Consider the following 72089-nt stretch of genomic DNA (forward strand, 5'->3'; position numbering starts at 1 on the left):
GATGTTAATGGGCTTTATTTTACACTTTTATATTATTTTTGGGACTAACCTATTAACTGGAGGCCCAACCCAAATTGCTTTTTTGGGCCTATTTTAGTGTTTCGCAGAAAAGGAATATCAAATGGAGTCCAAATGGAATGAAACCTTCGGGAGCGTTATTTTTGGAACAAACGTGATCCAGGAGACTTGGAGTGGACGTCAAGAAACAATCGAGGAGGCCACGAGGCAGGGGGTGCGCCCACCCCCCTGGGCGCGCCCTCCATCCTCGTGGGCCCCTCGTTGCTCCACTGACCTACTTCTTCTTCCTATATATATCCATATACCTCGCAAACATCCAGGAGCACCACGAAACCCTATTTCCACCGCCGCGACCTTCTGTACCCAACAGATCCCATCTTGGGGCCTTTTCCGGAGCTCCGCCGGAGGGGGCATTGATCACGGAGGGCCTCTACATCAACTCCATGGCCCCTCCAATGATGTGTGAGTAGTTTACTTCAGACCTTTGAGTCCATAGCTAGTAGCTAGATGACTTCTTCTCTCTCTGGATCTCAATACAAAGTTCTCCTTGATTCTCTTGGAGATCTATTCGATGTAATCTTCTTTTGCGGTGTGTTTGTCGAGATCCGATGAATTGTGGGTTTATGATCAAGTTTATCTATGAACAATATTTGAATCTTCTCTGAATTCTTTTATGTATGATTGGTTTATCTTTGCAAGTCTCTTCAAATTATTAATTTGGTTTGGCCTACTAGATTGATCTTTCTTGCAATGGGAGAAGTGCTTAGCTTTGGGTTCAATCTTGCGGTGCTCAATCCCAGTGACAGAAAGGGAAACGACACATATTGTATTGTTGCCATCGAGGATAAAAAGCTGGGGTTTACATCATATTGCATGAGTTTATCCCTCTACATCATGTCATCTTGCTTAAGGCGTTACTCTGTTCTTATGAACTTAATACTGTAGATGCATGCTGGATAGCGGTCGATGTGTGGAGTTATAGTAGTAGATGCAGGCAGGAGTCGGTCTACTTGTCACGGACATGATACCTATATAGATGATCATGCCTAGACATTCTCATAATTATTCGCTTTTCTATCAATTGCTCAACAGTAATTTGTTCACCCACCGTAATACTTATGCTATCTTGAGAGAAGCCACTAGTGAAACTTATGGCCCCCGGGTCTATTCTCCATCATATAAGTTTCCAATCTATTTTACTTTGCAATCTTTACTTTCAATCTATATCATAAAAATACCAAAAATATTTATCTTATCAGTATTATCTCTATCAGATCTCACTCTTGCAAGTGGCCGTGAAGGGATTGACAACCCCTTTATCGCGTTGGTTACGAGGTTCTTATTTGTTTGTGTAGGTACGAGGTGACTCGCGCGTGGTCTCCTACTGGATTGATACCTTGGTTCTCAAAAACTAAGGGAAACTAGACGATGCCCCGCACGTTGCTACGAGAATATTTTGCACTATATTTCAAAGATATTGATTTTATGAAAATAAGAACATTCGAAGAAATAATATGAGAGCTAAAACTAAAAGTACATATGGTTTATTGTGCTTGATTACTGTATTTTTTAAATTATTTATTAAATGTGTCACGCATGTTTGCATGTTGAGGTGAACCTTTTCCTATTATTCATTGAATGTTTAAGGGGCCTTTTCTAATGCATGTTGCTTGATGAGGTGTCATGTTTGCATGTTGAGAGAAATATGTTAGTGGGGGCTAGCTATTTAGATATAGAAGATACTTATGTTGCTTTACTGCATCACCCTTTTCTCTTCAAGGGAAAACCAACGCAGTGCTCAAGAGGTAGCAACAATCTTGTGACACAAGGGATGATATGATACCAATATGATATGGTATGTATGCAATGGGACATGTAGATCACTAATGTACACAAGTAACGTTGCCGACAATACTCAAAGGCTAGTCTCGATAGGTAAATGACGCAAAAGGGCTAGGGGTTATCAATGCAATGGTAAGGGAATATACAATGGAGGGATACCACGATACCAAGATGATATATGGAGGTTACCGTACATGTCGATGATGAGTGGTGGTGATCTTGATGGAGATACCAAGATGATGGAGACTCGTCCCTAAGTAGCCGAAACACCCTAGGAAACGGAAAAACCGTGAAATCAAAATCTCAAATGTCAAAATGGTGGTAGCGGGATGCGGTGGTGGTTGCGAAGCTCAATGGGATTGCAGAAACGGAGGGTAGGGTGGTGGACTATACACGGTGTTGGAGTTGGAAGCACGATCCCTAAGTAGCCAAAACACCTTAGGAGACACAACTCACAACACAAACACAATTGGGATAAGTTGGGGTGGCGAAAGTATATGGTGGACAAGCCTATGTGATGTAGGGTGAAACCCTAGATGGCCGATCTTTCACCAAAGGAGCGGATCCCAAAGAGAAACACGAAGAACACGAGGGAAAACACGAGAGAATCACTCAAACCAACAAGATTCGATTACACATGTGCTAGATCCTCGAAACACAAAGAGATACACGATGATCCAAGGTCAATAAAGGACGATACAAGTAACCGGTTCTTCTCCTAGAAGGAGGTCTTGATGGGGCCGCCCAAGAGGGGGTCTTGAATCCAAGTTGATCTTCTCCGAAGAGGGGCCGCAGTCTCTCTCGAGGAGGAGATCGGTATGGATGAGCGAAGCTCTATCTCGAAATGTGAGCTAAACCAACACTAACCCTAGCTAGGATGAATGGGGGGTCTATTTATAGTCTAAGTGCAAAAGGGGGCGAAGTGAAGGGGTACATGGGCCTCGGGCCCGAATCTGGACGCAGCCAGGTACCAGACGTCCGCTGGGGACCGGTCGTGCGGTGTCTCAGGAGCTGTCGGACGTCCGGTGTCCTCCGGTCGTCCGCTGGTTCTGCTCTGTGATGGGGGTGCCGGACGTCCGGAGGCTCCGGACTTCTGCTGATGTTGGCTCGGGTGCTGGTGCGCCGGTCGTCCGGTCCGGATCGGACGTCCGCTCGTTCGCTTGGGGTGCAGGGGCACTGGTCGTCCGGTCTGGGCCGGACGTCCGCTGGCTGGAGCTCGGCTGACGCTTCAGGCGCCGGACGTCCGGTCCCGGCAGGTCGTCCGGTGGCTGGGAAATTTCCTGCAGCTCTTCTTCTTCTCCGTCTTCTCGTCCATCTTCCTCTTCTTCTTGTCCTCACTCCTTAGCTTCTCCATTGTACCTGAGTATGCACAAGGTATCCATATGAGGTAGTAGCCATGCTTCATGTGCATCGAAATGGAATTGTGAGAGGAGAGATGTCACCTCGGTTTCAAGGGCTCTTGCTCGTGATCGAGTCATGGGTCCGGTAGGCACTTGATGAGACGATGGTAGGTCCATGGGGATGACCTTGGGATGCTCCGCATCATCTCCCCTCCCTTGGGGAAGATCCGGCCTCGGATCAAAATCTTCATCACCATGGAAAGGAGAAAGATCTTTGACGTTGAAGATGTCGCTCACGTTGTACTTGTCGCGTGGAAGGTCGATCTTGTAAGCGTTGTCATTGTAGCGTGCAAGCACCTTGAAGGGTCCATCCGCTCGTGGACGAAGCTTGGATTTGCGTTCTTGTGGGAAGCGGTCCTTGCGAAGGTGTAGCCACACTCGATCACCAATGTTGAAGACCATAGGTTGCTTGTTGAAGTTGAGCTTGGTCGCAAGCCGTTGAACTTGGCGCTTGATGGTGTTTCTTGTATCTTCATGCATCTTCTTGAGATGTGTCACACGCGCACTTGCGTCCAAATTGACGCGCTCTTGGAGTGGTAGAGGAAGAATGTCCAATGGTGACAATGGGTTGAATCCGTAAACGACCTCGAAAGGCGACTTGCCGGTTGTTGAGTGTCTTGCTCGGTTGTAGGCGAACTCAGCGATAGGTAGGCACTCCTCCCACTCCTTGATGTTCTTCTTGATGAGTACTCGAAGTAGAGCGGAGAGTGTGCGGTTTGTCACCTCCGTTTGGCCGTCGGTTTAAGGATGGTACGCCGTGGAGAAGAGTTGCTTGATTCCAAGCTTGGCGCATAGAGTCTTCCAAAAGTAGCTAAGGAACTTGACGTCGCGGTCCGAGACAATTGTCTTTGTTACACCACGGAGACGCAATATTTCCCTACAAAAGAGATTAGCAACATGTGAAGCATCGTCTATCTTGTGACAAGGAATAAAATGTGCCATTTTGGAGAAACGGTCCACAACGACAAATATGGAATCTTTCCCATTGCGAGTTTTTGGCAAACCAAGTACAAAGTCCATGCTCATGTCCTCCCAAGGTTGGTATGGAATTGGTAAAGGCATATAGAGACCATGAGATTGAGCTTTGGACTTAGCTTTGCGGCATGTCGAACATCGGTTGGTGAAGCGATTGACATCGCGAAACATCTTTGGCCAAAAGTAGCTCTTCGAGAGCATGGCGAACGTCTTGTCGCGTCCGAAATGTCCCATTAATCCTCCTCCATGCGATTCCTGCAAAAGCAATAAACGAAGGGATGACTTGGGGATGCAAAGTTTGTTAGCTCTCATAAGGTAACCGTCTTTGATGTAATAGCGTTCCCACGATGTATGCGACAAACACTTGGCATAAGTAATGGCAAAAGTCTCATCATGCGCATACAATTGTTTGATATGCTCGAAGCCAATGACATCTAAGTCAAGTTGCGTGACTAGCATGCATATGCGGGAAAGAGCATCCGCGACGATGTTTTCTTTACCCTTGATGTACTTGATTGTTGGGTTTCGTAGTAATTTTAAAAATTTTCCTACCTCACGCAAGATCATGGTGATGCATAGCAACGAGAGGGGAGAGTATGATCTACGTACCCTTGTAGATCGACAACGGAAGCGTTTGGTTGATGTAGTCGTACGTCTCCACGGCTCGACCGATCAAGCACCGAAACTACGGCACCTCCGAGTTCTAGCACACATTCAGCTCGATAACGATCCCCGGACTCCGATCCAGCAAATTTTCAGGGAAGAGTTCCGTCAGCACGACGGCGTGGTGACGATCTTGATGTACTACTTCAGCAGGGCTTCGCCTAAGCACCGCTACAATATTATCGAGGACTATGGTGGAAGGGGGCACCGCACACGGCTAAGAATATGATCACGTGGATCAACTTGTGTTTCTCTGAGGTGCCCCTGCCTCCGTATATAAAGGCTCAAGGGGGGGGGGTGCGGCCGGCCTAGGAGAGGCGCGCCAGGAGGAGTCCTACTCCCTCTGGGAGTAGGATCCCCCCCCCCAATCCTAGTTGGAATAGGATTCGCGGAGGGGGGAAAAGAGAGAGGGGGCCGGCCCCCTCTCCTTGTCCTATTCGGACCAAGGGAGGGGAGGGGCGCGCGGCCCATCTTGGGCTGCTCCTTCTCTTTTCCACTAAGGCCCACTTAGGCCCATATAGCTCCCGGGGGGTTCCGGTAACCTCCCGGTACTCCGGTAAAATCCCGATTTCACCCGGAACACTTCCGATATCCAAACATAGGCTTCCAATATATCAATCTTTATGTCTCGACCATTTCGAGACTCCTCGTCATGTCCGTGATCACATCCGGGACTCCGAACAACCTTCGGTACATCAAAATGTATAAAATCATAATATAACTGTCATCGTAACCTTAAGCGTGCGGACCCTACGGGTTCGAGAACAATGTAGACATGACCGAGACACGTCTCCGGTCAATAACCAATAGCGGAACCTGGATGCTCATATTGGCTCCTACATATTCTACGAATATCTTTTATCGGTCAGACCGCATAACAACATACGTTGTTCCCTTTGTCATCGGTATGTTACTTGCCCGAGATTCGATCGTTGGTACCCCATACCTAGTTCAATCTCATTACCGGTAGGTCTCTTTACTCGTTTTGTAATACATCATCCCGCAACTAACTCATTAGTTGCAATGCTTGCAAGGCTTAAGTGATGTGCATTACCGAGAGGGCCCAGAGATACCTCTCCGACAATCGGAGTGACAAATCCTAATCTCGAAATACGCCAACCCAACATGTACCTTTGGAGACACTTGTAGAGCTCCTTTATAATCACCCAGTTACGTTGTGACGTTTGGTAGCACACAAAGTGTTCCTCTGGCAAACGGGAGTTGCATAATCTCATAGTCATAGGAACATGTATAAGTCATGAAGAAAACAATAGCAACATACTAAACGATCGTGTGCTAAGCTAATGGAATGGGTCATGTCAATTAGATCATTCAACTAATGATGTGATCCTGTTAATCAAATGACAACTCTTTGTCCATGGTTAGGAAACATAACCATCTTTGATTAACAAGCTAGTCTAGTAGAGGCATACTAGTGACACTCTGTTTGTCTATGTATTCACACATGTATTATGTTTCCGGTTAATACAATTCTAGCATGAATAATAAACTTTTATCATGATATAAGGAAATAAATAATAACTTTATTATTGCCTCTAGGGCATATTTCCTTCATTGATGACATAGGGAAGAATTCACTCCATTTAGCATGACGGTTGTTCAACTTAGTTTGACCCTTGAGATACTTGAGGGTCTCATGATCGGTATGAATGATAAACTCATGGGGACGAAGGTAATGTTCCCATTCATGTAAAATGCGGACTAAAGCATATAGCTCTTTGTCATAGATGGGATAGTTGAGTTGCGCTCCGGAAAGTTTCTCACTAAAGTAAGCTATGGGGCGCTTCTCTTGCGTTAACACACCTCCTATGCCATTACCGCTAGCATCGCAATGAATCTCAAAAGGCTTGTCGAAGTTGGGTAAAGCAAGCACGAGAGCATGAGTAAGCAAATTCTTAAGCTCATTGAAAGCAATATCTTGAGATGGTCCCCAAACAAAAGGCGCGTTCTTCTTGCTCAAAGCATGCAAAGGTGAAGCAATGGTGCTAAAATCCTTCACGAATCTTCGGTAGAAACCGGCTAAACCAAGAAAACTACGCACTTGTTGCAAATTGGTTGGTTGGGGCCAAGTTTTAATAGCATTGATCTTGGACTCATCTACATGAACACCCTTAGAAGAGACAACAAATCCTAAGAAAACGAGCTTATCAACACCAAAAAGGCATTTTTCCATATTAGCATAGAGACGCTCTTTCCTAAGAGTTTGCAAAACGGTGCGGACATGGGTGACATGCTCTTGGATAGATTTGCTAAACACAAGAATGTCATCGAAGTAAACCACAACAAATATACCAATGTAAGAGCGAAAGACATGATTCATAAGGCGCATAAAAGTGCCCGGTGCTTCTGAGAGACCCATAGGCATGACTAACCACTCATACAAACCAAACTTGGTTTTGAAGGCGGTTTTCCATTCATCACCCTCTTGTATGCGGATTTGATAGTAACCACTCTTAAGATCAATTTTGGAAAATATAGTGGCACCGCTAAGTTCAACAAGCATATCATCAAGGTGTGGAATGGGATACCTATATCTAACGGTGATAGCATTGATAGGTCTACAATCGGAGCACATGCGAAAGCTACCATCACGTTTTGGCACAAGAATGACCGGTACGGCACAAGGGCTCAAACTTTCACGCACATGACCATGGTCTATGAGATGCTTTACTTGCCTTTGGATTTCTTTGGTTTCTTCGGGGTTGACGTGGTATGGATCTTTGTTGGGAAGTGAAAGTGCGTTATATCGACTAGAGGGGGGGGGGGGGGAATAGGCGATTTTTATGAAAGTCTTCAAAACTTGGGAGTTATGAAGACAAACAGTGAAGATTATGCCTATTACTATGCAGTGGAAGTTAGATTACACTAGGCCAGCCATGGTCATGTATTCAATAGAGTGAAAGCACAGTGACAAACAGCTTCAGTGTAATAAGGATCAAGTAGGAAGAAGTTATGAAGCCAAACAGATCATGCATTCACATTGTGAATACAAATGATAAAGCAAGCACGCAATGACTTCACAATGAGTAACAGCAAGAGAAGGAAGTGAAGATGAAACCAGTGACTCGTTGAAGACAATGATATATTGGACCAGTTCCAGTTGCTGTGACAACTGTACGTCTGGTTGGAGCGGCTAGGTATTTAAACCTTAGGACACACAGTCCCGGACACCCAGTCCTGAACACACAGTTCAGGACACCAAGTCCTCACCGTAATCTCCTTGAGCTAAGGTCACTTAGTCCTCGCCCAATCACTCCGGTAAGTCTTCAAGGTAGACTCCCAAACCTTCACAGACTTCGTTCACTGGCAATCCACAATGTCTCTTGGATGCTCTGAACGCGACGCCTAACCGTCTGGAGGACTCACAGTACTCAAGTGTAACAAGTCTTCAGATCACACAGACAAGAAGACTTAAGTGATGCCCAATTTACTCTGGCTCTGGGTGGTTAGGGCTTTTCTCCTCACTAGGAATTTTCTCTCAAAGGCTTCGAGGTGGGTTGCTCTCAAACGACAAAAGCCGTGCACTGAAATCTGAGCAGCCAACCGTTTATGGTTGTGGGGGTGGGCTATTTATAGCCACTTGGCAACCCGACCTGATTTGTCCGAAATGACCCTGGGTCACTAAGGAACTGACACGTGTCTCAACGGTCAGATTTCGAACTCTCATGGCAACTTTACTTGGGCTACAAGCAAAGCTGACTTGTCCGGCTCTGGACAAGATTTGCTCTCATTGTCTTCGCTCGAAGACATAGGTTTTTGATTTAGGCATCACTTAAGTCATTCTGACTTGTTCTCCTGGACCCCACTTAACAGTACGGTGGTTCCTATGACTCAACAAAAATAAAATGAACTATGAAGGATCTAAGTCTTCGAGTTCCATAGGCTTCATAACGTGTCTTCTGTTGTCATAGTCTTCAATGTGAATATCTTCATATACCACCTTTGACTTCAATGTCTTCATTCATTTTTAGGGGTCATCTCTGGTAGTAAACCGAATCAATGAGGGACTTCTACCTGTGTTTTCCTGCAATTCTCACAAACACGTTAGTCCCTCAACTAGGTTTGTCGTCAATACTCCAAAACCAACTAGGGGTGGCACCAGATGCACTTACAATCTCCCCCTTTTTGGTGATTGATGACAAACTAGTTGAAGTTTTCAACGGGGAATATAAAGTGTGAAGTCTGTAAAGGAATTGTCATCATAAGTTGCAAGTGCTCCCCCTGAAGATGTGCATATAAGTTAATTTGCTTTTGGAATGCAAATGCACATGGCAGGTTGTACTTGTGGAGATCAGCTTCAGCTTATGATGACAATCTACTATGCATGTGAAAGTATATGAAGATAATAACATGCATAATGGAAAATGGACGTCTGCAGAATGAGATGAGTGCGGAATTTATCGTCGCACATGCGGAATTTATCTTCGCAAAAGGAGTGGTAAAACAAGTAGCAGACGACCATCGAGTTTTAGTGTTTACAACTCAAAAGAACCAAATGAAGCAAAACAAGAGTTGCAAACACGAAGCAAGTATAACAAAACAAGGCACCCGCCCATATTGACCCGCTTGAAGACTATAAACATCATATGCTTCTCCCCCTTTTGTCAGGAATGACCAAAAAGGTTTGAAGACATAGAGTTTTCTACGCGTTCCCAGGCGCACCAGGGTCGGTGGAGTTGTTTGGCGGTGCTGAGCTTTGAGGTGCTGAAGAGGGTGGTGGTGAAGTAGCATCATCATCTTCATCAATGATCCTCGCAGTGACGGTGGCAGCAGATGAGGAATACTCAGAGTCTTCAAGTGACGGTGTGTTGCGCATCACAGCCCTCCTAGGAGGTGTGGTGTCAAATTTGAAGCGCTCTGTGAAGCCATCCTCTACAAGTTCAGCTTCAGTGCAGATCATTGAGAGCCCTTTCCATGTACGACGACAAGTCTCACGCGTAACGAAGGCATTCTTGGTGGCCAGGTTTCGAAGACGATTGACATCCACCAAGAGGCTCTTCATCTGATGTTTCAGCCAGTCGTGATGCCTATCTTGCTTTTGGTGAAGGGCCACAAGAAGTTCTCGGTCAGTGAGGACACGAGCACGCTTCTTGGGTCTTGGAGCATTTGTGCTATCTGTGGCTTCAGTTGATGCTGGTGCACGTGTAGTGCCAGCCATAGGATAGACCCTGGACATGGCTTCAACACCTTCAACATTCTGCGTGAAGCTCTGGTGTTCGGCATTCTGAAGACTTATTGGTTGCTTGGCAGGCTCAGGGTATATTGCTTCAACAGAGATATCCACATCTGGCAGGAAGATGCGATGGTTTCGGGCTGAGGGCTGATACGAAATTGTAGAGTGCAGTTTGATCAGCCTCATCACCCAAGGGGCATAGATTTTTAGACCAAATAAGTCCGAGCCTGACGCAGCAAGTTGTCGTATGAAAAGATCCTGTGCATTGAAGCATTTGCCATGCATGATATAGAATATGAGAGTCTTCATTGCACCCTCAATCTTGGCATGTGGAGAGTGTCCCTTAATGGGCCAGAGAGTCCGCCGGATAATATGATATATGGTCCTGGGCAGGTACTCTAGGTCTTCAACGAAGAACTCAGTTGGATAGGGTGCATCTTGAGGCAATGGCTTCATCATTGAGAGCATCTGACTCATATTGGGTTCAGGTCTCTGAAATATGCTCTCAATAGCTTCAGAATGAAGTTGACACCCTTCCTCGAAGAATTTGCCTGGAGTGGGCAGGCCAGTGAGCTCAATGATATTCAATGCATTGGCTTCATGATGGACATTTCCGGTCATCCACTCCAGGATCCAAGTCTTAGGATCTCTGTTGTAGCCTTTGATGTGGAGAGTGGCATAAAACTGAAGCAGAAGCTCTTCGTTCCAGTGCTCTTCATCAGTCACGAACGGCAGCAGACCCACTTTCCTAAAGCAGTCCAAAGCTTCCTCAAGACATGGCAGACCAGCAATAGCTTCAACCTCAAGGCGCTTGTGTGGGAAGATGCGACCTTGGTTGTATAAGATGCAAGAATAATAGCTGCGCTGTGAATAGCTCCAGAACCTGTCTGATACAATCCTTTCCCTTGAATTGGGGTTCTTGGAGCTATCGAAAAATGTGTTGTCTGCCTTGAAGCTGTTTACATCAAAGGAGCCAGGTGCTGATGCAGGACCTGGGAACCTTGGAAGCCTTGGGACTGGCTTCTGGACATGAGGCCTGTGCTCTATGTGATAGTCAAATTGTGGACCTGCAGCAGACTCAGGAACTGAAGTGTCTGGCTCAGTGGCTTCGCTGTCCGCTGAAGCATTTGGTTGGGCAGGCTCCACATTGGCTTCAGTGTTAGTAGTTTGAGGGACATCTTCAGGCACGTTCTCTTGGGGAACTGCATCTTGATGGAGCGAGGGAGTGAGTTCTGGAGGTGCTTCTTCATTGTCTTCGGCTGATGCAGCCGGAATTTCTGCAGACTGGACTTGAGGCCGTGGACCTTTGCGAAGCCTACGGAACGCAGACGACGCTTGTGGTGTCGGAGTGGGCTGGGCCTGAATGTCTTCTTCCTCCTGAGGGCGATCCGCCCATGACTCATCTTGTGCCATTGGCGTCAGAGGACAACCAATGCTGATGGGTTCGCTTGTTTCAAGCTGAGGAAGGGCTGCATCACCTTGCACATTGTCCTGATGACCAATGTCTTCAGCAGCTAGTGGGTCGGCTGCTGGAATATCTTCAGCGTCAGGTGCCTCTGTGGGAGCAGGCTCATGAACTGTTAGTCTTCTTTCTGCATTGGGGTGAATGACAGAAAGGGGTTCAACCATCAAGGGCTTTGTGGGAGCAGCCCTAGATTTCTTAGTCTTGCGCTTCTTTTTACTGGGGCAGAAGGAGAGGCTTCAGAGCTCTTCCTTTTTCTGGCTTCAGCTTCTGCAGCTCTTGTCTTCTTTAGCTCTGAAGCTGTTGACCGGCTCTTTGGCTTCGAGCCAGTCGTGGCGGTTGGGAATACAATGGAAGTGGCTGCTTGTCTTGATTCCTCTGGTTCACTCACAGCAGGCTGCTTCTTCTTCTTTGCGGCCATCTTGGGGTCGATGCCTGGACGCCCAAGTGCCTTGCGCTTTTCAGCCTCGTTGTAGGCTTGAACACATTTGTCAGCCAATGACTTCATCCTTTCACGCGAGCCTTGAGCTTTAGCACGCTTCTTCAGAAAGTTTTCTTTGAGATCATGCAGCATGATTTTGAAGCTTCTGACTTCCTGCACGCTGAGACTGGCCATGTGCTTCTTGAACTGAGCTTTTTTGTGATCAATTTTCTGCTTCAGCTCAACAATGCGCTGAGCAATGGCCAGTTTTGAAGCAATTGCGCCTTGGAAGGCGACGCTGAGTCCAACAGGCAGCTGCAGATCATTGAAGCTTATATCTGGTGTGTCAAACCATTCATCGATGAAGCTGTGGATGATGGCGACATCAAAGAGAGGTAGATTGTTGAAGATTTCCGCTTCCTCCTTGCTTTTGATGAGCTGTTCTAGTGCGTCATCGCCCAAATCTTCATCGCTTGATAGATCAATGGCTTCACTGCGCAGAATGGCAGCAGCAGTGAGCTCTTTGCCTGTGTGTTGCTGGGGCTCCTTATCCTTCAGGGGCTTGGAGATGCGGGATACATCTTCAGACTGCACACTGACTTCAGGAGGTGCAGTTTTCAATGGCTTCGCCCTTGAGATTTTTGAGGCAGGGGCCGGCTTCGAAGCTTTTGGTTTCTTTGTCTGCTTTGGCTTCGGCACAGCAGGAGCTTCATCAGACTCAGAATCAGCTGGAGGGTCATTCACAGCAGTCCCTTGGACTAAGATGTGGGTGATCAAGCCCTCAAGATTGGCAAACGGATCGTTGATATTGGGTTCCGCGTCGCGTGTGCCATCTGCCCTTGGTGAGGAGGGACCAGGATTGAAGTCAAGCCCAAATTTCTTCTTGTTTAGCTTCGCAGACTGTTGAGCAAACTGAAAGTTGCGTTTGAAGAGATTGTCGTCACGACACCAGAGAAGTGACGACGGATGTGCATCATCAGGCTGTGGTCCTCGGACCATGCATGGGTAGAAGCCTTGAGCAATGGCTTCATCTCTGGTTCTGGGTACGAGGTTCTTGTATAAGATATCCCCCCATGGACTCTTGATTGCATTCTTTTCAGCATACTCCTGGGTGACGAAGCGGTATTTGAACCACTGTTCTGCCCAATAGCGTCGAATCCATTGGATTCGGGTTTTGCGCTGCCCATAGCTCTCTTCTGGATCTGTTTTGTACATTTCTGCCAAGTCTTCAGGCAGATCCTTGGAAGTTCCCTCATGTCTCTGTCTGCCCCCCTTTCTTGCTGCTGCAACTGAAGCCATAAACTTTAACTTGAAAGGCTTCAAAACTTTCAAAGGCTTCAAAGGCTTTCTTTTTCTGGACAAACAGGAACTGGCTTCAGGAGAGTTTATGTGATGCTGTAGGAATTCTGCAAATGAATGCAGACTATGAGAACCGAAGGATTCTCCCACGGACATGTACCTGTGACAGCATTAAGGTGCGAGGGAAGGGGAAGAGGTCATATGCATTCTCAGAAGGTTTTGAAGATTAATCAGTTTAGAAGACATTGACCTCATTGTGCGAAGACATTCACTTATAGATAAGAAGTTGGTTCCAGATTTGTACGAACCCATAGATCAGTACAAGTGAGGAATCTAACTACTTTATGAAGCACAAGTGAATATACTAGGCATGTTATGAGATGCAGCGAGAGATCTAACTGGTGTGAAGAGAAACTTCTTATGGTTGAAAGTGACAGAACCAAGAGATCAAAAGAGGCTGTAAAAAGAAGTTTTATTTACCACACTGGAACTGCTAGACGGAAGGAAGTTGATGCCGAGCAGTTCAGTCCTCCGTGCCCTAACTTGGCGACGGAAAACACCTACGGCGACGGCGGAGAGGATGATGTCCGCGGTCGGCGTGAGGACGGCGTTGGAGAGGTTGCGGCAGCGAAGCGCTTCGTCTCCGGCGTCGTCGAGTGCTAGCGGTGGCGCTAGGGTTCGTGCGAGGATGGAAGAAGGAGATAATGACTGCGGTAAGTGTGAATTTATAGACTCAGAGGCTGCACTGTGCTATTACGCAGGTGCCCCTGGCGGTTCGCATTTGAGGCACGCGTGGCTAGTTAGCGGAAGTTTGGGGTTTGTTCCACGTCCCACGCACGCCTAAATTGTCGGGCGGTCGTTCCTGCTTCTCCGGATCTTATGTGGAGGAATGAGCATAAAAAACGGACTTTTATGGTTGTCTCTATGTCTTCAGCTGACAAGGACACAGTGAAGACATTCGACAGTTTCAACAGAATGCATATGACTTGGAGAGATAGAGTTTGAGATAGAAAGCATAGAGAGGTTAGGGTCCGATCACATTCACTTAGTTCAAAAGATTCAACCAAGAAGACATAGCTATAAGTGAATGCTGTAGAGGACAGAACACTTAGAGCATATATATATATATAATCATCGTAGTGAAGATAATCATGAAGACATGTTAAGTTCGAAGCCAAACCAATGTGAAGATATTGCAAGGTAACGCCATGAGTTAAACACTTCAAAATGGAACGTTTGGTGGTGGCGTTACCCACCGTATAGGAAGTATTAGACCCAGACACGGCGCACAATTATTGTGGCGCTCCGAAGTCAAATTCCACATTAATGTATTCACACTTAGAATGTATGTCTTCATTGATTGAAGATATACTTTACTTTGTGCGTTGCACATCTAAGTCATCAATATGCATAAGTGTTAGGATGTGTGCCTGATCACAGGACATTTGAGGATTCCAAGATATTTAGCTCACACCGTAACTTGCAAAACCTCTTCTCATCCAAGGGCTTGGTGAAGATATCTGCCAATTGCTCTTCAGTGTTGACGTGTATGATATCAATGTCTTCCTTCACAACATGATCTCTGAGAAAGTGATGGCGAATTTCAATGTGCTTTGTCTTCGAGTGCTGAACCGGGTTGTTGGCAATCTTGATGGCACTTTCATTGTCGCAGTAAAGTGGCACTTGCTTCAGATGAATGCCATAATCCTTGAGTGTTTGCTTCATCCACAGAAGCTGAGCGCAGCAAGATCCAGCAGCGATGTATTCAGATTCAGCAGTGGAGAGAGATACACAGTTCTGCTTCTTTGAAGACCAACATACAAGTGATCATCCCAGAAAGTGACATGTGCCTGATGTAGACTTGCGATCAACTTTGTCACCAGCATAATCAGCATCCGAAAATCCAACCAAATCAAACTCTGAGCCCTTTGGATACCATAATCCTAGAGTTGGGGTGTGAGCCAAATATCGAAGAATTCGCTTCACAGCTAAGTGATGCGACTCCTTTGGTGCCGCTTGAAATCGAGCACACATGCAAACACTAAGCATGATATCTGGCCTAGATGCACATAAATAAAGCAAAGACCCAATCATGGAGCGGTATACCTTTTGATCGAACTCTTTACCATTGTCGTCAGGACCTAAATGATGTTTGGCTGGCATTGGTGTTGTGAAGCCTTTGCAGTCTTGCATACCGAACTTCTTCAGGCAATCTTTGAGATACTTCTCTTGAGATATGAAGATGCCATTGCGCTGTTGTCAGATTTGAAGACCAAGAAAGAACTTCAGCTCCCCCATCATGGACATCTGATATTGCTCTTGCATCATATATCCAAACTCTTCACTGTACTTCCGATTGGTGCAGCCGAAGATAATGTCATCCACATATATTTGGCACACAAACAGTTCACCATCGTATGTCTTCGTGAAAAGAGTGGGATCCAGGGAACCAGGTATGAAGCCTTTGCTCTTCAGAAAGTACTTGAGTGTATCATACCAGGCCCTAGGGGCTTGTTTGAGGCCATACAGTGCCTTGTTGAGCTTGTATACCATATCAGGATGTTTTGGATTTTCAAAACCAGTTGGTTGTGCAACATACACTTCTTCTTCAATCTTGCCATTGAGAAAGGCACTTTTCACATCCATTTGATATAGAAGTATGTTATGATGATTTGCATAGGCCAGCAGTATGCGTATGGCTTCAATCCTAGCCACAGGAGCAAAAGTTTCATCGAAGTCAATGCCCTCTACTTGAGTATATCCTTGAGCAACGAGACGAGCTTTGTTTCTGACAACTTGACCATGCTCATCTTGCTTGTTGCGGTATATCCATTTGGTGCCTATTATGTTGTGCTTCCGTGGATCGGGACGCTTAACCAGTTCCCATACATTATTCAGCTCAAACTGTTGAAGCTCTTCTTGCATAGCTTGAATCCATTCAGGTTCCATGAAGGCTTCTTCAACTTTCTTGGGTTCTGATATTGAGACGAATGCGAAATGCCCACAGAAGTTTGCTAGCTGAGTTGCCCTTGAACGAGTGAGTGGACCAGGTGCATTGATGCTGTCAAGTATTCTGTCAATCTGCACTTCATTTGCAACACGAGGATGTATAGGGCGAAGACTTTGCTCTTGCTGATCTGCGTTGTTGTTTGGAGGAATGTCTTCATGCTGAGCATTGTCTTCATGTTGATCAGGTGCTGAGATGATGAGTTCTTCTTCAGGATGAGCTTCAGAAGGCATAATCTCTCCAGTTCCCATAAGCTTGATTGATTCACTAGCTGGGACTTCATCTAGCACATTTGGCAGTTGCTCTCTTTGTGAACCATTTGTTTCATCAAACCGCACATCCATTGTTTCGACCACTTTGTAATGGAAGAGATTGAAGACTCTGTAGGAGTGTGAATCCTTTCCATATCCAAGCATAAAGCCCTCATGTGCTTTTGGTGCAAACTTTGAGGTGTGATGTGGGTCCTTGATCCAGCACTTTGCGCCAAATACTCTGAAGTAACTGACATTTGGCTTCTTGCCAGTTAGGAGTTCATAAGATGTCTTGTTCAGAAGCTTGTGAAGATAAACACGATTGATTGTATGGCATGCAGTATCAATGGCTTCAGTCCAGAATTTTCTTGGAGTCTTGTATTCATCTAGCATTGTTCTGGCTATTTCAATGAGTGTTCTGTTCTTGCATTCGACGACGCCATTCTGCTGTGGCGTGTACGGAGTTGAGAATTCATGTGTGATGCCCAAGGTATCAAGATATGTATCAAGGCCAGTGTTCTTGAATTCAGTGCCATTGTCACTTCTAATGTGCTTTATCTTGGCGCCAAAATTGTTCATAGCTCGATTGACGAAGCGTCTGAAGACATCCTGCACTTCAGTCTTGTAAAGGATTATGTGTACCCAAGTATATCTAGAGTAATCATCAACAATGACGAAGCCATAGAGGCAAGCAGTAGTAGTAAAAGTTGAGTAGTGAGTTGGACCGAAAAGATCCATGTGGAGCAGTTCGAAGGGTTGTGTAGTAGTCATGATTGCCTTCGAAGGATGTTTTGCCCTTGTCATCTTCCCTGCTTCACAGGCACCGCATAAATGATCTTTCTTGAACTTGACGCCCTCGATGCCTATGACATGCTTCTTCTTCGCAAGGGTGTGGAGGTTCCTCATGCCAGCATGCCCAAGCCTCCGATGCCAAAGCCAGCATTCTGAAGCTTTTGCAAGAAGGCATACCGCAAGTTGTGGTCCTGCTGAGAAATCTACCACATACAAATCACCTTTCCGATACCCTTCAAACACTAGAGATTTGTCAGATTCCATTAGCACCAGGCAGCGATATTTTCCAAACATTACAATCATATTCAGATTGCAAAGCATTGAGACAGACATTAAGTTGAAGCCAAGGGATTCAACAAGCATGACTTTATCCATGTGTTGATCCTTTGAGATTGCAACTCTACCTAGACCCAATACCTTACTTTTACCAGTGTCAGCAAATGTGATGTGGCTCTTGTCGGATGGACGTAATGTTGAGTCCATAAGAAGGCTTCTTCTGCCAGTCATGTGATTTGTACACCCACTGTCAATAATCCATTCTGAATATTTTGAAGTCGCTGGTGTCGTACCCTACAGTACAGTTAGGGGGATAGGCTTCACGAAGAGAATTGTGAAGCATAAACATTTGACGAACCAGTGGGTTATGAAAACTTAAATCCAGATTAGGACTAATAGGGAGAGTAGCATGCGATTCAGGAACGAAGTACATATTGATCCCATTCGGGCATTTTATCTTGCGCCCTACAAGATTTTTAAGGTCCCCAGCAATAGCATCAGAAGATTTTGTTTTTCTGCTGGAGACCTTTCCCTGCAAAAGAGAGTTAAGCTTTCTTAACCACCCACATCTTCAAGGGTGGCTTAGAAGCAATAAGTCTAAGTGTAGCATCTGAGAATTTTGGCTTTGAAGCCTTAGCAAACAGTCTAGCAGGTGGACAATAATACTCATAGGAATAAGCAGAATAATTTTTGGTCACATGAACACGGTTCGATGAACCGCTCTCATACTCATGTGCCTGAGTATGGTTTCCCTGCAAAACATTTGTGTTAGTGTGACTCGGGTGAGTCCTCTGTTTGTATGAAGCCATTGGACCGTATGAAGCCTTTGGTCTAAGATTTGTCTTCTTCAAGTGAGGTGTCATGAAGACATTCACAGGAAGATTTTCCAGACACTTTTTGGAAACCCAGATCTTCTTCATAGGTGGTCCATTCCTGCAGTTAGTACCAATGTACCTGGCAAACACTTCACCATTCTGATTCTTAAACAGTTTATAGTTTGCATCAAAGGATTCAATAATGATAATGGGGTTAGCACAAGTGAAGCCAGATAAGTTGGATGGATCTGCTGAAAGTTCCTTTGCAGCAACCCATGTGGTTTTGGGGTACTGCTCAGGTTTCCAGTAAGAGCCATCTGCATTGATTTTCCTCACAAATCCAACACCCTCTTTCCTAGGGTTTCGATTCAGGATCTGCTTCTTGAGGACATCACATAGTGTCTGATGTCCTTTAAGACTTTTATACATCCCTGTTTCAAGCAATGTCTTCAACATAGCATTCTCATCAGCAATAGCAGTGGTATCCTCAGCAGAGGGGTTAGTTACCACGTCAACAGTTGAAGATATTGCAACAACAGTAGAAGTGGAACATTCAGCAACAGAATTAGCATTATCACGCTCAATGCATTTAAGACATGGTGGTTCAAATCCTTCCTGAGCGGGACTGATCTGTTTGGAGCGAAGTGACTCATTTTCCTTTTGAAGATCTTCATGAGCCACCCTCAATTTCCCAAGTTCTTGCTTCCTTTGAAGATAATCATAGGAAAGCTTTTCATGAGTTGTTGAGAGAGTATCATGACGATCTTCAAGTTCCTGATACTTAACGTGAAGGTTTTTTATGTCTTCAATTAAGGATTCAGATCGAGTCATTTCAGCACCCAACAGATCATCGCTTCTGTCTAACAGTTTTTGAATATGTTCCATAGCTTTCTGTTGTTCAGTTGCAATTTTAGCAAGTGTTTTGTAGCTAGGTTTTGAATCACATTCAGAGTCATCGTCACTAGATGTTTCATAGCGAGTAGTGTGTGTGTTTACCTTGGCACCGCGTGCCATGAAGCAGTAGGTAGGAGTGGAGTCGTTCTTGTCATTTGCGTTGGTGTCGGTGATGCAGTCATTGTCTTAAGTGTTGAAGATGGACTTGGCGACGTATGCTGTAGCCAGACTCGCAATGCCAGAATCAGACTCCTCCTCATACTCCACCTCTGCCTCCTCAGATGCGGACTCCTCCTCTGAATCCATCTCCTTTCCAACAAACGCACGCGCCTTGCCAGATGAGCTCTTCTTGTGTGATGAAGACTTTGATGAAGACTTGGAAGAAGACTTTGAGTATTTCTTCTTCTTCTTGTCGTCAGAATCATATTCCTTGCTCTTCTTCTTCCTTCTGTTCTCATTGTCCCACTGTGGACACTCAGAGATGAAGTGTCCAGTTTTCTTGCACTTGTGACATGTTTTCTTCTTGTAGTCATGAGCAGAAGCTTCATCATTCCTTGAGCTTGATCGTGAAGATTTTCTGAAGCCTTTCTTCTTGGTGAATTTTTGGAACTTCTTCACTAGCATTGCAAGTTCTCTTCCAATGTCTTCAGGATCATCAGAACTGCAGTCAGATTCTTCTTCAGATGAGGAGACAGCTTTTGCCTTCAAGGCGCGAGTTCGCCCATAGTTTGGACCGTAGATATCTCTTTTCTCAGAAAGCTGAAACTTGTGTGTGTTGAGCCTCTCAAGTATGTCAGACGGATCGAGTGTCTTGAAATCAGGACGTTCTTGAATCATCAGGGCCAGGATGTCAAACGAACTATCAAGTGATCTCAGCAGCGTTTTGACGATTTCATGTTTGGTGATTTCAGTGGCGCCGAGAGCTTGAAGCTCATTTGTGATGTCAGTGAGTCTATCAAATGTGTGCTGGACATTCTCATTGTCATTTCGCTTGAAGCGGTTGAAGAGATTGCGAAGGACACTGATTCGTTGATCTCTCTGGGTTGAGATGCCTTCATTGACCTTGGAGAGCCAGTCCCAGACCAGTTTGGATCTCTTCAAGGCACTCACACGGCCATACTGTCCTTTGGTCAGATGACCACAGATGATGTTCTTGGCAGTAGAGTCCAGTTGAACGAATTTCTTGACATCAGTAGCAGTGACACCTTCTCCAGCCTTGGGAACGCCGTTCTCGACGACATACCATAGGTCGACGTCAATGGCTTCAAGATGCATGCGCATCTTATTCTTCCAGTAGGGATATTCAGTTCCATCGAAGACGGGGCACGCAGCGGAGACTTTGATTATCCCTGCAGTCGACATAGCTAAAACTCCAGGTGGTTAAACCGAATCACACAAAACAAGGGAGCACCGAGCTCTGATACCAATTGAAAGTGCGTTATATCGACTAGAGGGGTGGGGGGGTGAATAGGCGATTTTTATGAAATTCTTCAAAACTTGGGAGTTATGAAGACAAACAGTGAAGATTATGCCTATTACTATGCAGCGGAAGTTAGATTACACTAGGCCAACCATGGTCATGTATTCAATAGAGTGAAAGCACAGTGACAAACAGCTTCAGTGTAATAAGGATCAAGTAGGAAGAAGTTATGAAGCCAAACAGATCATGCATTCACGTTGTGAAGACAAATGATAAAGCAAGCACGCAATGACTTCACAATGAGTAACAGCAAGAGAAGGAAGTGAAGATGAAACCAGTGACTCGTTGAAGACAATGATATGTTGGACCAGTTCCAGTTGCTGTGACAACTGTACGTCTGGTTGGAGCGGCTAGGTATTTAAACCTTTGGACACACAGTCCCGGACACCCAGTCCTGAACACACAGTTCAGGACACCAAGTCCTCACCGTAATCTCCTTGAGCTAAGGTCACTTAGTCCTCGTCCAATCACTCCGATAAGTCTTCAAGGTAGACTCCCAAACCTTCACAGACTTCGTTCACTGGCAATCCACAATGTCTCTTGGATGCTCTGAACGCGACGCCTAACCGTCTGGAGGATTCACAGTCCTCAAGTGTAATAAGTCTTCAGATCACACAGACAAGAAGACTTAAGTGATGCCCAATTTACTCTGGCTCTGGGTGGTTAGGGCTTTTATCCTCACTAGGAATTTTCTCTCAAAGGCTTCGAGGTGGGTTGCTCTCAAACGACAAAAGCCGTGCACTGAAATCTGAGCAGCCAACCGTTTATGGTTGTGGGGGTGGGCTATTTATAGCCACTTGGCAACCCGACCTGATTTGTCCGAAATGACCCTGGGTCACTAAGGAACTGACACGTGTCTCAACGGTCAGATTTCGAACTCTCATGGTAACTTTACTTGGGCTACAAGCAAAGCTGACTTGTCCGGCTCTGGACAAGATTTGCTCTCATTGTCTTCGCTCGAAGACATAGGTTTTTGATTTAGGCATCACTTAAGTCATTCTGACTTGTTCTCCTGGACCCCACTTAACAGTACGGTGGTTCCTATGACTCAACAAAAATAAAAAGAACTACGAAGGATCTAAGTCTTCGAGTTCCATAGGCTTCATAACGTGTCTTCTGTTGTCATAGTCTTCAATGTGAATATCTTCATATACCACCTTTGACTTCAATGTCTTCATTCATTTTTAGGGGTCATCTCTGGTAGTAAGCCGAATCAATGAGGGACTTCTACCTGTGTTTTCCTGCAATTCTCACAAACACATTAGTCCCTCAACTAGGTTTGTCGTCAATACTCCAAAACCAACTAGGGGTGGCACTAGATGCACTTACAGGAAGCGGCGCTCCGGGGATGAGATCAATTCGGTGCTCAATGCCTCGTAGTGGAGGTAGACCCGGAGGTAGCTCATCGGGGAAAACATCTTGGAATTCCTGCAATAGAGAAGATAACACCAAAGGTAGATTGTGAGAGTTGTTAGTTTTTGTGACCTCGTCCTTGCATAATAGGACATAGTGTAGGACACTTGATGGGTTCTCACACACTTCTCTCATCTCACGTTTGGTGGCAAATAGAATGAAGTTCTTGTTTTCGCTCATCGTGGAGGCACTCAATTTGGGCTTGTGGCGCTCACTCTCTTTTTTGTGGCTCACTCTCTCACCATTCTCTCCACGATGGGTGGCTTGCTTATCGGCGATCACTTGGCTTGGAGACATGGGTCGTAATACAAACTCCTTTCCTTGCATCTTGAAGCTATAGTGGTTTGTATGCCCATTGTGGACGACTCCTCTATCGAATTGCCATGGCCGTCCAAGGAGAAGATGGCAAACGGTCATTGGGATGACGTCGCATTCCAAGGTGTCTTCGTAAGCGCCGATTTTGAAGGATACTTGTACTCGGTGCTCGACTTGGATAGTGCCGGAGTCACTAAGCCATTGCACTTTGTATGGATGTGGATGCTTCGTCTTGGGCAATTGGAGCTTGGAGCAAAGTTCTTCACTTGCAAGATTGTGACAACTCCCTCCATCGATGATGACCTTGACGGATCTTCCATTGATGCCGGCCTTGGTGTGGAATATGGTGCATCTTTGGTCTTCTTCTTGGTGATGTTGGAGGGTCAAGACTTTTGAGACAACAAGTGCGGGACTTGAGTCTTCATCACAAAAGACTTGTTCTTCTTCATTGTTTACTTGGCGGTGCATGGCCACTTGCTCAAGGGCTTCCATTTCTCCTTCGCTCATGGAATCATAAGTGCCATCATCATTGAAGATCATTGTGCGCTTGTTGGTGCACTCATAGGACTTGTGGCCTCGGCCTCCGCAAGTGAAACACTTGAGGGAACTCGTCTTGACGGTCTCATCGGTTGGGGTAGATGAAGATGAAGCTCTCGGCTTGAAGTTGCTCGTAGGAGGATGACTTGTAGTTGACGAAGCTTTCTTGGAAGTCGGCTTGTCGATGTTGGAAGTAGACGTTCTTGTAGTCGGTGTTGGAGTCGTTGAAGCTTGGTTATTGGAGAAGCCGTAGGACTTGGATGAGAACTTGGCGTACTTGAAGTCATCTTGCACTTGGCGTTCCGCTTTGGTAGCTTGGTGCACGAGCTCGATGAGATTTGAGTATGGTTGGAAGTCGGCGATCTTCTTGATGGGATGATTTAGTCCATTCAAGAAACGTGCCATAGTTTTCTCATCATCTTCCGTCACATTGGCTCTTATCATTGCAATCTCCATCTCCTTGTAGTATTCTTCAACGCTCTTGGTTCCTTGCTTGAGTTGTTGGAGTTTCTTGAAGAGGTCGCGGTTGTAGTAGGTAGGCACGAAGCGTGCTCTCATGACATCCTTCATTTGTGCCCAAGTAGTGATGGGTGGATCACCTCTTGCCTCGCGATGCTCAATGACTTGTTCCCACAAAATGAGGATATAGTCTTGGAACTCAAGGGATGCCATCGCGATCTTCTTCTCTTCTTTATAATTGTGCAAACGGAAGATCTTGTCAACTTTCAATGCCCATGAAAGGTATTCTTCGGGATTGTTGCTTCCGTTGAACTTGGGCATGGTGAACTTGAGCTTGCCGTAGCGTTGCTCTTCATTGTGTTGGGGTCGGGGATGATGATGCCCAAGTTGTAGATGATTGTCCAACTCGTGGTACTCTTGACGCGGAGGGTTATCAACCTCGTGTTGCTCTTGCCGAGGATTGGATCCATTGTCTTCTTGTTCTCGATGGACTTGATGTTCTTGTCTTGCTAGAGGGAGAGCTTGTCTATCTTGACGAGGCGCTTGTCTATCTTGATGAGGTGCTTGTCTATCTTGACGAGGAGCTTGTTGACGCACACGTCTTTGGTAAATTCTTTCTTGAGCTTCATCGCGAAGTGCTTCTCGATGTAGTCGAGCTTGTCGGCCTCGGTCGGCTACAGCACGACTTGATGCATGAAGGGCACGTTGCGCTTCAAGTGCTTGAGCTTCACGTAGTTGTTGTTCTTGGCGTTCCGCCTCGGCGTCTTGTGCATCTTGATGTTGTCGCGCTCGCTCCTCTTGTTCGTGTTGACGTTTGCGATGCCGTTCCCGAGCTAGCACAAAGGCTTCTTCGGCTTGACGTCATCGATGTTCTTGCGAGTCGGTGTCTCGAAGTGGATTGAGGTTTGCTTCACGCTCGTTGCGCGTGGCTCGACGGAGAGTGTTCGATGACGGTGTACTTGAACCGAAGATGGTGTCGTCGGAGTGTCGACTTGAACGGCTCCTTCTTGAAGTGGAAGAAGAGCGGTTGAGCAACAAAGCGCGAATCTCGTCCATCCTTGCGTCATTCTCTTGCTTGTGATCGTCGAGCTTGTTGTCAAAGTAGTCCCTTGTACGTTGCTCGGGAAGTCGTAAGTCGGCGGCAAGGTTGTCGATGCGTTCACTCATAGCTTGTTGCTCTTGATGCAAAGCACGTTGTGCACCAAAGAGGTGACTCTTGGTGACGAAGGAGTTCATGTCGTCGTCTTGCTCCATGAAGAGCGGGTTGGTAGAAGTACTTGGCCTATCCATCATTCCAAGACAAGTGTGAGTGGAAGAAAGGGAAGAACCAATATCAAATGTACCTTGACCGATGTTGACAACGGATCAAAGATGGCTCCAATGTGTAACAAGGAAATAGCACAATTGGTACCAATTCTTGTCGGTTCTCACACCTACACAAGTAAAAGCTTTTGGTGGAGCTTGGTTAGGATGGTGGCACAATTTTTAATGGGAATGTAAGCAAGATTCAATAATGTTGGAAAAGATTCACAAGATGCAATGTAACAAGTAGACCAAGAATATACGGTACACAGAAACACATACACACAAAGATAAGTGGGGTTGAGAAACCAAGGGTGAGCCAAAATGTGGAATCCACAAAAATGCTCTTGTTGCACAACACTAGAGAGACGCTAGCACGATTGCACGATAGGCGGATACAAGAACTTGTGCATAACCTACTTAGCAAAAATGCAACGACTTCTATCCCAAATATGTTTTATGCAAGGTGTTGCTATGATAGGATCCAAGATGATCGAGTATGACAATCTTAATGTTGTATGATGCTATGGTTCTTGCTTAAAGCTCTTTGCTTATCTTTCCTCTTTGCTTAAAAGCTTGGTTGGCTCTTTGATGTTTGAGCTCTTTTCTTATGCGATGCTTGACGAACCAAGATAGCAAGTGAGTATGCGATGACAACTTTGTGACACAAGAGATGATACCAATATAGGCAACAATGATGTATGTATGTATGCTATGGGAAGTATGATCACTAATGTGCACAAGTCTCGTTGCCGGCAATACTCAATGGCTAGTCTCGATGGGTAAGCAACACAAAGGAGTAAGGCGATGATGGCTAACAATGTGATGGCAAGAGTGATATGTCCAATACCAAGATGAGGTTACCGGTCTTGCTTCCGGTATGGTGTCAAAATGGTGGCACGAATACCAAGTCGTAGTCGAGGTGGTCGTTGTTGATGACCGGTGTTGATGACGCCTCCGTGGCAAAAATGAGCGGCGGTGATGTCGATGTCGAACCGTACCTAGATAGCCGAAACACAAAAGGATATGATACCGCAACTCAAATTCTCAAAACCAAAGGCGACCAAAATCATCGGAGTAGGTGGCGGTTCGGTGGTGGTGTGGGTAGGGATATTGGGACGGTTTTGCGGAAGTTGGACGTGGTGTAGCGGATGATGTTGTGGAAGTAGCGGTCGTCCGGGCGCGAACGGATGTCCGGTCGCCGGTCGTCCGGTAACGTCGGACGTCCGGTGCTTCCTGGGTCGCCGAATGTCCGGTGATGTGACGGTTGTCCGGTGGTCGGGGTCAACGCGAGATTTTAGATCCGGGAGGTGATTTTGGGGGGAATATGGGGAATTTGGGAGGGATTTCGAGGTGGAGATGGTGGGGGAAGGCTAGATCTATTTGCAACGCAACAAATTCACGGATCAAAACCAACAAAACATCATCACAACTCACAAAACACAAGAAAAATTTGGGGCTATTTTTGGTGGGGATTTTCGGATTAGGACGAAAAACAACAAAATTAGGCTAGCAACACAACGGGGAAGCTCCGAAATCGTGATCAACCTTGCTCATGATACCAAGATGATGTAGGGTGAAACCCTAGATGGCCGATCTTTCATGAAAGGAGCGGATCCCAAAGAGAAACACGAAGAACACGAGGGAAAACACGAGAGAATCACTCAAACCAACAAGATTCGATTACACATGTGCTAGATCCTCGAAACACAAAGAGATACACGATGATCCAAGGTCAACAAAGGACGATACAAGTAACCGGTTCTTCTCCTAGAAGGAGGTCTTGATGGGGCCGCCCAAGAGGGGGTCTTGAATCCAAGTTGATCTTCTCCGAAGAGGGGCCGCAGTCTCTCTCGAGGAGGAGATCGGTATGGATGAGCGAAGATCTATCTCGAAATGTGAGCTAAACCAACGATAACCCTAGCTAGGATGAATGGGGGGTCTATTTATAGTCTAAGTGCAAAAGGGGGCGAAGTGAAGGGTACATGGGCCTTGGGCCCGAATCTGGACGCAGCCAGGTACCGGACGTCCGCTGGGGACCGGTCGTCCGGTGTCTCAGGAGCTGTCGTACGTCCGGTGTCCTCCGGTAGTCCGCTGGTTCTGCTCTGTGATGGGGGTGCCGGATGTCCGGAGGCTCCGGACTTCCGCTGATGTTGGCTCAGGTGCTGGTGCGCCGGTCGTCCGCTCCGGACCGGACGTCTGCTCGTTCGCTTGGGGTGCAGGGGCACCGGTCGTCCGGTCTGGGCCGGATGTCCGCTGGCTGGAGCTCGGCTGACGCTTCAGGCGCCGGACGTCCGGTCCCGGCCGGTCGTCCGGTGGCTGGGAAATTTCCTGCAGCTCTTCTTATTCTCCATCTTCTCGTCCATCTTCCTCTTCTTCTTGTCCTCGCTCCTTAGCTTCTCCATTGTACCTGAGTATGCGCAAGGTATCCATATGAGGTAGTAGCCATGCTTCATGTGCATCGAAGTGGAATTGTGAGAGGAGAGATGTCACCTCGGTTTCAAGGGCTCTTGCACGTGATCGAGTCATGGGTCCAGTAGGCACTTGATGAGACGATGGTAGGTCCATGGGGATGACCTTGGGATGCTCCGCATCACTATGAGGAAGTGGTGGTGGTTGATGAAGAAGCAACCGTCCCTAAGTAGCCGAAACACCTTAGGAGACTCAAGTCACAACTCAAACAACCGCTAATGCGAAGGGAACAAAATTGGTTAGGTTGCGGAAGTCGGTGGTGGTGTAGCGGATGATGTGGTGGAAGCCCTAGGCAAAGATGCCAAAGTTTGAAAATTTTTATGGATTCAAATGATGTTGGTGGTATTTTTGTGGGAAGGGGGATGTCAAGAGCTTCAAAACGAGCTAAAGAACGTCAAAATCGGAGTTTGGATGAATTAGTTACGGTCGAAACAAGAATCAGCCGAAATCTGAAACTACAGTTTACAGACGTCCGTAAAAGGACGGATGTCCGGGGGCCGGACGTCCGGTCGGTTCGGAAATCCGTAAATTCTGCTCGGGTTAGGGGGTTCCGGTCGTCCATAAAGTTGCGGACGTCCGGTCGTTCCAGGGGCTCCAGACGTCCGTAAAACGTCGGTCGTCCGATGGATCGGGGTCAATGCGAAATTTCAGATCCGGGACGCGATTTTGGGTGGAATTTGGGGATTTTGGGGTCAAAATTAAGGAGATTTCATGGATGAAAGATGGAGAAATTTGGGGAGATGCTAGATCCACTTGAAACCAAGCAAATCCATGGATCAAAATCAACAAAACTTCTTCAAACAAACAAATCACCAAAAAGAAATCGGGGCTATTTTTGGTGGGGATTTTCAAATTGGGAAAGAACACAACAAAATCAAGCTAGAAAACAAAGAGGGGAGGCTCCGAAATCGTGATCAACATGGCTCATGATACCAAGATGATGTAGGGTGGAACCCTAGATGGCCGATCTTTCACGAAAGGAGCGGATCCCGCGAAGAACACGAAGAACACGAGGGGGAAAACAAGGGGAATCACGAGGGGAAACACGAGAGAAACACTAAAACCAACAAGATATGGTCACACATATGCTAGATCCTCGAAACACGAGAGGAGATACAAGATCCAAAGTCAACAAGGGACGATACAAATGGTAACTGGTCTTCTCTGTGAGGAGGTCTTGAATCCACAAGGGGAGATCTTCCCGTAAAGGGGTCTTGAATCCAAGGTGGATCTTCTCCGAAGAGGGGCCGCGGTCTCTCTCAAGGAGTAGATCCGATATGGATGAGCGAAGCTCTATCTCACAAATGAGCTAACACAACGCTAACCCTAACTAGGAGGAGGTGGAGGAGTATATATAGTCTAGGTCCACGAAGGGGTAAGTGGGAGAGGGATACATGGGCCTTGGGCCCGATTTCTGTACGCAGACAAGTACCGGACGTCCGCTGGGGACCGGTCGTCCGGTGGTTCGTGGGCTTCCGGACGTCCGGTAGTCGCCGGACTTCTGCTCACTTTGGCTCAGTTGAGGTGGCACCGGATGTCCAGTGTCGTCGGTCTTCCGCTGATTTGGCTCAGGTGTAGATGTGCCGGTCCTCCGGTGGGGGCCGAACGTCCGCTCGCTGGGAGGGGTCGGTCGTTCGGTGTCGTCCGAACGTCCGCTCGCTGGAGCTTCTTCGGTAGCTCTTCTTCTTGCGTCTTCGTTTCCACGCTTCCCTCGCGGATGGTGTAGTTGTACACTTGCGCTCGCACTCCTCCTCGTCATCCGTGAAGTTCCGACAATACCTATGCATGCACATGAGAGGGGTGTCAAGTAGTATACCATCCTCGAAGGGGTCAAGTGAGCACGTGTAAAGAAGATGATTCAACTTTGTGTATGTGAAGTTGATGTCACACGTGTCACTTGCCAAACGGACTCGTGACATGGTGATGCCTGTAGGATGCTCCACATCATGTTGACAAGTGTTGGTTGGCCTTATGGCGTTAGCCTGCTGGAGGTTCTCGCGCACGAGCGCTTTCAAACTGATTCTGCGTGATTAATTGTCTGATTAATTAATTAGTTGTCTGACTCAATGAAAAAAATCCCTATTCTAATTATGTGCAGGTCTAATTAATTAGTTACATAAATGACTTAGATTTTAAATTGATTTGGTGCAAAAATCTTTATTTAAATGGACCTAATTAATCACACATGTAATTAACAGTCTGACAAACTGGTTGTATTAATGCCTTGATTTCCAAATGGATTCGGCACTAGATTTCCAATTACTTTTGGAAGTGGATGCATGACTAATTTGATGAGATTAATTTTCTACCTAATTAATTAGTTGCCTTCCTAACTGAAAAATAGGTACTTCCAACTATCTATTAATGAATCAATTTTCAAATTGATTAGGCGTGAAAAAAATCTCTATTTAAATGGATCTAATTAATTGCACATGTATAGCCGTCTGTCTAATTAATTGTATTAATGACTTCATTTTTAAATTGGTTCGCACTATATTTTTTTGCATTAATGGTTGTGTGCGAAGGACTACATACATATTCACAGTTAATAGTAGAGATATGCACAACATCACAAGGTCATACTCCATATTTCTATAAATTGAGATGTCTTTGTTCAACCTGTGTACAAGGTCTCTATCTACTAGGCTGGGAGTCTAACCACCATGGAATCTCTTGAGGAAATCTCACAGCAGGAAGAACCAATTATTGAGGTCAGTTCCTCTGCTAGTTCTTCTACATTCAACTCTACCAGTAGCTTGAATTTCTGAAGCAATGATTCTTTTTTATGTGCTTCGTTGTCACCAATATCTATGAAGATGTGAAAACTTAGTTCTTTGATGCCCAAAGTAACATATTGCATGCATATGGGTGTCATATCAAACGCATCTCGTTTATTTTTTTACTGTTGCGGATTAGCGCAATATGACCCCCTGCATGGCTGCATATTGCTTTGCTGAGATCTAACAAATGCTAGCTTACATGTCTGATGCAATACTGATGATTTTCTCTTAATATTGTCTTGAAAACAACAAAAGTATTAACAGTTTAACCGGACACCAGTTTCTGCATGCTATTCACACTGTGATCCTAGGCTCTCTTTTTTATCATGTACTCCTCCTGTAAACTTTTATAAGATCGTTTAAATCAGTACTTTAAAAGTTTATAGAGGGAGGCACTCCTGCATTTGTACAGCCATTTCAATCTTTTGCAGAAAGATACTAGTATCACTAAAAAGAATTATTTACAGCCATTTCAAACTTTTGCAGAAATATACTAGTAATACTAAAAAGAATTAGATTTGTCTTATTGCAGGACTCAGTAGAACGTATAGGAGACCGAAATGTTGACATTAAAGTAACTCCAACTCCTTTAGCGAAGCACGGTACCGGCAGTTGGAAAGCATGCAAGTTTATCTTAGGTAAACGGGAACTATATGTAATACCATGTTCTCATGCAGCAGCTCAAAAAAATAAAAACTTCTCATGTAGATCTGGTAGAAAAAAATATCTAGTGTTCTTCATTTCAGTTAAATTTTCCAAATATTGTGCTCAGACTGCACATATACATTGCTATTGTTCCGTTGTGCTACTCATTACTATTTTTGGAAGTGCCTCGCATGATTTCATATAGAGTAGACCCCGGGGGCAATGATCGTTTCCATTATTATATGTCTAGAGAATAGTCTTTTTTTCAGTTATATCTAGAGAATCAATCATGTTGAATTTGCTTAACAAGTAACAACTAACAAACTACAGTAACTTACTACACTAAAGTTTCTTTTTTTTCTCTCAAATGAAACAACTTTAACAATGGAAACGATCATTGCCCCCGGGGTTACTGTATGTGTGAAAAAACTTTCGGATATCTTGGAGCCGGCAGTAATTACACGTGAGTTGCGACTTAATTACACTGCATGCAGCGACGGAGTGCTTCGAGGAGCTAGCATACTACGGGATCCAGTTCAACCTGGTAACCTTCCTCAAGACCATCTTACACGAGAGCAATGTGTCGGCAGCAAGAAACTACACGAATTGGCAGGGGACTTGCTACGTGGCTCCCCTCGTCGGAGCGATCGTGGCAGACTCCTACCTGGGAAGATACCTGACCACACTGGCCTTCTTCGCTGTTTACCTAATCGTAAGCACCACAAGCTAATCCCTTCGATAATCATCCCTCAGATGGAATTACCAAGTTTCTTAATAGTTCTATATATTTTTGCAATTGCAACGACACAAGGGAATGGCTGCAATGTCAATTTCAGCATCGTTGCGGCCGGATGGCTCGTCGTCTTCTCCTCAGTCCGTCATCTTCTTCCTTGGCCTGTACATGATGGCCATCGGAGCCGGCGGCATCAAGCCCTGCGTCTCCTCCTTCGGCGCCGACCAGTTCGACGACACGGACCCGACGGAGAGGCTGAAGAAGAACTCCTTCTTCAACTGGTTCTTCTTCTCCGTCTACATCGGCAGCTTCGTCGCCGGCACCGTCGTTGTGTGGGTGCAGGACCACTACGGGTGGGTGATAGGCCTCTGGATCCCCACCCTGTTCATCGCATTGGCCATGGCGAGTTTTTTCCTGGGATCCAGTTCCTATAGAGTGCAGAAGCCTCTCGGAAGCCCACTGGTAAGCGTTTGCCAGGTCATCGTCGCGGCTGTCCGGAAGCGGAATGTAGATTTGCCACGTGATGCTTCTCTTCTTTACGAGCTACCTGAGGATGTGCCAATGGCGGAAGGTACCAAGAAATTGCAGCATACACCGGTGATCCGGTAAGTGGTTTTCTTTTGAGTCTGTCTAAAGCACATTTGGATATTTTTTAGTCCTCATAGTTATTGCACATTTAAGTACTCGCATGAATCTTTGCGTAAAATCAATAATATAGGACTTAGATGTGTAATATTTAGGCCATGTTTGGCAGTCGTCCGCTCCCGGAATCTGCGGAGGGGGGAATTGCAGCTCCGTCGTTTTGAACTGCTCCGCCAACTCCGCTCCCAGAGTTGTGGAGCGGAGTGGTACCGAACAGGGCCTTAGGGCACATCTAAATGTGTTTTAGCGAAACTTTTATTTTTCATACATACATAGGCTGGCTGGAATCTGGATCGATCTGTTTGCTGTTAGCTGATTGAAGGTATTTCTTGGCCAGTTTCCTGGACAAGGCTGCAGTGATCTCTTCGGCCGAAGAGCTTTACTCTGCTCCATGGAGGGTTTGCACAGTCACACAAGTCGAGGAGCTTAAGATCGTGATCGGCATGCTCCCGATCTGGGCCACCGGTATCGTGTTCTTCGCCGTCCTCGCGCAGTTCTCCTCGACCTTCCTGGTGCAAGGGAGGATGATGGACACGATGGTCGGCACCTTCGCCATCCCTCCGGCGTCCTTGGCTTGCTTCGACGCCGTGAGCGTCATCCTCTTCGTGCCCGTCTACGACAGGGTGCTCATCCCGACGGCGAGGAGGTTCACCGGTAACGAGCGGGGGTTCTCGGAGCTACAGCGGTTCGGCATCGGCCTATTCCTCTCCATCCTGGTCATGGCGGCCGCTGCGGTGGTGGAGACGCGGCGGTTGGCGCTCGGCCGGATGTGCATCCTGTGGCAGGTGCCACAGTATCTCCTGGTCGGCGCCAGCGTCGTGTTCGCGTGCGTCGGGCAGTCGGAGTTCTTCTACAATGAGGCTCCGGAGTCCATGAGGAGCCTTTGCACCGCGCTAGGGCTCCTCACGGTGTCGCTCGGGAGCTACCTCAGCTCGCTCGTGGTAACCCTGGTGGCCAGCATCACGACGAGGGGCGGTGAGCCCGGGTGGATACCTAACAACCTTAACGTGGGCCACCTCGACCGCTTCTTCTGGCTCGTTGCTGCGCTTAGCTCGTTGAATCTAGCGGTTTTTGTCTGTTGTGCGAAGAGATACAAAACCTCGAAGCAGGCTTGTTAGATATAATCTTGATGTTTTATGTATCTGCATGTTTATTTGTCCGTCTTGCTAAGTCTCAATCGATTAAGACTTCGTTAAGTCTCAATCGATGTTATATCCGTGAGATCCTATATAGATTCATGCCAAAAAAAATTAGTTTTTTCTTTTTCTCTCTTGCATGTTATATCGCTTGACTGAGACTTGGTTAAATTAGCCAGGGCTTTTATTTACTGTGTGAGTTAGTCATGTAGGGCCAATGCATATTAGGTGACTCGGCTGGCATGTATTGAGGAGTTGCCGAAGTGCCGTGTGATGCGGGCAACAACGCCTGTGTGTGCGTGTTGTAAAGTAGTTTGGGAAGCGTAGAATCCTTTGTCTCGGGCTGCGTTGTATATATTGAGGCAATGTCTTGATGCACACGTTTACAGAGAGAAACCGATCGCACGCGCGCGCGAGAGAGATCGGTTGAGAGGAGATCGACCAGGAGGAGGTCGTTACAAGGGATAAGGAGAAGAAGAGATAGAGTCGAGATACAAGTTAAACACCTCTCCTATCCCTATACAATAATTCTAACACTCCCCCTCAATCTAAACCTCAAGCCTTGCTAAGGTTGAGATTGTACTTGAACTCGTCTAGTCTTCTCCCGGTCAAGGGTTTAGTGAACCCATCCGCAAGTTGATCCCCTGTGGGAATAAACCAGATCTCAAGCAGCATTCGAGCTACTCTCTCTCTCTGACAAAATGGAAATCCACTTCAATATGTTTTGTTCATGCATGAAAAACAAGATTTGCTGAAAGGTAAGTTGCACCAATGTGACCACACCACAACCATGCAGCTTTTGGAGCTTTAATCCCAAGCTCATAAAGTAATGTTTGTATCCACATCACTTCAGCTATAGCATTCGCCAACGACTTGTATTCAGCCTCCGTACTGGATCTTGAAACAGTAGCTTGCTTTCTTGCACTCCATGACACAAGATTAGATCCGAGAAACACAGCAAAACCACCAGTAGATCTCCTATCATCAGCACACCCTACCAAGTCTGCATCAGAATATGCAGTAACAAGCAAGGAAGAGGACTTGACAATCTGAAGTCCAAGCCCTTGAGAATACTGGAGATACCTTAGAATTCTTTTAACTGATGTCCAATGAGTAGTTCTAGGAGCATGCAAATATTGACATACCTTGTTTACTGAATAAGAGATATCAGGACGTGTAAGAGTCAAATACTGCAAGGCACCTACAACACTTCTATAATTTGTTGCATCCTCTGGACCCAGAGCTTCTCCACTGTCAACTGTAAGCTTTTCTGAGATGAAGATTGGTGTACTGACTGGTTTGCAATTCTCCAATCCCACCCTCTTTAGAACATCAACTGTATATTTCTCTTGTGATAGAAGTATTCCATCTCTAATCTGCTTTACCTCTATGCCAAGAAAGTAGTGAAGATCACCTAGATCCTTGAGAGCAAATTCAAGCTTTAAATCCTTAAGCAAACAAGTAGTGGCCTCTTGACTTGAACTAGCAACAATTATATCATCAACATAAACAAGGACAAAAACAGTGATATTGCCTTTGCTATAAAAGAACAAGGATGTATCTGCCTTGGATGATGCGAAGCCAAGATGCTGTAGCTGCATGCTCAACCTAGAATACCATGCTCTTGGAGCCTGTTTCAGGCCATATAAGGCTTTATCCAACTTACATACATAATGTGGTGTGCTGTGATTTTCATAACCTGGTGGTTGCCGCGTGAACACTTCTTCCTCAAGAACACCATGAAGAAACACGTTCTGAACATCCAGCTGTCTTAAGCTCCATCCTCTGGAAACAACAATGGACAAAACAAGACGGATAGTAGTTGCTTTAACCACAGGACTAAAGGTATCATCATAATCAATTCCAAACCTTTTCTTGAAGCCCTTTGCAACCAACCTTGCCTTGTATCTGTCTATACTGCCATCTGATTTTCTTTTAATCTTGTATACCCATTTACAGTCAATTATATTAGCACCATGTTGCGGTGGTACTAGATGCCAAGTCTGATTTTTTATAAGTGCATTATATTCATTATCCATGGCTTCCTTCCAATCCTTATTAGCAAGAGCATCATGCAAATTAATAGGTTCACCAGTAGTGGCAAGAAAAGCACGCTTGGTCGGATTATACCTTATTGTACCATCACTATATTGTTTTTCTTTGACAATACCTGACCGAGACCTGGTGTTTCGATGAAGAGGTGAAGGAGCCAGAGAAACAGTTTCTGTTGGTTGTGGCGCAGGAGATCTTGCTAATACGGTGTTGTGCACAGAAGATCCAGGCAGATCGGGCTCCTGATCCGAGAAGGATTGACGCTGCTGGCGCTGCTCCTCATCTGACGCGCAGCCAGAGCCGACCGGTGAATCAGAACCGCCTGGCGGGTCCCACGTTGTCACAGCAGAACTAGCAGGACCGGTCGGTGGGTCCCAAGGCGACGTGGCAGCCAGGGACTCGCTCCCCCCCGCACCTCGCTCGATGGGCGTCTCGGGGCGCGCTGGCGGAGATTGGCGCGACGCGCCTGGACTAGCGCGACCCACCTGGTCGGCTGCGCTGCTGTCGGCCACCAGGGGGCGCAGGAGCGGATCTGCGCTGGATCGCGCGCCTGTAGTCTGACGCGAATCCGGCTCGGATCGCGCGCTGGCAGCAGGATCAGCATCGGAGTCCGGTGCTGTTTTGTCCTGTGTGCACATAAAATGACAGGTAGGATCTGCACAAAAGGTATTAGAAACGCAATTTTCTTTGGATTTTTGCACATGATCATGATCAGTTAATTCACCCCTGTGATCAGGACGTGTAGCAGAGTCGGAGAGAAGTGCAATTTCTGCATGAAGCAAAGCACCCGCATTGGGTTGAAGTTTGGAGAAAGGAAATAGTGTCTTATCAAAAATAACATCCCGAGAGATATAGATGCGTCCGGTAGATGGTTCAAGACATTTGTAACCTTTATGAAGATTACTGTACCCAAGAAAAACACACTGTGTGAAACGAAACTCAAGTTTGTGACGATTGTATGGACGTAAATTGGGGTAACAAGCACACCCAATTTTTTTTGAGATAATTGTAATATGGCTTTTGGTTATACAATCATTCTAAAGGGGTAGAATTTCCATTAACCTGGGAAGACGATTGATAAGATATGTAGCTGTGATAAAGGCCTCATCCCAATACTTGAGAGGCATGGATGCATGAGCTAAAAGAGAGAGAGACCAACTTCGACAATATGGCGGTGTTTGCGTTCAGCAGAGCCATTCTGCTGATGAGCATGAGGACAAGACACATAATGGGTGATCCCAATACTACGGAAAAAGGAGTTGAGTGTTTCATACTCCCCTCCCCAGTCACTTTGGACTGCTATGATTTTCTTATCAAAGTGTCTCTCAACAAGTTTCTGAAATTCTTGAAAGATGGAGAAAACTTCAAATTTGTACTTGAGCAAATAAATCCATGTAAACTTGCTGTAATCATCAATGAAGCTAACATAGTATTTTTTGACCAAAAGAATCTCGGGCATGACCCCATACATCACTGAAGATCAATTGTAGGGGAGCATGTGAAACACTAGTAGACTTAGGATAGGGAAGCTGATGGCTCTTGGCACATTGACATGCTTCGCAAACAGACTCATTATTGGAACTAAGTGACAAAGGAAGGTTGTCTTTATTGATTATTTGCCTAACTATGACTGATGAGGGATGACCTAATCTTTGATGCCACCTCGCCAAAGAGGGCTTGATGACGGAGTAGACTCGACGATGCGTGTTGCGAAGTGCTCCGGATGAGATAGGGTAGAGGCCGCCAACACATCTACCGTGATAAAGAAGTTCCCTCGTTGCCCGATCCTTAATGAAAAAATAGCGAGGATGAGTCTCAAAGAAAACATTGTTATCAGTGGCTAAACGAGACATAGATGCAAGGTTTTTATCAGCTTGATGAACATGGAGAACATCCTTAAGAACTAGATCACGTTGAAGGTTAGGGGAATTAAGCGAAACTTGACCAATATGACAAATATCCATACCTTTACCACTGGCGGTGTGGATCTGAACGGTGCCATGGTACGTCTCGCGCAGGGCAAGTTGCTCTAACTCATTTGTGACGTGGTCCGTAGCGCTGGAGTCAACATACCAAACGCCATCCCCGCCTTACTCGCAGCAGCTGCAACCAAACGAGCATCCAGGACGAAGTTTTCATCATACCGATGCCAACAGTCGATGACCTCGTGACCGGCCTTCTTGCAGAGCTGACAGCAAGGACGACCACGTGATGAGGAGGGGCGGCGGCCAGTGTTGGAGTTGAAGCCGCCACCCCCATGGTTGTTGCCGTAGCCGCCGCCCTCGGTGTTGTGGCCGTAGGTGCCACCAGAGCGTGCGCCATCGCCCGAAGAGGAGCCACGGCCGCGACCACCGGCACGGTTGCCTCCATGGTGACCACGGCCATGACCGCGACCCCTGAAGCGGAGTATGTAGATGATTGCCGGAGATTGCCGCCGTGGAGGAGGGTGAGGCGGGCATCAAAACTGAGGAGCTGACTGTGCAGCTCTGGAACCGTGATTGGTTCCACTCGTGCAGCAAGAGCAGAGACGACAGGGTTATATTCCATGTCAAGGCCAGCAAGGATCTTGGAGACGATCTTCGGATCGGAGAGCGCCGAGGCCGTGCACGCGACTTCATCTGTGAGCGTCTTGATCTTGCCGAGGTACTCTACCATGGACATATTACCCTTTTAAGGTTGGTGAGGTCGATGCGGGTGTTGATCGCCTGCGCTTGGCTCTGAGCAGCAAACATGTCGTTGATGGCACGCCACACCGCGGCCGGCGTCTGGAGCGTGGCCACCTGAGAAAGAATCTCGCGGGAAAAAGAACCCATCAAGAACCCTTGAAGTTGTTGCTGTTGGGCATACCAGAGAGTGCAGGCGAAGTTGGCGACTTGCTCTTCTTTTCCATCCTTGGTGATGGTGAGCATGGCCGGCGGCGGTGGGCTTGTTGCATCGGGTGGTGCTCCATCTGGGCACCCTTGATCTGGGGAAGCACGATGGCTTTCCAAAGGAGGAAGTTCCCCCTGGTCAGCTTCTCCTGTGGCGGCGATCCGAGAAAGGAGTTCATGGTTGTGGATGATGAGGCAAAGGTGGAGGTGGAGGAGGTGGTGGTGATCGCGCCCATGGTGCTGGGCGACGTGGAGGCGGAGGTGGTAGACATGGCTTGGTCGCGTAGGTAGCTAGATGTGATCTCTTTCGATCTGATGAGGAAGAGGCTCTATTACCATGTAAAGTAGTTTGGGAAGCGTAGAACCCTTTGTCTCGGGCCGCGTTGTATATATTGAGGCAATGCCTTGGTGCACACGTTTACAGAGAGAAACCGATCGAGAGAGAGAGAGATCGGTTGAGAGGAGATCGACCAGGAGGAGGTCGTTACAAGGGATAAGAAGAAGAAGAGATAGAGTTGAGATACAAGTTAAACACCTCTCCTATCCCTATACAATAATTCTAACACGTGTGTCATATAAGTTGTCACCATGTTTTCTTTGTGTTAAGAGAAAGAGAGAAGAAAAGAGCCCGGCTGTGTAATACAACAGCTCACCAAACATCCTTGTCTCCATTGTTCTTGAGTTGGCTGTGATAGGCAGTCGAGAGAGGACGGAGCTGAGAGAGTTAGCTCAAACAAGGCTTTCGCCAGAAATGACTCTTCTAATGATGCTGATACATAAAAGGCAAAGAATTCATTGTTGGTTTTTTAAGGGTTTGAGGGTTCCATTGTTTGATGTGGCTCGCCAATGCCTACACACCCGTTTGTGCGATCAAGCGCCTATATCATAAATAAAAGGACATCTTAAAAGGTGCGGCTGGTCTCTCATATGCCTTTCACAAAAAGAAAACACCCTGGTCTCCCCATGATATCTCTCCTGAGCCCACGTGATTTTGGGACGTTACCTAATAAATCAACCAAGACCGTGTCAATACTTTTTCTGATACTATATTTTCCTACCTGATGGAGCTAAATTTTATACCTTTGGGTTAGCTGCAGTTTGTTGGGCTATTTGAAATTGCTGCAACTGGGCTGCGTTCGAGCATAAAGTGCTAAAGACTCCTTTTGATGTGGTTTTCTCTATTTTGATTTCTTACTTACTGGGCAGGTATGATGATTGGAGCTGACTGCGAAGGAATGGAGTATGGTGCCAAGATGCTTAGGGCCAATGCGTCGACTATGATGAGGATTTGTGCGGCTCTAGTTGATCCAATGATGGATTGATGCGAGCTTTCATACGCTGCTGCAACAGAGCCTTGCCTTACCTAGATGCATTTTGGTCTGGCGGTTTTGCCCCTGCGTGGGCTTTTGCTTTTAGCTCACTTGTGAGCCTTGTCTTTGTTTGCACCTTTTTTTGCTGGACTATCCCCTGTTAGGCTAGCTATTGGAGTACGTGTCACTGGATTTTCACGCATGATGAGTTGCTCGATGACGAGTGCTCACAGTGGGTTTTCTGATGATGCTTGGAACTCGTTTTTCCCTTTTTAGTTTCCTTTGAACTATATTGGGGCAGTTGTATTTCCGTAATTTCGTTATGAAAGTAATGAAAAGGGGTTATGCCTAGTTCAAAAAATAAATCAATCTTCCTTCATGAGGACCATAGTAGAGGTCGGTTACTTCTACTTCCACCAGTTACATATATGGAGCTGACGGTTCTGAGCAATAGCAGAGGTCGGCGAGACGGACACGAATGTGGAGAGAGACACGTTGCCTTCCCTGCATCAGCGCCCATCGCCCCTCTCTTCTGGTGTGCCTTAGCCCCGCCGCTCTTCCATCGCTTCCAGTTCCAGTCCTCCGTCGACGCATCGACTGGGATCTATAGCAGCCACGCCTACACCGGGATGCACATCTTTGCACTCTACCCTAGCACCTGCTCGTCCCGGAGACGCTCGACATCTTCTACTGTCAAACGCTCTGACTCAGCCAGCCCTCTCTGCTACCCTTGTTATTTCTGATTATTGTGAAGGTAGATACACTGGTTTTAAATTTGGGCAGTGATAGGCGCTGGCGCACCGGCCCAACTTTCGGCCGGTCGCCTGGCAGCCATCCGATCTGGCAATCCCAACGAAGCAGATTCATCCGTGTCTAGCCAAAAAAAACCATCGGCTTGAAGCACTAGTAGATCTGCCGCCGTGTCCGTCACTGTAGCTCTTTGGCGTCTGCCACGTCCGTCGCTGTAGCTCGCCGGCGTCCCCTACGTTCTGTCGCCGCAGCTCGCTACCCCTCACCACAGCTCGCCGTAGCTCTACGTTGCCGTCGTCACATGCCCTTCCAATCTCACCATCATTCCCAAAGCCTAATGGCGCTTGCGGCCAAAGTCGGTTCCAGCAGCTCGCACACCCCATTCGAAGCACGGCGTCACCGCCTACGGCTCACCGTCGTTGTCGATTTTGCAACACTATATTTCAGCAAAAAAACAATCTCAGCAACTACGAAAAACAAAAATAGTCAATTGAAGCAAAATTTTAGCCAGTTCCAGCAAAAAAATTGCCGGTTCCAGCAAAACCATGGGCCTTCGTCGCCGGAACGTAGCAAAATTTTTGGCCGGTCGTAGCAAAAATAAAAGACAGTTCCAGCAATTTACTAGGTTCCAGCAAAATAAAGCTCTAGTTCCAGCAGAAAAAATCAGCAGGAAAACAGCTCCAGTGGTTGTAGCAAAAATAATACAAGGTTCCAGCAAAAAAAACACCAGTTCCAGGAAAAATCAAATTCAGTAGGGGAGAGCTCCAGGGGTCGATGTAGCAAAAAATATAGCTAGTTCCAGCAAAAAAAATGCCAGTTCCAACAAAAACACCTCGCAGGCAAATGACGGCTGACAGTTCCAACACTATCTCAAGCACCAGCGAACCCGCAGGTGGAGCTTTGTACCGCTAGATGCAGCTTGCCAAACGTGTGTTGCAGCTCCACCACCTATGGCTGCAGCTCCCATAGCAGCCGGTTGTAGCTCGCGCCCGTCGGCACAGCGTCGTCGGATGCAACTCAAACAAACATTCGGTTGCAGCTCCGCCTACCCGAGGTTGTAGCTTCCCATCGCCGCAGTTGCAGCTCTGCTCCAGCGCAGTTGGTCGCCGTTGCCGGCACCGGTGGTAGTCACGTCGTACTCCGGTGTCAGCTGAAGAAGTGGATGGGAGAGAGAAATGGCGGGGCATGCTGAGGAAAGGAATGGCTAAGCTGGGCACCTCCCGTGAAAGAGATAAGGATGGATGCGGAGAAAAGCAGTGCATGGGACCCATGGCTACAGGAGGGGCATTGGGTTTGTTTTTATCTCACGAGGCGTGCGTGACCGGTCGAATCTTCGGCCGGCGCGCCGTCTGGAAATGTTTACCTTTAAATTTTGCTTGTTGTAAAGTTCGCATAGGATGGCTTCAGCTTCAGACCACAAAGACGGTTGCTGGCAACACCCACAAAAACCTCATTGCTTCAGTCCTAGATTTTCACTGAATTAAGGGTTTAGGGTCTGTTGGGATTTGGGGATTTTCCTTTTGGATTCTGAAATACTATGCCCCTTTGGTTTCTGAATTGTGCCTGCTTCACAATTTGTGCTTGAAGGGAGGTCGGTGGCTTCCATAATTTCCTTGCACTTGTTTGGAGGTTCATCTTTGAAACTAGGATAGTCCAGAAGATTGCATTACTGTAGAACACAACCTTGTAGGTGCCGTTGCTTATTGATGCCACTGTGCAAACCCATCAGTACCTTCTCCATATTGTGGCTCAAAGCGCAAAAGAGAGTACTGATTAATTAGCTTTACAGGGTATCTTGCCGCAAAGAAAAAAAGCTTTACAGGGTATCACCAGTCAGACATGATTCCTTTTCTAAAGCATGTATAGTTGTGCACTTGCAAGTATTTATTTTCATCACGTCGAGGAGTCAAAAATATTTCCTTGAAGAGGTAACTTATTACTTGAGGCTCTTTGGCCTAACTTAGGCCACGTTATTAGGCTGGCTCAAAATCACAACCATGCTTTGAGCTTTATTAAGTTCTTATCATCACAGCTAGATTATGACATTTTAGGCTCCTGAATTTAGCTTAGAAACGTAGACCAATCTGAATGTGTGTGCTTTTCGGTTCAAATAAGTTTTGTTGATAACTTTATTTACTGGTTCAGAAGGGAACCATAAGTGGACCGGTTACCCAGTATTTAAGTTCATTCGCCATGGTAGTACGGCATGTTTAAGGCATCTTCTAACAAATTTCTAAATCATCAATCCAGCTTATCTCCATGTGGCCATACAGTTTTGTTTTGGCTAAAGAGACTTGCCATCTATTGAGTCATCTCCTTCTAATATTTATTGAAAAGATCCTTGCTGGGCAATGAAAAATAAGATACCATAATATTGTGTTAATTAATCAAGTTGATTATGCATATCTTATGTTGAATCATCGAATCATTAAGTTGTGTAGATTCTCAAAATTAAAAGGAATCATGGTTTTGTTTTCTAAAACTTGAAAAAAGCTGGATTAGTTCCATATTTTGATTAATATTGCAGCTACTTTACCTATACCTTGTTTTTATCCTCAACATCATGGTTTACGAAAGCTTGGTGGGAATGTCGTTCAAGGACCCCCTCACATGTTAATAAAAGTTTCAGTAAGGTTTTTATGCCATGTGATGCCCAAACGTTGGTTTCTTTGGATATTTGTTTCCAAACTTAAATCTTGTCCGTAAACATCTTTTTCAATTCTTCCTCGAATGAATATGTTCTTGTGTTGCTTATGCGAATTCATTAGAACTTTGAACAACCCTATGTTAAAATATATTGCCTAGCCCTTTCATCAGTTCGGACTTTTGAATGAGTTGGCTGGAGCTTGAATTCAATATAGTATCAAAGCCAAGAGGTCTTGAGTTCAAGACCCTGCCAACGCAGTATTAAATAAAAACGATTCTGTGTCCTACATCGATCCCACGTATAGGGACTAAAATAGCCTAGTCGTGAGGGGGATTGTTGAAATATGTTACCTAGCAACCCTGCAACCAAATAACAAAGAGTCTCTTGTGTCCCCAACACACCCAATACAATGGTAAATTGTATAGGTGCACTAGTTCGGCGAAGAGATGGTGAAACAAGTGGTATATGGATAGTAGATAAAGGTATTTGTAATCTGAAATAATAAAAACAGCAAGGTAGCAAGTGATAAAAGTGAGCATAAACGGTATTGCAATGTGTTGAAACAAGGCCTAGGGTTCATACTTTCACTAGTGTAAGTTCCCTCAACGATACTAACATAATTGGATCACATAACTATCCCTCAACATGCAACAAAGAGTCACTTCAAAGTCACTAATAGCGGAGAACGAACGAAGAGATTATGGTAGGGTACGAAACCACCTCAAAGTTATTCTTTCCAATCAATCCATTGGGCTATTCCTATAGTTGTCACAAACAGCCCTAGAGTTCGTACTAGAATAACACCTTAAGACACAAATCAACCAAAACCCTAATGTCATCTAGATACTCCAATGTCACCTCAAGTATCCGTAGGTATGATTACACAATATGCGTCACACAATTTCAGATTCATCTATTCAACCAACACATAGAATCTCAAAGAGTGCCCAAAGTTTCTACCGGAGAATCACGACGAAAACGTGTGCCAACCCCTATGCATAGGTTCATGGGCGGAACCCGCAAGTTGATCACCAAAATATACATCAAGTGAATCACGTGATATCCCATTGTCATCACAGATACGCACGGCAAGACATACATCAAGTGTTCTCAAATCTTTAAAGACTCAATCCGATAAGATAACTCCAAAGGGGAAACTCAATTCATTACAAGAGAGTAGAGCGGAGGAGAAACATAAGTTCCAATTATAATAGCAAAGCTCGCGATACATCAAGATCGTGCCAAATCAAGAACACGAGAGAGAAAGAGATCAAACACATAGCTACTTGTACATACCCTCAGCCCCAAGGGAGAGCTACCCCCTCCTCGTCATGGAGAGCACCGGGATGATGAAGATGGCCACCGGAGTGCCGGAACGGGTCTAGATTAGTTTTTGGTGGCTACGGAGGCTTCTGGCGGTGGAACTCCCGATCTATTGTGCTCACAGATGTTTTTAGAGTATATGGAGATATATAGGCGGAAGAAGTACGTCAAGGGGGCCATGAGGGGCTCACGAGGGTGGAGGGCGCGCCCAGGGGGGTGGGCGCGCCCCCTGCCTCGTGACCTCCTCACAGATCCCCCGACGTGCACTCCAAGTCTTCTGGGCTTCTTTCCTTCCAAAAATGAGTTTCGTGAAGTTTCAGGTCAATTGGACTCCGTTTGATTTTCCTTTTCTTCGAAACCCTAAAACATGGCAAAAACAGAAACTGGCACTGGGCTCTGGGTTAATAGGTTAGTCCCAAAAAATGATATAAAAGTGTATAATAAAGCCCATAAACATTCAAAACAGTAAATAATATAGCATGAAGCAATCAAAAATTATAGATATGTTGGAGACGTATCAGCATCCCCAAGCTTAATTCCTGCTCGTTCTTGAGTAGGTAAATGATAAAAACCGAATTTTTGATGCGGAGTGCTACTTGGCATAATTTCAATGTGATTCTTCTTAATTGTGGTATGAATATTCAGATCCATAAGATTCAAGACAAAAGTTCATATTGACATAAAAATGATAATACTTCAAGCATACTAACTGAGCAATTATGTCTTCTCAAAATAATATGGCCAAAGAAAGTTCATCCCTATAAAATCATATAGTTTAGTCATGTTTCATTTTCGTCACACAAGAATGCTATCATCATGCACAACCCCGATGACAAGCCAAGCAATTGTTTCATACCTTAATAATTTTAAACTCATAAACTTTCACGCAATACATGAGCGTGAGCCATGGATATATCACTATGGGTGGAATAGAATATAATGATGGGGGTTATGTGAAGAAGACAAAAAAAAGAAAGTCTCACATCAACGAGGCTAATCAATGGGCTATGGAGATGCCCACCGATTGATGTTAATGCAAGGAGTAGGGATTGCCATGCAACGGATGCACTAGAGCTATAAACGTATGAAAGCTCAACAAAAGAAACTAGTGGGTGTGCATCCAACTTGCTTGCTCACGAAGACCTAGGGCACTTGAGGAGGCCCATTGTTGGAATATACAAGCCAAGTTCTATAATGAAAATTTTCCACTAGTATATGAAAGTGATAACATGAGAGACTCTCTACTATGAAGATTATGGTGCTACTTTGAAGCACAAGTGTGGTAAAAGGATAGTAACATTGTCCCTTCTCTCTTTTTCTCTCATTTTTTGGGACTTCTCTTTTTTATGGCCTTTCTCTTTTTTTTTGGGCCTTCTCTTTTTTATGGCCTTTCTTTTTTTATTCCTTACTTGGGACAATGCTCTAATAATGATGATCATCACACTTCTATTTATTTACAACTCAATGATTACAACTCGATACTAGAACAAATTATGACTCTATATGGATGCCTCCGGCGGTGTACCGGGATATGCAATGAATCAAGAGTGACAAGTATAAAAGAATTATGAACGGTGGCTTTGCCACAAATACTATGTCAACTACATGATCATGCTAGCAATATGACAATGATGAATGTGTCATGATGAACGGAATGATCGAAAGTTGCATGGCAATATATCTCGGAATGGCTATGGAAATGCCATAATAGGTAGGTATGGTGGCTGTTTTGAGGAAGATATAAGGAGGTTTATGTGTGATAGAGCGTATCATATCATGGGGTTTGGATGCACCGGTGGAGTTTGCACCAACTCTCAATGTGAGAAAGGGCAATGCACGGTACCGAAGAGGCTAGCAAGGATGGAAGGGTGAGAGTGCGTATAATCCATGGACTCAACATTAGTCATAAAGAACTCGCATACTTATTGCACAAATCCACAAGTCATCAAAAACATCGGTACTACGCGCATGCTCCTAGGGGGATAGATTGGTAGGAAAAGACCATCGCTCGTCCCCGACCGCCACTCATAAGGAGGACAATCAAATAACACCTCATGTTTCAAATTTGTTACACAACGTTTACCATACGTGCATGCTACGGGACTTGCAAACTTCAACACAAGCATTTCTCAAATTCACAACTACTCAACGCATGACTTTGATATTATTACCTCCATATCTCAAAACAATCATCAAGCATCAAACTTCTCTTAGTATTCAATACTCTATATGAAAGTTTTTACTATTCTTGGATGCCTAGCATATTAGGATTATTTAAGCAAATTACCATGCTATTTAAGACTCAAAATAATCTAAGTGAAGCATGAGAGTTCATCTATTTATTCAAAATAAAACTACCACCATGCTCTAAAAAAATATAAGTGAAGCACTAGAGCAAATGACAAACTACTCCGAAAGATATAAGTGAAGATCAATGAGTAGTCGAATAATTATACAACTATGTGAAGATTCTCTAACATTAAAGAATTTCAGATCTTGGTATTTTATTCAAACAGAAAGAAAAACTAAATAAAATGATATTCTAAGGATGGCAAACAACATGTGAAGAAGCAAAAACTTAGGATCAACCGAAACTAACCGATAGTTGTTGAAGAAGAAAGATGGGATGCCAACCGGGGCATCCCCAAGCTTAGATGCTTGAGACTTCTTGAAATATTATCTTAGGGTGTCTTGGAAATCCCCAAGCTTGAACTTTTGTGTCTCCTTAATTCCTCTCATGTCACGGTCTCTCTAAATCTCAAAATCTTCATCCACACAAAACTCAACAAGGACTCGTGAGATAAGTTAGTATAAACCATTGCCAAAAATCTTATCATACTCTACTGTGGAAAATCACTAAAATTATTATTCAACATTGCATACTAAATGCCTCTGCATATTTAATAGTCCTATCCTCAAATAGAATCATTAAAAAAGCAAACATATGCAAACAATGCAAACATAACAGCAATCTGCCTAAACATGATAGTCTGTAAAGAATGCAGCAACATCCATACTTCCCTAGCTCCAAAAATTATGAAATAAAATTCCCACTGTATTAAATTTATCAAAGATTAATATTCAAAAGGTTTCAACATTTTATAACATTCTGACTTTTCTAGGGAATTATTGCAACAGCGGTAAACTTTCTGTTTTCAAACAGCAACATGTATACTTGTAACATAGGCATAGTAAAGGCTATCAATGCCACTTTTATTGAAATAAAAGATGAAAAACATTGTTCTAAATAACATAAAGCAAATCCTAACAAAATAAATTGACACTCCAAGCAAAACACATATCATGCGGTGAATAAAAATATAGCTCCAAGTAAAGTTACCGATGAACGAAGACGAAAGAGGGGATGCCTTCCGGGGCATCCCCAAGCTTAAGCTCTTGGATATCCTTGAATATTACCTTGGGGTGCCTCAGGCATTCCCAAGCTTAGGATCTTGCCACTCCTTATTCCATAGTCCATCGATTCCTTACCCAAAACTTGAAAACTTCACAACACAAAACTTAACAGAAAACTCGTAAGCTCCGTTTAGCGAAAGAAAACAAAACACCACTTCAAGATACTGTAATGAACTCATTCTTTATTTATATTGGTGTTAAACCTACTGTATTCCAACTTCTCTATGGTTTATAAACTATTTTACTAGCCATAGATTCATCAAAATAAGCAAACAACACACGAAAAACAGAATCTGTCAAAAACAGAACAGTCTGTAGTAATCTGAATCAAACATATATTTCTGGAACTCATAAAATTCTAAAATAAATTGATGGACGTGAGGAATTTATCTATTAATCATCTTCAAAAAGAATTAACTAAATATCACTCTCCAAATAAAAATGGCAGCAATTCTCGTGAGCGCTAAAGTTTCTGTTTTTTACAGCATGATCGACAAGACTTTTCCCAAGTCTTCCCAACGGTTCTACTTGACACAACACTAATTAAAACATAAAACCACATCTAAACAGAGGCTAGATGAATTATTTATTACTAAACAGGAACAAAAAGCAAAGAATAAAAATAAAATTGAGTTGCCTCCTAACAAGCGCTATCGTTTAACGCCCCTAGCTAGGCACGATGATTTCAATGATGCTCACATAAAGGATAAGAATTGAAACATAAAGAGAGCATCATGAAGAATATGACTAGCACATTTAAGTCTACCATACTTCCTATGCATAGGGATTTTTTGAGAAAACAACTTGTGCGAACAATAATCAACTGGCATAGGAGGGAAAAACAAGCATAATTTCAAAACTTTAAGCACATAGAGAGGAAACTTGATATTATTGCAATTCCTACAAGCATATATTCCTCCCTAATAATAATTTTCAGTAGCATCATGAATGAATTCAACAATATAACCAGCACCTAAAGCATTCTTTTCATGATCTACAAGTATAGAATTTTTATTACTCTCCGCATAAGCAAAATTCTTCTCATGAATAATAGTGGGAGCAAACTCAACAAAATAACTATCATGTGATTAAAAATTAAGATCAAGATGACAAGTTTCATGGTTATCATTATTCTTTAAAGCATACGTGTCATCACAATAATCATCATAGATAGGAGGCATGCTTTCATCATAATAAATTTGCTCATCAAAACTTGGGGGACAAAAAATACCATCTTCATCAAACATAGCTTCCCAAAGCTTGTGGCTTTGCATATCATTAGCATCATGTATATTCAAGGAATTCATACTAACAACATTGCAATCATGCTCATCATTCAAATATTTAGTGCCAAACATTTTATAGATTTCTTCTTCTAGCACTTGAGCACAATTATCCTTTCCATCATACTCACGAAAGATATTAAAAAGGTGAAGCGTATGAGACAAACTCAATTCCATTTTTTTATAGTTTTCTTTTATAAACTAAACTAGTGATAAAACAAGAAACTAAAAGACTCGATTGCAAGATCTAAAGATATACCTTCAAGTGCTAACCTCCCCGGCAACGGCGCCAGAAAAGAGCTTGATGTCTACTACACAACCTTCTTCTTGTAGACGTTGTTGGGCCTCCAAGTGCAGAGGTTTGTAGGACAGTAGCAAATTTCCCTCAAGTGGATGACCTAAGGTTTATCAATCCGTAGGAGGCGTAGGATGAAGATGGTCTCTCTCAAGCAACCCTGCAACCAAATAACAAAGAGTCTCTTGTGTCCTCAGCACACCCAGTACAATGGTAAATTGTATAGGTGCACTAGTTCGGCGAAGAGATGGTGAAACAAGTGGTATATGGATAGTAGATAAAGGTATTTGTAATCTGAAATAATAAAAATAGCAAGGTAGCAAGTGATAAAAGTGAGCATAAACGGTATTGCAATGTGTTGAAACAAGGCCTAGGGTTCATACTTTCACTAGTGTAAGTTCCCTCAACGATACTAACATAATTGGATCACATAACTATCCCTCAACATGCAACAAAGAGTCACTCCAAAGTTACTAATAGCGGAGAACGAACGAAGAGATTATGGTAGGGTACGAAACCACCTGAAAGTTATTCTTTGCAATCAATCCATTGGGCTATTCCTATAGGTGTCACAAACAGCCCTAGAGTTCGTACTAGAATAACACCTTAAGACACAAATCAACCAAAACCCTAATGTCACCTAGATACTCCAATGTCACCTCAAGTATCCGTGGGTATGATTATACGATATGCGTCACACAATCTCAGATTCATCTATTCAACCAACACATAGAACCTCAAAGAGTGCCCAAAGTTTCTACCGGAGAATCACGACGAAAACGTGTGCCAACCCCTATGCATAGGTTCATGGGCGGAACCCACAAGTTGATCACCAAAACATACATCAAGTGAATCACGTGATATCCCATTGTCACCACAGATACGCACGGCAAGACATACATCAAGTGTTCTCAAATCTTTAAAGACTCCATCCGATAAGATAACTCCAAAGGGGAAACTCAATTCATTACAAGAGAGTAGAGGGGGAGGAGAAACATAAGATCCAACTATAATAGCAAAGCTCACGATACATCAAGATCGTGGCAAATCAAGAACATGAGAGAGAAAGAGATCAAACACATAGCTACTTGTACATACCCTCATCCCCGAGAGAGAACTACTCCCTCCTCGTCATGGAGAGCACCGAGATGATGAAGATGGCCACCGGAGAGGGATTGCCCCCTCCGGCAGGGTGCCGGAACGGGTCTAGATTGGTTTTTGGTGGCTACGGAGGCTTCTGGCGGCGGAACTCCCGATCTATTGTGCTCACGGATGTTTTTAGGGTATATTGAGATATATAGGCGGAAGAAGTACGTCAGGGGGGACACGAGGGTGGAGGGCGCGCCCAGGGGGATGGGCGCGCCCCCTGCCTTGTGACCTCCTCGCAGATCCCCCGACGTGCACTCCAAGTCTTCTGGGCTTCTTTCCTTCCAAAAATGAGTTCCGTGAAGTTTCAGGTCAATTGGACTCCGTTTGATTTTCCTTTTCTTCGAAACCCTAAAACAGGGTAAAAACAGAAACTGGCACTGGGCTCTGGGTTAATAGGTTAGTCCCAAAAAATGACATAAAAGTGTATAATAAAGCCCATAAACATTCAAAACAGTAAATAATATAGCATGGAGCAATCAAAAATTATAGATACGTTGGAGACGTATCAGACTTTTGGATGAGTTGGTTGGAGCATGAATTCAATACCCTAGAATTTTAAACAACTCTCTCATATGTAATTCAAGTTTTTCGGATATTTCACCATCCATGATTTTGAAAAATATCTCTATCATCCATTTTGTCAAGATGGGCGGGCGTGGCAAAGCGCGCTGTCATGTTCTAGTATGGGAACATAATAGATGGGTGATGCAAGCATATTACTAGCCATGCTGAATTGCTGGTAACACCAAGATAAAAAATGTTTTGGTGTCTTAGGAAACCTGAACCTTGCATACCTTGACACCGAGCTGCTGACAAATATAAATGGTATTGCCCATTTTTGTCCTGAATTTATCTAAAGAGAAAGAAGAAAAATAAAAGAGCTAGAGGATATTGTTGTTGCTGTCAATTCTACTCCATCCAACAAACATGGGAAAATGCTAATGGCCAAGTGTAGAACACTGCAAGAGGAAAATGAAGAGATTGGGGCAATGGCTTTTGAAGGAAAAGTAAGTATACCAGCAGACGTCAGCCGTTTTCTATATGTTTCTCTGCTTTGAAGGAAAATAATCGTTGGTCATTCTTTGAGCAACAAACATACAAGAGAAATTCGTTGCCTCGTTATATTTGTGAGAATGCATTATGACAAAGTATCTTTGATGCAGATCCATGAACTTGGAATGAAAATTGCAGTTCCGAAGACCCCGAACAATCAGCTCGGGAATCAATTCGATGGTATGGAAGTTATTTCCAAGTGGAATGAGAACCAACTTCTGTGTTTCTGATCAGATTTTGTCAAAATTTGTGGATATTTCTAGTCCATTTAGAACAGAAGTTGCTCTGCTCCTTGTGAATGGATATCATGCTAACATGGAGCTGCTTAAGATTTTTATTCTTTCGTCAGGGTTGTACAAGCTCTTGGATGGCCTAACAAATGATATTGAAAGGTCAAGTGAGTTGTATTCATCATTCTTGTCGCTACTGAATTACTTGTTCTTTTTTGTCCACTAAACTTTCTGAACTCTGCCTACTCTTGCTTAGATGTCCATTCTGCAAGAGGAGTTAAAATCTACTAGTAAAGATGTAGAGCTGACAAGATTGAAGGAGATGCTTTCCCAGAAAGAGGCAACTGAAGAAGACACAGACATGGAAGAGAGAGATAGAGCTGCAAAGGATACAGACGCTCCTGATCCGCAACCGATAAAAGTGGATCCCTAAAGGCTGACAACTATTTTCCGCGGACCGCAGTGTGGTTTATGCCTGATGTAACTCTTATGATGGCTGCAAGATGCAACAAGTTTCCACATTGCTACTTGGGTTACCTGAGAAGTGTATGCTTGATGGAACAGTAGTGTATCATAGGTTCTAAATGCAGTTTAACACAGACGCAGAGTATCTGTTTGCGAACACAGATCCTCCTTTTCAAAAAAATAAAATCTGCTTGCGAACACAGATGGACCTGGATGAACAATAAATTAAAAAAGGTAAACAAATCAAAAGATTCTGATCTTTTTTGTAGGCACACATTGTTGAATGTTTGGAGTGCTTGCAAAGTTTCATGATGGGATGACATTCGCTAAAGTCATGGCAAAAAATAAAAAAATGATGCTCCAAAAATGCTAATTTCAAAATCATTTTTGTGTGCTTTTTTTGCCACAACTTCAGCAAATACCATTCCATGATGAAACTTAGCAAGCACTTGAAACATTCAACAATGTTTGCCACAAAATATTCAGATGCTTTTATTTCTTTTACCATTTTTAATTTATTGTTCACGGTAGGTCCATCTGTCCTCGCGAGCATAAGAGGACTTTCGAGCAGAGAGCCACTTTCCATGCCGAGATATAGCAATATAACGTACTTGGATATCATTGCGCCATTGATTGTTCTGGACTTCTAGGGATTTGATGTCACCCTCCTCAAAGAAATTCGTCTAGTTTCAAAACAATTGGAGTACTCTACCGCAGATTCTGAATAATTCTAAGGAATCAAATAGTGCATCCATATTTTGATGTCCACTTCAATCTCATTTTAGTCTATATATTTTGATGGGCTACAAACAACTCGGAGATGAATAGTTCATAGGATAGGATGCACTCCAGCAATTTTGGCATGGTAGGCTTCAGAGCGTCGGGAGCTCAGGCATTACATTATATATACATGACTTCATTTTTTTTGGAATACGCACAAGCATGCGTATCTTATATTGATAGGAGAAAGGGGAGATCCTCTCCACGGATTACAAACTTAGGCCCATGGCCTATAACACATGTTTACTACTCCTCACTATCCCACCTAGACAACATTTAGAAGAAAGCCGGTAGCTCCTAGCCGAAAAGGCTCGCCAAGCACCAAGCTCTACCTTCTTCTACAATTGTACTAACAAGCTTACTCGTTGAAATTGTTGCGTTATCAAATACCATGGCGTTGCAATGCTTCCACGTCTACCACATAACCAAGGGAATGATGGTGTATTGTCCTTCTTTTTGTGCACTAGTTGAACCGGCTTCGAGGTCCACGATAGCAGCTTGTCCTCTTCACCAGGAGTCTAGTCCTATATCCTTCTCTCTATAATATTGTTCAGTGTAGAGATGCTTATATTGCAATAGTATTACAGTCCAACCCTCTCAATATTCAATTCAGGAGGACTTTACCAGGAAACGGTTGGGAAGCTTGGCTCCATCTTGTGAGAAGATTGATGGATGTTCAACTCTCTCAACAGCCAGACCAGTTGCACTGGAAACTAACCAAGAATGGAGTGTTTTTGGTAAAATCCATGTATTTGGATATTATCAACTCTGGCTCTATCCCTCGATCGATGCATATCTGGAAAGTCAAAGTGCCCTTAAAAATTAAAGTGTTTATGTGGTTTGTCCATAAACAAGTCATTCTAACTAAGGACAATTTGGCAAAAAGCAACTGGACATGATCTCGAAGATGTAGCTTCTGTGATCATGATGAATCTATCAAACACCTCTTTCTTGATTGCCCAATGAAAAAAAAATTATGGCGGTCTGTTCACATAGCGTTTAACATTACTCCTCCGACTACTATCCACACGTTATTTGGGACATGGCTAAATGGATTAGAGTTAGAAACAGTGAAACATATCCATGTAGGAGCATGTGCTTTATTATGGGCAGTATGGAACTGCATGAACGATTTGGTTTTTAATAGAACAACACATATTCATTTCTTGCAGGTTATATTTCGGGCCACTACACTGCTCCGTATGTGGTCTCTACTCACTCCGATGGATGACGGGGAGCGTATGGTAACTGGGTCTATCCGGTGGGAGATAGTAGCACGGGCTATCTTCAACCGGTTTCGATGACAGTCATGTAATAGGATAGATGTTTAGTTTTCTATCTACTTTTATTCCGCTGGTTGTGGCTATCATGTTTCATGTTTGTCTCGCTCTTTGTGAGCCTTTTTCTTTTACCTTTTTGGGACCCGAAGACTTTGTTAAACATTTTGCTTATTAATAAGATGGTTGCATGCATCGTTCTGATGCAGAGGCCGGGGGTCCTTTTCAAAAAAAACCAGGAGTCTAGTCCAGTTTGCCCCAGACCGACCAATCCTTGTGCCAAATGGTCTGTGTGAATTCACATGAGATGAGGAGGTGATCAATGCTCTCTTGCCGCTGATCGCAAAAAGGGCAGCTTCGTCAAACCTCTCCGGGCAAGGCGATCGGAAGCTTATGTTTCTCTTCATTTTAAGCTAATAAAATCCATCATTTATCGAGAAAAGTAAAGGCATGCCGGATAATGTGCCAGCAACTATCAAGCTCTTTGTGGAATTAACTTAAGCACCAAAACAACATGCACGACAATATAATTTAGAAGCCTTGGCATCAGGACCAAGGTAGGTGATGAAATATGGAGCCAAAAAGGTTCTGAGATGAAGTGGTTCCTAGATGCTTATGCTTATATGATGATTATGATGATGATGGGACAACTGAAGTAGAGTAGGGTCATGTTCAGTTTTTTCACCGAATCAGTTGATGAATTAATGAGAAAGAGCACATATGCCCCCAAGAGGAACAACCGAACAGGCAGTAGTCTATTTCCTCCTCAAGTGAACCAATGAACTAAATAGCATATTTCACAAATGGTTGTGTTGAGATTATGTTTTTTAGATTAAAGTGTGTAATCTTATGAAGGTTATCAACTTTCTTACCAGATTGGCTTTGTGATTTGGTATTCATTACAACGCACAACGATGAGAAGCATATGATAGTTGGCCGTACAAGTTCAAGTTAGTTAATTACCAGATTCAGGCATCGTAAGTTTGCAACACTGACATGTTCCTAGTTTTGTGTAGCTTGTCACTCTTGACTTCGCCTCTAGGCAACAACTCCATTTCAAATATTAGCTGTGCCTATATCATTTTTTCGAACAAGATGGCAAGAGCGATGCCTTCTCATTAATAGGAAAAAACAGAGGTTTATATGTATAAGAAAGGGACTCCACCGAATGGTGAAATTGTAGAATCACTGCTCGCTTAGATGACCACCCTTACAAATACACATTAATGGAGGGAAAGCCATCGTATGCTCTGCAAAGTTGTGCCTATATCATGACGTGGGGATTAGGAGAAATTTTCTTTTTTTATCTTGAAAACAAACATAGTAACGCATTTTAAATAGCAGATACACGAACATGCATTGGTATATGCACAATGAAGTATGCGACATGTCGCCGAGGGAACCAAGTTTCTGGATGCCACATGTGATTTGTTAGCACTTCGAACTTCAAAGTAGTTTCGTTACCACACAAAAATTGTCTTTGTCCGTACATACTTTACTTGTAGCTAATAGCGAGTATGCACGCTAACTTTAAAATAGGATATTTGTGCTTATAAATAGTACATTGTTAAATTTTCAGTGATTTGGAGAATTTTCTGACATAATATAAGATTTAGAAACATGCCGGCACTTGGTTAAGTGAAGGGATTTTTTTAGTAGTATGTGATACTTAAGGTTTCCACGTATGTGGGTTTTGATGAGTATGTGGTAATCCATAAATCATAGGAGATCATCCAATATCGCAAATGGCTCATATGTGATATATGGACTAGATAATTGGCCATGCAATGAGATATAAATATTCTTGTAGGTTAGCTTGTGTTTATTTGTTCATATTAATGTGATTGTGTAAATAAATATTTATCGAATCCTGCCCTGATTTACCTACCTAAATAAAATTTAAAATTTTATCTGCTAAATTTTTTATTTGATAAGAACTTATTGGCATACCAAAGAAAACATAATTTCATTTGGTAAGTTATTACAAGTGGGACAATTAAGACATTTTTGCAAGGAAATCGATGAAAACTAGAGATATGAGGAAAAAATCAAAACATAGAGAGGGGGACATACGTAAGGTTGGACCAAGTACTCTGCCTGGTAGGAAAAGGAACACTATTATTTTTTTAAGTAGCAGAGATATTGCAAACGGTTATTCAACATGAATTCATGATATATGGATATGGCAAAGGTTATCCAATTAGCGTCGAGGCCCCTCCGTACCGTCCCCTTGGGTTCCTTTTAGATGTGTTGTTTATTTTGTTTTGGGCTTGTTGAGCTGTGCCCACGGCATTAACCTTGATACTCTTCTCTCTCTATGTGTGTGTGTGTACTTTCTCGCCTTTGGCGTGCATGTGGTGTGAACTCTTGTGTCGTTGTTTGTGGCTTGGGCGGTTGGCTTTATATATAAAGCGGAGTGAAAGCCTTTTACGGTAAGGTTATCCAAGCATTCGAAGCAATGAGATGGACAATAATGTCAACAAAAGTGTGGAGGCAAGCATGTCGCCTAGAGGTTGTATTTGCCTTCAGTGTCGAGTGGGTTGATACGTCTCCAACGTATCTATAATTTGTGATTGTTCCATACTATTATATTATCTATTTTGGATGTTAATGGACTTATTTATACATTTTTAGATTATTTTTGGGACTAACCTACTAACCCAAGGCCTAGTGCAAATTGCTGTTTTTTTGCATATTTCAGTGTTTCACAGAAAAGGAATATCAAACGGAATCCAAACGGAACAAAATCTTTGGGAGAGTTATTTTTGAAACAAACGTGGTCCAAGAGACTTGGAGTGGACGTCAAGCAACCAAAGAGGAGGCCACGAGGCAGGGGGGCGCGCCCTCCCCCCTCGTGGCTCCACCGACCTACTTCTTTCTCATATATATATTCATATACTCCGAAAACATCCAGGAGCACCACGAAACCCTATTTTTACCGCCGCAACCTTCTGTACCCAAGAGATCCCATCCTGGGACCTTTTTCGGAGCTCCGCCGGAGGGGGAGTCGATCACGGAGGGCCTCTACATCAACTCCATGGCCCCTCCGATGATGTGTGAGTAGTTTAATTCAGACCTTCAGATCCATAGTTATTAGCTAGATGGATTCTTCTCTCTCTTTGGATCTCAATACAATGTTCTCTTCGATCTTCTTGAAGATCTATTTGATATAACTCTTTTTATGATGTGTTTATCGAGATCCGATGAATTGTGGGTTTATGATCAAGTTTATGTAGAGGCCCCAGAGTCGGGACAAAGGTAGGCGATGAAGTGTATGTGGCGGTCAACCAAAACAACAGAAGATGTAAATTTGTATACCTGACTATATGTCGATAGTACAAACGTGCTTGCACGGCTGCATGCGTACAAAGCATGGGTCATACTTATTCTGCTAATGACTGAGCATGTTTGGCTATAAAATCATCCCCAAAATTACATTCTCTCTTCTGATGAACAAAGGAGCAAGAAGCAAAAATTATGGGTCATATGATGGTGCCACAAAACGCACCAAGACAAGTCTGGGCCCTAATAAAGGTACTAAAAAGTAATGAAACCTACTCCGTACAATGGTAGGTGTTATGTCAGATTCCTGTTTCCTAATAAAGAGTGAGCTCTGTGCATCACTCAACACAAAGCCAATATATGATCGAATATTCAGTGCTTCTATTGAGAGGAAACATACACGCATGTCCATGGTGTAGTAGCCTAGTAGGTGAACAGCAAATTGATAAGGGGAAACTTGGAATCCCGATCGAACATGAACTTCCGTGATAGCATAAAAGAGCAGGCGAAGAAGCAAACCGAGCAAGTGATATTAGTTTCTACCCTAATCCACGAAGCCTGCTACAATGGCTTCTCTACAGTAGGCCTAGGAGACGCCAGGAACAGTTGTCTTACTACTTTCGACTCCATGCCTTCATTCCATGGTGAATGACCACATAACTGGTGAATGATTCTGAATCATGTATCCCCTGATCCCGTTCCTCTCCTATTTCCTTCTTTTTGTTGACTGTAACCTCTCCTAGCTGCACTACGCATGCCAACTGCTATGCATCCTGCATGTCCTAGCTCCACCCCGCACACTACTCCTCGCTTCCGTGGACCTATGCACATTGCGCGTATTTTACACCAGCCACAAGTTCAACTCTCATCAAATCTTACCAAACGGAATGGAAAAGGGGTTCTAATTCAAGTCAAGCCATACGATCTTCCTTGGATGCAAATGTTGATATTTTTATTATGGTCGTAATGCATTTGTGATGGCAAAGTTGTAGTCTTGTTTTCCATACTTTGCTTAATACAACCTTTGAAGCTTCGAACCTTTTGTTTTTGCTCGTGTCGGATGTGCATTTGTGCTTTATGGATAAGAACGTGAAAGTTAGAGCATCTACAGCCGGACTTAACAAATCCAGCCCCTCAAACGTCCTCAGACGCGACCGGGCACGTCAGCGGACGCATCCGGACGGGCCCTCATATTTCCTTTCGGGCATCCACATATCTCAAATCCTGACTCTTAAATCATGCAAATACATGCACGCTGATCATGCAACATAATGTCACACGTCAATTGCAATAGTTGGTACCAAGCGTAGATAACGTTTACATAAAATTTATTTTAAGTGAGAAACTCAAGCATTGTCTTCTTGGTTGTCATTGTGGGTCCACATTTGCTCCACAAGATCATTGAGTAGTTACATGTGCACCTGCTGGTCTCGAAGATTCTGATGCATCTGCAGAAAGTTCATCAGCTGAGCCGCATCTTGATCTTCCGGGATTTCAACTTGTTCTTCAGGTGCATCGAAATCATGGGTTTGGGCTACACCATCACCCTCATTCTTGACAATCATATTGTGCAGAATAACACAATATGTCATCAGCTGCCACAAAGTTTCTAATTCACACATCATTGCAGCGCTCCGCACAATTCCCCAACGAGGTTGAGCACACCAAATGCCATCTCCACATCCTTCTTAGCCGCTTCCTACATTGTTGCAAAGTGGCTCTGTTTATTGCCACATGGCTCAGATATGGTCTTCACAAATGCCGTCCACTGAGGATAGATACCATCGGCAAGATAGTACCCCATGTTGTAGTCTCGCCCGTTGACGGTGTAGTTGCACAGCAGTGATTCCCCATTGCAAAGCCTCCTGAACACCGGAGATCGTTGAAGCATGTTGATGTCGCTGTGAGAACTCGGTATTCCAAAGAAAGCATGCCAAATCCATAAGTCATGTGATGCCACCACTTCTAGTATGATGGTGGCCTCCCTGGTATGACCTTGATACATTCCCCGTGGACCTTTAGGGCAGTTCTTCCATTGCCAACGCATGCAATCAATTGATTCAAGCATTCCTGGAAACCCCCTTGCCTCTCCAATAGCCAACAACTTCTCCGTGTCCTGCGCATTTGGTTCTCTGAGATACTCAGGTCCAAACACCTCCACACTGCGCGGGCAAATTTGAAGTAGTCTTCAGACACGTGCTCTCCCTCATTCTGACCATCTCACCAACGACATCTGCAGCAATACCAAGTGCAAGCATCCTCAGAGCAGCCGTGCACTTCTGCTTGGCCAAGAAAGAGAGTTGGCCACAACAATCCCTTGTGAGCTTGAAGTAGTCGTTGTGTGCCTCCACTCCCTCCACAATGCGGAAAAACAATGGTTTTCGCATGCGAAAACGGCGATGAAACCATAGCTCATCCAGGAAAGTAGGTTTGGGAGCAAAGTAGTCCTTGTGCAGTAGCTTTGCTCCAGACACCTTGTCCCGGTCGATCACTCTTCTCTCTTTGATTGAGCCCTTGAAGTTGAGAATATGCTCCACTTGCCGGTCTATTTCCTTTTGCATGCAAATCAGCATAATCATGTCCACTTCTTCGTCCGAATCCAACGAATCGAAGAACTCATCTTGAATCATTTGGTCAAGCTCCGTCGGTCCATACTCTCCTCGTCCGACGAAGCACCAGAATCCATCATTTTATCTAACAAAATCACAAAAAATCCGGTCGGACAATGTGTCGAACACATCAAGCGCAAAGCAGAGCCGAAGAGTTGTTAGATGTACCACGATGACGTCCGGGCTGGTGGCGACGTCCCTAGCGGCGAGGACGGGAGGGTTCTTATGGAGCTGGCAGCGGAGAGCCTGGGAACTGTGGCGGAGCATGAGACGGACACCGTAGAGGAGGAAGAAGAGAGGAGATAACAAATGGATCCGGCTGGTCTTCAGGGTGGATTTGGCGCAACTTGGGGTGGGGTCGAGCTGTCGGGTCCGATGTGGTGGGCGTGCCCGGGTCCGCCCCATATTTGGGCTAGATATGGGGGGTGTCGGTCAGCCTGGGTGTTTGAGGCCGTTTGAGAGGCCCATCTGGGTCAAAAATCGTGACCGGACACTGACCGGGCGGCCTACCACTACTAGGGAAAACCTTATACACAGAAATTTAGCAGTAGCGCGTGTCAAAAAAGGGCGCTAGTGCTAAATAGTAGTAGCGCGTGTCCGTAAACCGCGCTACAGATACAATAGTAGCAGTAGCGCGTGCGCATGAAAATGCGCTACCACTAGTATCCCCTTTGCTACCCCCGATAGGCTACGCATAGCAGTAGCGGTCTTGAGGAAAGCGCGCTACCGCTAGCACATAAGTAGCAGCGCGTTTCGCGCAGAGAGCGCTACTGCTAATGTAAATAAAATAAAATAAAAAACAAATGGAAAAGTAAATGAAAAAGAAATAAATAGAAAAAGGAGAAAGGAAAAAATAAAATGTAGAGCAAAATAAATGAGAAAGCGGAAAAAGGAGAAAGACGTAGCAGTAGCGTTTGTTCGTAAGAGGCGCTATAGCTAACGTAGCTGCAGCGCGTTTCCTAGACCCCCGCTGTAGAAACAGAAAAGGAAATAAGAAAGATGAAGGAAATTACATAGCTATAGCAGTAGCGCGTTTTGCGAAAAATCTCTATAGCTAACTTAGCTATAGCGTGTTTCGCGAAACGCGCTACCGCTAAGTTTGACTTAACCAAAAAATCGTTTCCCCCCGGCCATCACTTCTCCCCCAAATCCCTCGACCCACCCCGCCGCCGTCTGCCCAATTCACCATTGCCCCACTTCGCCGCCGTCTCCTGCCGACGTCGACTTCCCCGGAGCCACCAGAGCTGCGCGCCATCGACACCACCGGAGCTGCCCCCAACGCCACCGGAGCCGCGCGGCCTCATCAACGCCATCGGAGCCTCCCTCGACGCAACTGCCTCCCTCGCCGTTAGCGGAGACGCCCCCGCCTCCCTCGCCACCACTGCCTCCCGCGCCACCACCGGAGCCATCCTCTGTAAGCCCCCACCCCTCCTCTCTCTCTATCTCTAAATTAGTTAGGTTAATTTAGTTAGGAAAAGAATTTAGTTAGGTTAATTTGACAGAGATGCCCCTGCCTCCCTCGCCGTAGGAAAAAATTGTATATGCTTAACTAGGGCAGTAGGGTTAGGGTTGTAGTGTTTAATTACAAATGTTAGGAAAGTAAGGTTTAACTAGATGTTAACTAGGGTGGTAGGATTTAGTTTAGAGAAAAAATCAATATAAAAATATAAATTTCTATTAGTGTTGCAAGTCTAGTAGGTTCTTAATTTTTAGTGAATTTTTATTAGGACAAAAATATAGGACATAATTTGAGTTCTAGGTTCATAATTTGAGTTCTAGGCTTCATACACTAGGAGATGCAAATTTTAAGTGGTCATGATATATGAAAAATCCTCAATTGTGTTTGCTCATTGATCATAATCGACATTGAAGTGGTTCGATTGTGCCCAAGTGGCCTTTTGTTGTTTCCAGGGAATGAAACCGAGTGGCCTATGTTTTGCCAGAATGTTGATTCATTTCCGTTCCGGCAAAATTCAGGTTCTTGATTTGTCCACTTTTTAGCGAAGGTCATGCCGAAATTTTTTGTAAATTTCGGCATGACTTGTGCTACAAACTAGGACATATCGAGTGCCCGGGATTTGCCGCACCGGGAAGGAGTCAACGTTCCTACAAAACAATAGGCCTTTTTATGTCATTATTCATTTTATTAGGTCTAGAATTAATTGACTAGATTTAATCATAGGAAACATGGCTAGCAATGATGAAGGACAGGGTTCTGGTGAATGTGACGACGTCTACCGGGCGGCAGACGATTTTTTTAGCCTTGCCGACATCGAGACCGGCGCTGAGACTCAGACCGGCATCGAGACTGAGATTGAGACCGGCGCTGAGACTCAGACCGGCATCGAGACCGGCGCTGAGACTGAGACCGGCATCGAGACCGGCCCTGAGACTGAGACCGGCGCTGCCTCGGGGAGCGGAGCCGGTGTAGAACCGAAAGCAAAGAGGCAACGGCCTCCTAACAAACTCAGGACTACTAGACTGGTGGTCACGGAGGTGGACGCCGACAATTTTGAGCCAAAGGCGCCCGAGGAAGCGCGTCGATGCTACAACAATCAGATAGGCTGCATCGTATGGACAACCACCACCATCAACGATGAGAAACTACAGAAGATAGAAAATATGAGGAGCTCCCTCCTAAAGAAGTTTCACCAGATATTCTTGTTCCCGGGCCGGAATGAGAAGGATTATAAAGATCCAGATGAGGACCCGGCAATGAAGAAGATAAACAAACACCCCATGACCAAGTTTAGCGACGCGTTGGCCGCCTGGAAAAATCAAGTGAAAGCAAAGATCATCGACAAGAAGGAACCCTACTCCGAGATTGTAAAGGATAATCCGACAATCATGGAAGAGCAGTTTCAAATATTTAAGGAGGCTTGCGAGGTCGAAGCTGCCAAAAAAGTCTAAGTACATGAAGGGGCTTCAAGAGAGGAACATTGGGAGCCGCCACCTCGGAAGCCGTGGTTACGGCGGAAAAAGGTCCAAATGGGCCAAGGAGGACGCGGAATCCGCGAGTCTGCACATCCCAGACCCCTTGGCGGATTTCACCGTCCCGCAGGAGCGTGACGTCCTCAGGGCCCGGCACCGTTGGGACCCAGTGAAGAAGGTTTACGAGACAAAACCGGTCATTACGGAGTTCATGAGACTGTTGGTAATTTTAGTTTCTGATCAATTCGATTGCACACGTTAGTCATATTTGTAAACGATCCTTGTGCCTTTTGCAGAGAGAGCAGCACCGGATTGCGGCCGAAAGTGACTCGCCGTCTGAGGCAATGGTGAGGCCCAAGTGAGACACTCCATTCAATCGAGCGTTGAACATATTGAAACGACAACCGGTGGATACTCGACCGTCGTATGGATGTGTGCACGGTGTTGGAGACGGCGCCACGTGGAAGAAGTACTACCGTGAGACCACGGAGGAGAGAAAGGAAAGACGGAGGTTAACTTAAGAAAACATCGACAAGAAGGTTGAGATTGCGGTTGAGAAGAAATCATCTCAGACAGTCGCAATAGCGGTAGCTGCCGCAAAACAGGTGGTTGCAGATTTGTCTACTTCCTTGGTGACCGGCGTTTTCACTTGGACAAGGCAACATCCAGAAAAAAAATGCAGAGGACTTTCCCCTTGCTGACTTCTTGGGGAGCAGCTCGACTAGCGTTGCACCAGCAACTGCTCTCGCACCTGCTCTCGCACTGGCTCCCGCACCTGCTCCCGCACCAGACGTGCTCGGTGGTGCTTCGTCTTTGGCTGAGCTCGACGCCCTCACGGTATCTGTCACACCGGCCCCCTTCAATATAAATGCATAACCTCCCGTTTTCGTTGCCTTTCGGATGTCTCACATCGCAGACTTTTCTTTGCAGGCCGACAAAACCCCGTGCACCATATTGTACACCATCGGCGACCAGAAGGTGGACGTGGGAAAGGCGACGATAATGAAGCCGAAGGAACCATTGTTCCACAGCCGGCCGATCCCCCGAACGTCTTCAAGGTTTCCGTGGCCAGTGTCAAACCGGGCCATGAGAATTTGCCTCCTCCAATACTAGCGGGGGATGACGACGAGACATCGCGGCGGCTTGGTGATTGTTGCAATGGGTGGGTCCTGTTGTGGCCAAAGAGTCTGCTTCGTCTGGAGGCGGCCGGGAGCACACCCACGAGCACGCAGCCTCAGCAAGGTATGAACATCAACACCCCACCTACCCAATTAGCGTCGGGTGTCGGGTTGGGTGATAGCGAACGGGGTAAGGAGGAGGCTCCATTAGTCGCTGATGACGTCGCCATGGATGAGGATGAGGACGACGATGGCGCTGAACAGTATGTCTATACTGGCGCCTCCTCAGGGTTTGAGCGTCATGAGTCGGTGCCTGAATTGCCGTCTCAACGTATTATGGACGACCTTCCGGTAGTAAAGAAATCTAGGAAGAGAGCGAGAAAAGGCAAAAAAGCTGATTCTATGATCCAGCCGCCTCAGCAGCCTCGGCTTCAGGACCGTATAGATATCTCCGATGCGGATAAATGGCATATCCCCGGTCAACCAATCCTACCTGCAACAGCGCTACGGGCCAGATTCGGCGATCTAAGGAGACTTCATGACGATGTGCTACGGGTAGAGAAATGCCTCATCGCCTCGAAAGATCCAGGATACCCACTCTACGTGGTTAACGTTCCGCGGCAAATGTCATACGTCGACAGCTTCCCCGCGGATAAATTCTTCCTCCGATTCGATTACATATTCGACATGTTTCACGTGAAGAAGCTGGATTTTACGTTTGTCCACCTTTATGCCTTGCACATGAACTACATCATCGGAGTTGAGCAGATATCTCATATCTGTGTCGCTGACCCGTACTACATGCACGAGGGCTTCTTGGGAGTCTACGCAAAGCACCGTGAATACGCGAGGGATTACATCATCAATTTCATGCTCGCCAATAAGGACAAGGAGGCGATTCTCGTGCCTTATCATCCCGTGTAAGTCATCCGCGCTGCTATCCTTCATTCGATTTCAATCATTCATTTGCACGGGGGAGGCTAATTAATTTAAGGTGTACTTATTTTGCGCAGCGGTGGGCGTGTCGTCCTCATCATCCTCTACCCCCGATTCTCCCACGCTCTTAACTTGGACTCGTCGAAGAATATTCACAAAAAGGATTACACCCACATCAAGGATGTTCTCCACAGTGCTATGTTTTACTACCAAGTAAGGGGTGAAGAGGTCAGGGACAAGAAGACAAGGGGCGGCAGGGCCACCTTCGGCCATAAGACCGACTTCTGCTGCATCCAGCAACCGAACGATTCTCTTAATGATGGATTCTATGTCCTACACCACATGCTGGAGTACAGACGGGATCACCAGAACCTTCGCATGTCACTAGATCCGGCGATGCCCATATTCTGCAATGGGCAAAGGACATAGGAGATATCGAGGATCATCGACTTCGAGCTGAGTTCTATAACATCCAGCGCGAACTTGCCCAAATCATCATGAAGGAGGTCGTCGGAAAAACAGGGATGTTCTACGGAGAAGGACAAATGTCGCGGGAAGACGTCCGAACATGGATAGCTTCTCAGCGTCTCGACATGAAGCCTTTCACTAAGCTCAAGGACTATCTCCCTGACTTGGATGGATGGAACGACATGTTGGAGTGATTGTCGATATATGACAATGTGTCCGTTTAGTCCATATTTTCTGTATGAAAAAACTTTGAATTATGCACGGTGAAACTTTATTTGTGATGTAATTAAACCGTCCTCCTCCTCGACTAGCGAAAATCACTCTAGTTAGGGCATTTTGGGGTACGATGAACTTTGTTATTTATGCTTATGATATGTTGTTTCTATTTTTGCCAAGTCTGTCTCTTTCTGTTGCTCAACTATATATGTTGCATATCATCGACTCATGTGATGATGCAGGTGCATAGATCATAGATGGCGAAGAAGTGCTACGCCAGGAGTATATATACGACAAGTGGCCGGAGTGTCAGGCCCAGGTGTACCGGTTTCCAATTTCCGAGCGACAGACAGTAGTTAGTTTAGGTTCACGCTAATGCGAGAGAGGGATACGAACTCATGTACTCAAAGTGATAGCTCTTCTCGCATATATCATTGTTTAGATGGATGACGATGTATCGAACTTTGTGTTGGATGATGATTATGATGATGACATGATTTGATGAGACTAATTGTATGTATATGCTATGATTACATTTGTATGTGTATAATATGCTAAAGATTATTGTATAAAGCCTATTCAAATACAAAACAAATATGCAGGGAAAAAAACTAATAAAACTAGTAGTAGCGAGGGGGGGAAATTTAGCAGTAGCGCCGCCTTACCAGTAGCGCTTCCCAGTAAACAGCGCTGCAGATAATATCAGCAGCGCCCTTTTCTAAAGAGCGTTATAGCTATTCATGTATAGCAGTAGCGTGGGACAACAGGCGCTACTGCTATATGTTAGTTGTAGCGCCTTATTAGTAGCGCGGGGACCGGCGCTACTAATAGATCCAAAACCCGCGCTGCTGCTAGGCTTTTCCCTAGTAGTGTACCCGGGCGTATGAGGCGGGTTAAGAGGTCCGGTGGTTGTAGATGCTCTTATAATTTGATTATGTAAATTTGTGCTTTATCGAGTTGCTTGATATAGGAATGGTTCTATGCTGCAATTCGTTTCATGTTGGCATGGATTTTAAATTTAGAAATATTATGATTTCAAAAAACGCTTCGGCCCTGAGGCGCTTGTGTATGTATAATACTCCCCACCGACCCTGACAACTGGGACCCACGTGCAAGGCCCACCCCAAGTGAACCAGCGAACGATAAAATAAATATGCTGTGAGGAGGATCGAACCCACGCCCTCACTAATCGTAACCACTACACTGATATAAGTTGTGTGATCCAAATATAGACCCGGAGATGATTTTGTCACTTGGGGAGTAGTCATACGAGTTGAGGTGGGGGATGTTGTCCAGGCACGGGCAGGCAAGACAGAGGCCATTAACATGGCGGCAGATCTGGGGCACTTCGGATGATCTTCGAGCCGGACTCCAAGCTTCTGCAAGAAGCTCTTGACTTTACGAGAGTGGACTCCACACCCTATGCGGCGAGCATCGAGGACTCAAAGCTTCAGCTCAAGATGTGGTTTTCGCACATAGATGTAGGGTTTTGCCGTCGTCAAGCTAATACTGCAGCATATGAGTTAGCCTAGCTTGGGCGTGTTTGTCTACCAAGTGAGTCTGTTTCTTGGCACTTGATGTACCGCCCCAAGTGTCGCTTTGTGTTTCGGGTGATATGCCCATGCACCGTTAAGTTATAAAGCTTCGCTTTCCCTAAAAAATATAAGAAGAGTTTCTTTTGTAGTCACGTAGTCTGTGCTGGACCATAGAACTTTTCCAAAAACGTGTAGGGCAACACCCAATGGTTGACATGGGCCACATTTATCCTAGCGGCATGATGGGATCTCCTATTCGGCAACCCGCTCGCACCCTCCCTGTTTTTTTACCATTATTAGTTTTTCCCAAAAAAAATCAATAATTCAGGCTATCAGAAAGTTCCAAATATCAAAAAAGAAGTTCAACTTCAAAAAATCATGAACTCAAAACGTTAACAACTTCAAAAAATTGTTCAGGAATATTAAAAATGTTCACGGTTTAAGAGAACATCAATGAATTTGTGAAAAATGTTCACAATTTTTTTATGAATTACAAAAACGTTCATGATTTAAAAAAAGCGAATTTGAAAAATATTCACGATTCAAGAGAATCTTCACAAATTTTTAAAGATGGTCATGAATTTAAAAATGTTCATGATTTCGGGAAACTTGTTCATGAATTTTAAAAATATTAATGATTCAAACAATGTTCATGATTTCAAAAAATGTTCACAAATTCAAAAAATATTGACATTTTAGGAGAATGCTCATGCATTTGTACAAAATGGTCATCATTTTGACAATTTGTTCATGAATTTTAGCACTGCTTATGATTTCAAAAAATATTCACGATTCAAGAGAACGTTCATAAATTTGTAAAAAAATAGTTAATGATTTTGAAAATATCTTCGTCAATTTAAAAATGTTCATCATTTCATAAAATTTTCGTGATTTTAGAAAATATTCATGATTTTAGAAGGTTTTCGCTAATTGAAAAAACAAGAATCAACATGAAAAATAAAACAGAACAGAAAAGAAAAAACGAAAAAGAAAACAGATGAAGGAACATAAAAGATAAAAAAGAAACAAAAACCAACCCATGAAAAGACCAGCGCGTGAGGGGGGGGGGGGTACGCTGGTCGCTAACCAGCGACCCGCGCGCTGAACTCCCCCCCGCTTGATCATTCGCAGTTATAAGTGGAATCATGTAGAAGTCCTGGTGAATCTCTAATGAAATGACTACTTTTGCACCTGAAATTAATTTTATAAAGAGCAAACTATGAATAAGTTGTAGTTCAAATTTGATATGGTTCTTGCTCATTCGACAGAAATTTCTCTATTTGACGAGAGGTGGATGCATAGCTTTTGACATGCAACCGTTTCGTTAATTTTACATAGAATGTGGTTTAATTTTTTTTAACGAACCTTCTGGCCTACCCGAACACTCTCCATTGAACATGATTTTTTTTAAATCTCAAGACTGGCCTTAACTTTTGCAAGCAGGTGGGCATGGCCATGTCAGGCATCCATGCCTGCTTTGAATGACTTCCGACATAGTATGCACGTGGCGACATGCTTGGCCATCTATTGGCTTTTTTCACCGGAAAACTCCACAAAATGCATAACTTGTCTAAAACTTAAAAAACTCGCTTGGTGCCTTGAATTGGTCATACAGGGCCATAGAAAATAATTGAGGCCATTAGAAGGATGTAAAGAAACAAGGTGCTCTCACACGGGGTCTTCTAACCTATCTAAACACACTCCGTTCAATATGGCCTTTTTGTGCATCCTTAAAATGATCCCAACTTTTGCAAGCATGTGGGCGTGCCCATTTGTAACGCCCTCAATGCGGCTATAGCTCCTACGTGTCGAAGCACGACTTAGAGGCATAACCACATTGAAAGCAATGTCGCAAGTAAGGTAATCTTCACAACAACCCATGTAAATAGATAATAAGGGGAAATGTACATAGTTGGCTTACACTCGCCATGTCACACAAAGTACATGAATAACATTACAATCATCCAATACACTCATGGTCCGACTACGGTACCAAAATAAAAGATCAACCCCAACAAGCGACATGGTCCCGATCGCCCCAACTGGGTACCACTACTGATCATCAGGGAAAGACACATAGTAACGGCGTGAGTCTTCGTCGAACTCCCACTTGAGCTCAAGCGCATCATCTGGAACGGAGTCATCGGGCCCTGCATCTGGTTTGGAAGTAATCTGTGAGTCACGGGGACTCAGCAATCTTGCACCCTCGCGATCAAGACTATTTAAGCTTATAGGAAAGGCAAGGTAATATGTGGAGCATGCAGCAAGCGACTAGCATATATGGTGGCTAACCTGTTCGCAAAAGAGAGCGAGAAGAGAAGGCAAAGCACGAACGAAGAACTAAAGATCAACCTATGGCAAACATTACTCCAACACCGTGTTCACTTCCCGGACTCCGGCGAGAAGAGACCATCATGGTAACACATGTAGTTGATTCATTTTAATTAAATTAAGGTTCAAGTTATCTACAATCGGACATTAAAAAATTCCCATCTGCCCATAACCGCGGGCACGGCTTTTGAAAGTTCAAAACCCTGCAGGGGAGTCCCAACTTAGCCCATCACAAGCTCTCCCGGTCAACGAAGGATAAACCTTTTCCCAAGACATTCCGATCAGACTCGGTATCCCGGTTCTACAAGACAACCTCGACAAAGATAAAACAAATCCAGCAACACCGCCCGAATGTGCCGATAAATCCCGATAGGAGCTACACATATCTCGTTCTCAAGGCACACTCGAATAAGCAATCTGTACAACTAAAACCAGCCCTCGAATTTCCCCGAGGTGGCGCTGCAAGGGGCTCTAGTTTGGACCAACACTCAGAGGAGCACTGGCCCAGGGGGGGGGGTTAAATAAGATGACCCTCGGACTCCGGAAACCCAAGGTAAAAAGAGGCTAGGTGGCAAATGGTAAAACCAAGGTTGGGCATTGCTGGAGGAGTTTTATTCAATGCGAACTGTCAAGGGGTTTCCATTATCACCCAACCGCGTAAGGAACGCAAAATCCGGGAACATAACACCGATATAACAGAAACTAGGGCGGCAAGAGTGGAACAAAACACTAGGCAAAAGGCCGATCCTTCCACCCTTTACCAAGTATATAGATGTATTAAGATAACAAGATAATATAGTGATATCCCAACAAATAAACAAAGTTCCAACAAGGAACAATCTCCAAGTGGTAACATAGCCAATCAACGATTTGCTAGGACATGGTGGGTTAGAGGTTTGAAATGGCAATGTGGGAGGCATGATAAGCAAGTGGTAGGCATCGTAGCATAGGCATAGCAAAAGAGCGAGCATCTAGCATGCAAAGATAGAAGTGATTTCGAGGGTATGATCATCTTGCCTGCAAAGTTGTCAGAGTTGACTGGATCCTCGAAAACAAACTCAACGGGCTCCTCGTTAGAGAACTCTTCTCCCGGCTCTACCCAAACAAGACAAACAAGCAAAAGGAACACAATCAACCACGTGCAAAGCTCAAACAACATGATGCAAACATGGTATGCTATGCGGGATGCGATATGTGCTACATATGCAAGATTTGACAAGGAAAGATAGAACCCTGCCTCAACTTGGAAATCCAAGAGTGCCACTATAAAGGTGAGGTGATTTCGGTTGAAATCGATATAAAGAACACCGAAATCGGATGCACGGTTTGGAAATGGCAAGCAAAACAAATATGGCACCGATCTGCGATAAACAGCAAGTAGCCATCTAAATGCATCAAGATAATTATGCTACAGCACTCAAACATGACAACAAAATACATGGCTGGGATCCACTCATAATGCTTGACAAAAGATTAACACTGATCCATGGCCAATTCATCCATTAACAGGTTCAAACAAGCATGGCAAAAATGCAAATGATAAACAGGTTTCAGACTTAGTGAAATTAACACAAGTCTGGAATTTCAGATCAGGTAGCACACTTTGGAGCACGATAACTATATGCTACAGGAACTTAACATGGCAAAGCAAGGCATGGCATGGAGCTACTCAAAGATCTTAACAAAAGTCCCTTAGTGACCTTGAGCCAAAAGGGATCATAAAATACAATTGCAAGCATGTGAACATGGCAAAAACATAACCAGATCTCAGACTTGGAGAAAAACTGGAACATGCAAATCTGTTGACAAGTAGGCATGTTTACGAGCCCGATGCATTCACTACAGAGCAATGCATGACAAACCAAGCAAACACCCATCAAGAATACATATCATATAAGCTAGCCATGGCAAGAACAACAACATAGCATGCACGGATCAACAACAACATCCTCGGCAAAATCGCTAACAAGTAGACAATCTGCCAGGATTCACGAAATAGCAAAAGTAGAGCTCGATTAACTCAAGCTAGGTTGCTCCATAGATGCAAACAAAGGCACATATGGATATACCACCACAAGGTTAACAAATCATCCTTACTGATCATCCTCAAAATAGGCACGGATCACTAGGAAACAACATGAACATATGGCATATTGATAAAATCAGATCAAGGACTTAGTGAAATTCTAAGTCCCTGAAATCAGCATTAACGAATGCACTGCTTTGCAAGCTTGTGCTACTCACCACACATATCACAAAAATACATGGTAAGCACCTATGTAAAGATAGCAAAGCATATAACAAACCTCATGTAGAACTCAGGAGCATATCATGCACACATTAATCATGGCAAAAATGACAAATAGCTATTTGGTGCAGCAGATCTGACAATTAACTCAAATAGCTCTCTTCCAAAAGCATTTCGGGCATCAAGGTGAGCTCAAATGAAAATGATGCAATGAGATAAAATGATGTACTCTTTGAGACGAACATTTTGATATGCTACACGCCCAAAACGGAGCTACGGGTGCGAAGATACGAT

The 72089-nt window shown here is 44.6% G+C and overlaps 1 protein-coding gene and 1 non-coding gene across 2 annotated transcripts; one reads left to right on the plus strand and one right to left on the minus strand.

The window, feature by feature from the left end:
* Positions 1-29950: 29950 nt before the first annotated feature.
* LOC125506762 (protein NRT1/ PTR FAMILY 8.3-like) lies at positions 29951-33205 on the plus strand. The gene is made up of 5 exons (XM_048671482.1): positions 29951-29998; positions 30600-30705; positions 31207-31424; positions 31524-32050; positions 32425-33205. Exons 1-5 carry the CDS (start codon positions 29951-29953, stop codon positions 33203-33205), a joined length of 1680 nt encoding a protein of 559 aa, XP_048527439.1.
* Positions 33206-37731: 4526 nt separating this feature from the next.
* LOC125511856 lies at positions 37732-37863 on the minus strand. Its single transcript, XR_007285130.1, has one exon. It is a non-coding gene; the product is annotated as a small nucleolar RNA Z247 (small nucleolar RNA).
* Between the last annotated feature and the right edge of the window lie 34226 nt (positions 37864-72089).

The sequence above is a fragment of the Triticum urartu genome, chromosome 5, assembly GCF_003073215.2.
Source record: "Triticum urartu cultivar G1812 chromosome 5, Tu2.1, whole genome shotgun sequence".
Taxonomy (NCBI): Eukaryota; Viridiplantae; Streptophyta; class Magnoliopsida; order Poales; family Poaceae; genus Triticum; species Triticum urartu.

Excerpts from the sequence above, each read along its gene's own strand:
- LOC125506762 (XM_048671482.1), top strand. The coding sequence starts at position 29,951 with ATGGAATCTCTTGAGGAAATCTCACAGCAGGAAGAACCAATTATTGAG. Across the intron at positions 29,999-30,599 it reads AGGAAGAACCAATTATTGAG|GACTCAGTAGAACGTATAGG; the intron begins GTCAGTTCCTCT and ends GTCTTATTGCAG. Across the intron at positions 30,706-31,206 it reads AGCATGCAAGTTTATCTTAG|CGACGGAGTGCTTCGAGGAG; the intron begins GTAAACGGGAAC and ends CACTGCATGCAG.